Source organism: Macrotis lagotis, chromosome X (assembly GCF_037893015.1).
Source record: "Macrotis lagotis isolate mMagLag1 chromosome X, bilby.v1.9.chrom.fasta, whole genome shotgun sequence".
Classification (NCBI taxonomy): Eukaryota; Metazoa; Chordata; class Mammalia; order Peramelemorphia; family Peramelidae; genus Macrotis; species Macrotis lagotis.
In genome coordinates, this window is record NC_133666.1 from 592,401,498 (window position 1) to 592,473,586 (window position 72,089).

The 72,089-nt window shown below is 37.4% G+C and overlaps 2 long non-coding RNA genes and 1 pseudogene across 2 annotated transcripts; 1 reads left to right on the top strand and 2 right to left on the bottom strand.

Moving 5' to 3' along the window:
* Positions 1–2,568: 2,568 nt before the first annotated feature.
* LOC141499393 (receptor expression-enhancing protein 5 pseudogene) lies at positions 2,569–3,102 on the bottom strand (annotated as a pseudogene).
* A 14,956-nt stretch (positions 3,103–18,058) lies between these two features.
* On the top strand, positions 18,059–56,664 carry LOC141498765 (uncharacterized). Its single transcript, XR_012471700.1, has 4 exons — positions 18,059–19,070; positions 20,697–20,816; positions 21,434–21,528; positions 50,538–56,664. It is a non-coding gene; the product is annotated as an uncharacterized LOC141498765 (long non-coding RNA).
* On the bottom strand, positions 47,358–50,670 carry LOC141498766 (uncharacterized). Its single transcript, XR_012471701.1, has 3 exons — positions 50,424–50,670; positions 48,337–48,468; positions 47,358–47,586 (listed from the first exon to the last, which is right to left on the bottom strand). It is a non-coding gene; the product is annotated as an uncharacterized LOC141498766 (long non-coding RNA).
* Positions 56,665–72,089: the final 15,425 nt, after the last annotated feature.

The following is a 72,089-nucleotide window of genomic DNA, read 5'->3' on the forward strand; positions in this document are numbered from 1 at the left end:
AATTAAACTTACGGATCAGTCAAAGGGCAGTGGACTAGTATCTGGTGAGCATGAGTAGGGTGCAGGGAGTGAGCAGGGAAGGATTGTTGCTAGCGCAAGAGAAGCCATGCAAAGGATGTCATCAGAGAAGTAATGATAAACACAGAAGGTGGGCTCCTCATGTATAGAGAAAGGGATAATGGAGAGGATGGACAGGCTGTATTCTCCACTGGTATCCATGCAATGTCAAGAGAGTTAGAATACCCCCTGGGGAGTATTGACCAAGAACAGCAGGGAATGAGAGAGCATGGAGGCATTATTATCTGCATGGTCCCCACATCAATGAGATCACAGCTTGAAGAGTTTTTTATCTGGCCTCTCTAAAGCTCCCCTCTCCTCCCCCAATTCTATCTATTTCACTTTCCCCTCCTAAGAGTCTCAGGCTGGGACCCAGGATAACCTAATCCCCAGAAGGTCCTTGCTTCCTTTTCCCATAGCAATTAACTTTTAAGAGCAGCAATACTTTTCTGTTGGTGGTGTGGCTTCAATCATGCAAATGTCTAGACTGGTCACACATCATCCTACCCCTCTTCCACCCCCATTGGAAGAAGCAATTCCCTGAAATTCCAGATAAGAATGGATTACACCCACTCCCACACCCCCAGGCCATTACCATCCATTCCAGAAGAATCCTTGGCTAAAGGGATCCTCCATTGAAATCTGAGCTTAAGCTTTTCTGAAGGTGGGTCCTTTAGATAATGATGCTTTTGAAGAATTCTTGTAATCAATGTATCTCCCATTGGAGGGTCACCCAGCAGATCTTTTGCATATCTGACTTACAGAAAAGGAAGATCTTCATTTATGCTCTTTTCAGCTCCATTCTGTTTTGTGTGTGATTCCACTTTGTGAATAAAAACAGGGACATAGGCTGAGGGAATATTGAGGGTTTTTGCAAAAATGAAGTTTTTCTTCAAAAGGAGGAACTTATCACCTGGGTAGGCAACCTAATAGTCAACCCCTCTGAATCTACTGAGACTGGCCCTAGGACAGCCAGCATAATCCTGCTCTAATACAATTCACCAGACACTTAATGAATACCCACCTTGGGTAAGGATTGTTCTAGAGATAGAAGGACAAAAACAAATTCTGTCCTCCAAAGGGGCTTTTGTCCTGAAAAGATAAGGCACGCAGATAATTGATTTACAAAGCCTATAGACTTAAGTCAAAGGTTTGCATCTAGAGGTTTGCTAACTCCTTGGGGGTCCAGAGGGGGTTCAAACTAAAAAAAAAACTTTTAATGATGCTTTAATAAGTAAATAACTGCAGAATATTATTGGTAGGGAAGGGGAAAGTTTGTATTACACACTTACTATTAAAGTCACTATGCTCTTTTTTTTTTTTTTTGGCAAGGCAATTTGGGGTTAAGTGACTTGCCCAAGGTTGCACAGCTAGGTATTATTAAGTATCTGAGTTTCTGAACTCAGCCCTGTCTCCAGGGCTGGTGTTCTAACCATTGTGCAACCTAGCTGTCTCCCTGGCCCTCACCATGCTAAGTCTTTACTAATACTGTCTCATTTGATCTTCACAACAACTTCAGGAGGTAGGAACTTTTACAATCCTTGATTTTACAATTGAGGAAACTGAGGCAATCAGGATGTAAGCAACTTAACTCAAGTCTTCCTCTCCAGGTCCAGTAATATCATAAATTTATACTAGGGGTTCATGATATATTTTTACTGGTTGTAGTTGTTGAAAGAGGCTCAAGGAATAAAAAAAAGGTGGAAGTCACTGTAAGGAGTAATGCAAAGGAATTTTTATCAGGAAGAAATGAGAACAAGTCTTTTTGTTCTCTGCATATTGAAGGGCTAAGAGAAGGGGGAGGGGAATATATTTCTGACATGGGATGAATAGGTCCTGTGTCTATAGGAGTGGGACCATTGACAAGGAATAGCAAGTAACCCCAGGTTGATTGGCATGAATGCAAAATAAGAAATAATATAAATAAAACTAAAAAAAAAAGGCAGGTGGGAGCTCAACAGAAGAGAATTTAAATGCCAAGCTAAGGAGTTTGTATTGCAGATTTTCATTCTGTAGAATGGGTTTGAATCTTTGCTCTGTTAACTTGTTCTACTTTGGTGATATTTAAGATCAGAAAGCCCTCAGTTTGAATCCTGACTCTGACACTTACTAGGTGTATGATCCTGAACAAGTTAATTCATCTCTCAAGCTCAATTTCCTCATTTAAAAAAGATGAAATCAATACCTGCATTGGATTGTGATTATGTTGATGTCCATTTTTTGTTTTGTATTTGTTTTGGTTTTTCCATGAAGGACTTTCTTTTTTAATAAATAGGCAGCTGGAATAGCCAGGATATATCTGGCATCCTATGGAGGATACTTAAGAGTATTTGAGTTCCAGCAGGGTCCTTAGTCTGGGCTGTTGGAACCTAAATGGGCAGAGGTTCCCCCCCCTTCCTAGCCTGGGGACACTTCTCTAATGCTCTAAAATCCAAGAGGGTAAATCAGCTGCCTAGACATGGGCCAGGATTGTGGGCCATGTTCAGTTATTTGAAGCTGCTCAAAGGTGATCTAATCATTATTCTTTAGGTGAGTCATGTCTACCTTAGTTGCTTCCCAGGTTAAACTGACTGCTGTTTGTGGGGTTCAGCAACTCAGGTCATTCACTAGGCTGTGCATGGAAGCTTGGTATCTCAGGAAATGGGTTGATTAGGTGACAATATAGGATCTGGGAGCTATTACAGTTCACTACAAGCATGCACCATAGCAAGATTTCCCTACATAGTAGAAGGGAAACCAGAAAAGGAAAATGTCAGAGAAAAACTCAACCAGGTTGTATACTAACTCAGTAGGTTAGCCAGGTGGCATCACCACTTTTTTGGCGCTTTCAGTGATTTTGATGGAGGTATATGCTGGGTGGATGAGTCCAATGAGAATGCAGATCAAGTAGGTACCAAAACCAAGTATGAGATAAAGGCCCAGGAAGGCAATGAAAACTGTAGCCACGTGGTACTTTATGATATCAGAGAAATCCTCCAGCTTCCCCAAGAAACTGCTGTTTTTCTTCTCCAGGAATCTCTGGAAGCAATGCTTCAAGCTAACCATGACTGCCAGAATCAGGAAGGAAGGAAAAAGAACAGAGGATGACTGGACCTGGGTCTGAGGGGTTATCTCCAGAATTCTTCTACTCTGAGTGTCCTTTTTTGGTTTGTTTTTGCATGGCAGTGGGGTTAAGTGACTTGCCCAAGGTCACACAGCCAAGTAAGAATTAAATGTCTGGGCTGGATTTGAACTCAGGTCCTCCTGACTTCAGAGTCAGTGCTCTATCCACTGTGCCACCTAGTTGCCCTTATCCTTTATTCTTGAAGAAGACCATGTCATCAGGGAGGAGATGTCATAACAAGCACATGAATTGGATTTGAGTAAGGTACTGTGTGTGCTAGGTCACCAGTTTCATTTTCTCCTCTGGAGCCATCTGGAACTAGTGGCCAGATATGAATCAGGATGATGGGAGATGGACCTGGATGTGAGGCAATCAGGGTTAAATGATTTGTCCAAGGTCACATAGCTAATAAGGGCCAAGTGTCTGAGGCCAGATTTGAAGTCAGGTCTTCATGAGTCCAGGGCTGATGCTGTACCAACTAGCTGCCCTAGTTGTAGTGTGGATCAGATAGGATAGAGATAGGAATTTGGGCATATGATTTCATTGCTATAGGGAACTAACCAATGCTGGATGCTGGTGAGCACCTTTTCTGCAGATTGATTTTAGAGATTTGTCTGAGGAATGGAGACGCTAAATGACTCGCCCAGAGTCTCACAGCCAATATATACTATGTTCAACAACAAGAATGCTAAATTTATGTTTTCCTAATTCAGAGGCCAGTTCTCCATTTATTATACTAAGTTGGCTCTCATTGGATAAAGTAATACGCATAGAACGCTTTGCTAACTTTTTAAGAATTATATAAAAGTTAACTGTCATTATTTCCTATGTAACTTTAGGCTAGTATCCTAACTTTTCTGGGCCTCTGTTGCTTCTTTTATAAAATGATGGAAAGATGTTGGATTAGATGGCCTATTATGCCTACTTTTCATTTTAAACTTCTGTTGATGATAAAAGACCAGAGCCTTCTCAAAGTAGGCCTCATTAGAACTTGTATTCCATTGCCAGCTAGTATGAATAACAACTCATGTTTAAACAAAATTATTGGTACTCTGTGCTTTTATATATCATAGTTATTTTTGAATATTCTGAATACTTCTCAATACTCCCCTCAAATGAACAGTTAAGCAAATATACAAATAGAGTAAACCAGATCTTGAAATATATGTGCAGACATTCTGTCCCTAATATCCTGAAATGCTCTATAGAAGAAGGCTCTGTCTCTTTGCTTTGGGACCAAGATTTCTTATTTCAGTTGCTTAGGGTTTCAGGTCCTTTCTGTGTTTTTTAATTTGGCATCACTAAGGTCAGTTTTAGAACATTGCAAATATTGTTTTCTGAACCTAATGGGTTTTCTGTCTCCATAGTTATATCACTTTTATTCATCATCTAACAGTATTTGAATACTCCTGGGAAGTCTTCATGATGAAGCTGATTTATGCTGTCTGTTTCTCAACTCAGTCAATCCACAAGGATGTATTAAGTGCCTACTATGTGTTAGACATGGTACTAGACAATGGCACAGGTCAGAATAATTGAATCACGGGAGTAGGAAATAGAATAAGGAAGTTTGTTGTCTAGCTAGGGACACATAGTAAGTGGTTGAGTGGTAACTAGAATTCAGGGAACCTGAGTTTCCTAATTCGGTATTGTAATGATTTCCATAAGGGTGAGGATGCAATTCCCTGTTCACATTTACATGCCTCAACAAATGCTAAAGAAACGAATTTCTTGGTCAATTAGCCAATATAAAATCTGGGGCAGGGGGAGCAGCTTGGTGGTGGCACAGTTCATGGAGGGGGTAGACCTACAGTCAGAAAGACTCAAATTCAAATGTGGCTTCAGATACTTACTGACTGTGTGACCCTGGGCAAGTCACATAATCCTCTTTGCCTCAGTTTCCCCATGTGTTAAAATGAGCTAGAGCAGGACTTGGAAAACCGCTTTGGGATCTTTGCCATGAAAACCCCAAATGGGCTTGTGAACAGTTGGACACAATTGAAAATAGTAAAACAACAAATGGAATCTGGGGGGGGAAATAAAATTAAACATATTTGATAGAATGAAGAGCATTACATTAGACATCAGGAAATCTGCTTTTGGTCCTGGTTCTTTGGTCCTTAAACTGTGGGTAGCAAATTCTCCTTTAGAAGAGGAGAATTAGTTAGATTAGATGATTTGAGATTTCTTCCAGATCTAAATTCTGTTCGATGTTACTCTTGGAGCCTTTCAGACTAGTAATAGCCTATGAAGTTGTCCATTCTTTCCTGGTAAAGCCCCCAAATTATGTTAAATTGTACTTAGTGGAGTAAAAGTACTTTCTCCAGGAAGTGCTAAAGACTAAAAATAGAAATAGCTCCAAGAAAAGTTTAGATAAACTAATTAGTGTCCAGCTCATATTGAATTATTAAAAGGAACTATCAAATATGATAGTTTTTGAGATTGACTTCAAACCACCAGGCCCTTCTACAGATGATCTGTTTGGGTGGAATACTCCAAGGTGGTGGTTCTTATAATAAATTTTTTAAAAGGCAGCATACTTTAGGTGCAACTAGGTGGTGCAGTGGATAGAGTACCTGTCCTGGAGTCAGGGGGACCCAAGTTCAAATCCTATCTCAGACACTTGATAATTACCTAGCTGTATTGCCTTGTCAAAAAAAAAAAAGAATAAAGGACAAACATCAGTGTTGTAAAAAAAAGCATAGTTTAATGTAAAGAATAGGAGTCTAAGAGTCAGAAGACCTTGTTTAAGATCTTGTAGTTGCCATTTAAAGTATTACAATGACTTGGACCTCAGGACAGAATCTGAAACATATAGTAATTAGGTGCTTAATAAGGCCTCAGTTGATTGACTAGCGACAGAAGACTCAAGATAGACCTGTGAGATAGGTGGGGTAGGTTTGCAGAATCCTAAAATCACAGATTGGCAAGAATTAGAAAGATTTTAGTGACCAATCTAATCCAGCCTTTGTTGGGAGTCCCCACTATAACATCACAACAATGGTCATCTAGCCTCTGTTGCAATCATTTTTATCTTGAGAGAAGAAATTGAGGCTCAGAGAGATTCATGGTTCATATCCTGGTTCTGCCTTTTTCTGTGGGGTGTTGGTCAAGTCATTTATATACTCTTTGACTAAGTTTCCCTTTCCATAAAATAAAAATTTTAGATTAGATTAGATGATCTCTTGAATCTCTTCTAGTTCTAAATCTCTAGTCCTATGACTTCCTTGTGATTCAGTTTTCTCACCTGTCAAATTGAGATAATAAAAGTGTATTCCCCATTACAAACATTTGTTTTTAAATACTTTTTTAATAATGTCTCTGGATTTTTTTTTACATCATCATAACTTTTTTCCCAATGTCCCTTCTGTTTCCCCTTTTCTAGAGAGCTATCCTATATAACAAATAATATATTTTTAAGAGAAATAATAGACTGGAGGGAAATCACTATAATTGACTAATAAATTTTAAAAGTTTGAAAATGTGTACAATGTATAACACTTGTGGTTCCATCTACAAAGGAGTACAATGGGAGTGCTATCTCCTAGCTCTTCTTTGGAGTCATGCAAAGTTCATTGCAATTAGCAACATTCCTCTTTTGATTTGATTTGTGTGTATATTTGTTCTCTCCATTTGCATTGTTGTAGTCATTTTTTGTTGTTGTTTTACTCTGCAACAATTCATGTACTTCTTTCTCTACTTTTCTCTATCATATTCATTACTTTATGGCACAGTAATATTTCATCGTATTCATGTACTATAATTTGTTTTGTTCTGTTTTTTTCCAGTTGTGGTTGTCTCTTTATGACATCATTTGGGATTCTCTTGACAGATATATTGGAGAGGTTTTGCATTTCTTTCTCCAGATCATTTTATAGATAAGGAACTGAGGCCAAAAGGTTAAATGACTTACCCAGGATCATACAGTTAGTATGTTATGTCTGAGGCCAAATTTGCACTCAGGAAGATGAGTCTTCCTAATTTCAAACCAGGCACACTGTCAATTTATTTAGCCATTTCCTAATTGATGGACATCTACTTTGTTCTTAATTCTTTGCTATCCTCCTTCAATAAATAAATAAATATTTTGGTGTATATGAATATTTTTTTCTTATCAATGGCTTTCTTAGGATAGAAACTCAGTAAACAAACCTCTGGGTTAAATATTGTAGGAACTTTATTTACATCTTTCCCAATAGCTTTCCAAAATGGTTGTGCAGAGACTCAGCTTCCCCAACAATCATGCAATTTATTTTTAGGATAATGCATTGTAATACATATATATAAAAAGTGTGCTCTTACTTTTGTTGCTGTTCAGTCATTTTAGTGTATCTGACTCTTTGTGATTCCATTTGAGGTCTTCTTGGTGAAGACACTGGAGTGGTTTACACTTTCCTTCTCCAGCTTCAGAAAAAATGGAGGCAAGGGACGGTTAGGTGGTGCAGTGGATAGAGCACTGGCCCTGGAGTCAGGAGTACCTGAGTTCAAATCCAGCCTCAGACACTTAATAATTCCCTAGTTCTGTGGCCTTGGGCAAGCCCCATTGTCTAGCAAAAACCTAAAATAAAAAGAAAGAAAGAAAAAATGGAGGCAAACAGGGTTAAGGGACTTGCCCAGGGCCATACAGTTGGTAGTGTTAGAGAACAAATTTAAACTCAGGTCTTCCTTCACTGTGCCTCCTAGCTGTATTCTTATTGCATAAAATCAGTAGGGTATTATTTGAAATCAAATTGTAGGTTAAACACAGACAATTAAAAAGAGAGAGAGAGGGGAACCACATCTTCTAGATAAGTTCTGTGTCAGGAGGCCAAGAAGAGAAGAAACCTTTGAAGGGAGATACTATGCAAAGAGGTGGTGGTGGGGGGAAGGATTCCTGAACTTGCTATTTTCTCTGTATTTGGGTTAAGGGGGTGGAATCAAGAGATTTTCCAAGTACACTCGCTACTGGAGCAGTATCTGGTTTTGTAGGGAAAAGGCAGGGACCTGGAAGCCCATTAGGAATTTGTGGGTTACTTTAAAACAGAAGATTGGGATCATCTAGCTTGGCGAGACCTTTGGAAGACCAGATTCCATCCCTTATGAGCCCTTTGACCTTGAGCAATATCTCAGAGCCTCAGTTTCTTCTTTTAAAGAGGATTATAATGCTTACCTTACTTATCTCCTAGGGGTGTGCTAGAGGTCAAATGAGATAAGCAAAGTATAACTTATGTTCCTTTTGACCTCCCTACTCATAGGGATATTTGTGTTTTAAAAGTGGATTTTAAAAATTGTTTAACCCAAGTTACTTTTCAGGAACTTCAGACATTTATGACAAAGGTAAAATGATGCAATTCTGAGGAAAAGGAAGGAATGTACTTTACCAAAGATGAACCTTACACTACCACGCACAAGTAAAACTAATCAATGAAACAGCTTTTTTTTTTTCATTGATTACTACTCAATCAACTGGCTTTTATGAAGGGCCTCTATGTGCTCATAGATTTAGAGCTGGAAGATATCTCAGAGGTCATCTAGTCAAATCTCCTCATTTTACAGATGAACAAACTGAGTCTAAGAAATCAAATGACTTGCCTAAAGTCACATAGATGGTAATCAGCAGAGGTAGATTTTGAATCAAAGTCTCTGGGTTCCACTTGCTTCATGCCTCCCTCAAAGACAGAAATGAAACAGATGTTGACTTTAAGGAATTGATTTTCTAATTGGGTAGGCAATCTATCTATCTATCTATCTATCTTCTATTTACATATATATACATGTATAACAAAATAATATTCAACTTTATATAGTGCTTTGCATATACTATTTCATTTGAATCTTCTGTACTTTTTGGGGAAGGTACTACTATCATTGGGGGGTAGGGGGTGGGGGTGATTAAGAGGCAGTAGGAAAGGTCTCAAGTGGAAGGTAGTGATTGAACTGAGGGATTCCAGTAGGAAGAGAAAGAGGGGGAGGAGAGAGAAGGAGAGGAGGATGGGAGGAGGAGGAGGAGGAGGAGGTATTCCAGACCTGGAGGAATGCCAGTTCAAAGGAACAGAGTCAAGGGATGAAGTATCCTGTGTGAGAACAGTAAGTAGGCAATCGGTCTAGAATGTAGAATATATCAGTCTGTCAATCAATCAATATTTATTATTTATTAAATATTTATTATTGATATATTATGCCAGATACTGGACTAAACACTAGGGCATACCAAAAGAAGCATGAAACAATCCCTGTCCTCAAGGAACTTACAGTTTAATGAGAAAAACCAAAAGCAAACAAATGTGAACAAATAAGCTATTTACAGGATAATTAGCAGAGGGAAGGAACTGGAATTAAGAGAGATTCAGGATGGTCTCCAGTACAAGATGGAATTTTACTTAGAACCTAAAGGAAACAGGGAGTCCAGAAGGTGAAGCTGAGAAGGGAGAACATTTCAAGAATAGGAGCCAACTACAGGAAAAAACCTTGAGCCCAGAGATACAGTGTTGCCTGGAACAGTTCAGAGACTATTCTGGATGGAAGAGTGGGGAGTAAGAGTCAAGAAGACTGGAAAGAATGGGGAATAGGGACCATGTTTTTGAAGGCCTTTGCCAAATAGAGAATTTTGAAATAATGGGGAACCAACTGGAGTTTATTGAATTGGGGTGAGGATGCCGTGGTAGGAGAGACTAATGTGTACCAGGATTAGATGCTTAAATGCTAAACTGGGGAGTTGCATTTGATCTTAGAGGTAACAGGAAGCCACTGGAATTTATTGAGTGGGGGGGAGGGAAGGGGCAGGGTAATCACAAAGTCTCTGTTTGGAGTGAGAGACTGACCTTTAGGAAAATCCTGTTCTAACCCCTTCTAATTCATCCTTTCCAGATTCAGAAGAAAGGGATTTGAGAGTGTGAGTGGAGTGGGCTTCTGAAAAGTGGTGAAATCCATCACTCTTATGTCCACAGTCACTGAAAAGTCCTTCACTGAATGATAGCAAAGGAGGTAAAATTTCTAAGCAGATAGTTTTTGCTCTCTACATCTATTTTCTCTTAGATAAAAAGGAAGATGGTTTCTACTTTTGCCAACAGAAGCATTTATTTATTAATTCCCATTTTGTATCACACAGTTTCTTTTCTCTCATTTGTTTTTCATTCACTTGTCTACTGGGAGAGGTACACGCTTTAGGTGATACAGCCTCCAGTTCTCATGGAATGCTTTGTAGTTAGTTGTTCAGTTGTTTCAATCTTATCTGATGCTTTGTGACCCCATTTGGGGTTTTCCTTGTTTTTTTTTTTTTTGCAAGGCAACAGGGTTAAGTGACTTGCTCAAGGCCACAGGCCTACTTAATTATTAAGTGTCTGAGGTCAGATTTGAACTCAGGTACTCCTGACTCCAGGGCTGGTGCTCTATCTACTGCACCACCTAGCTGCCCCAACCTCCAATGAATCTTAATGGTTTTGTTGGTGGAAAGTCTTGCCTTGGATGTTGAATGACTGATCAGGGTGGTGGTTGCTGAAGGTTAGGGTGTCTGTGGCAATTTCTTAAATTAAGATAATTAAGTTTGTGTCATCTATTGACTCTTCCTTTCATTAAGCACTGAGGTCATTGTATTGGGGAATATGGAGGCCTAAGGAGAGGGAAAGATTTGGGGAACAGCCTTTCATAGAGTAGCCAGAACACACACAATGTTTGTGGATTAAATCTGTAATTATATCAGGATGCAGTTCTTGGTGCCCCCAAATAATTACAATAGTTACATCAAAGATCACAAATCACCATAACATATTCAATAGTAGTGAAAAAGTTTAAAATATTGCAAGAATTATCAAAATGTGACAGACATGATGTGAAAAATGGAGCCAATACTTACTTCATGCAAAGTTGTAACAAACCTTCACTTTGTAAAAAATGCAATTAAGCACAGCCCAATAAAATAAAGCATACCTATGCTAATACGTACAACTAAGATCAATGGATCCAGCACTTATTAAGAAATAAGTCAATTAAGAGACATTCATTAAGGTTCCACTATTTACTAAGCACTGGGAATCATAGAACTGGAAGGATTAAGATGGAAAAGAGTACTTGAGTTGAGTATTTGAAAGAAGCTGAAGATTCTAAGGTTTAGAAATGAGGAGGGAATGCATATCAGAATTGGGAGAGAGCTAGCAAATTTGTGATGTCATTTGTAGAAGAGTAAAGAGGCTAGTTTGTTTGGTTTGGACTGTGGATATAGGTGAACAAGGTACACCAGTGTTAGAAAAGTGGGATGGAGTTAGATTGTGAAGGATCTTAATTGTCAAATGGAGGAATTTATAGCCTAATGAAGATAATTAAACTGATATAATCTGATGAATATTAGCAGCTAGATGGCATAAAGTGTTGGGCTGGGAATCAGGAAGACTCCTTTTTTTTCCCTGAGTTCAAATCCGGTGTCAGACACATACTAGTGAGACCCTGAGCAAGTCTTGTTTACCTCAGTTTCTTCTTTTGTAAAGTAAACTGGAGACAGACATGGCAAACCACTCCAGTATCTTTGCCAAGAATACCCCAAATGAGGTCACAGAGAATCAGGACAACTGCAAATAATTAAAAGGCAAGCTGATGAAGCCACTGAACCAGAAAGTATATAGAGAGATGTGGAGAGGGTCGAGGCAGAACCTTGGACGTAGGGGCCATAGTTATGGAATGAGATATGAAGGATAATCTAGAAAGACTAAGAAGTTATATAGAAGGAGAATCAGGAGTGACCAGTGCCACAAAAACCCTTAGAGAAGAGAATATGCAGGAGGAGAGAATTGTCAACTATGATAAATGTTTCAAAGATGTCCAGAAGACTGAGGATTAAGAAAAGACCATCAGATTTTACCATTTAGAGATTGTTATCTTGAGAGAGAGAATAGTTTCAGTTGAGTGATTAAGATGGAAGCCAGATTACAATGTTCTTGAAAAGAGTATGAGGAAAGGAAGTGGAGGTAATGAATATAGATGGATTTTTCTAGAATTTGATTAATAAGCCCTGGGCAAGTCAATGCAAATTGTCTAACCTTCCAAAAAACAAAAACTGAAAGAGTTTGACTAATAAAGGGCTAAGAAACACAGGTCAACAGATTGAGGGGATGGTAGAGTCTTGAAAGGTTATTTTTATTTATTCATTTATTTATTATTTTTATTATTTGTTTGAGGGTCACAGGGAAAGAATCAGTAGATGGAAACCCTTGAAGGTAAGGGAGAGACAGAGGATATTAGTGAGGATAATCTGCTAGAGAAGAAGGAAGGGTATGGGGTCAATGATAATGAGTTCGGTGACCTTGGGGAAAGAAAATATAACAACAGGAGCAGCAGTAGCAATTTATAGAGTTTTGAGGTTTGCAAAACATTTTTCAAATATTTAATTTTTTTTCTTACAACAATCTTAGGAGATAGATCCTATTATTATCCCCATTTTACAGAGAGAAAACAGGCAAACAAAGTTAAGTGACTTGTCCAGAATCATATAGTCACTAAGTATCTGAAGTCAGATTTGATCTGAGGTCTTATTTACTCCAGGTCTAGCTGTCTGTCCACTGTGCCACTTATCTTCCAATACACTTACTTTGGTGGACCTCAATTTCCTTCTCTGTAAATGAGAGAGTTTTTGGACCATTCTAGAGAATGAAAAAGGAAAGATGTATCTACCTCCCAGAGAAGTATTGGACCTAAAATGAAGAATGAAATATACATTGGCCAGTGTGGGAATTGTTTTGTTTCACTATGCATGGATTATTAGAATTCTTCCTTTTTCCCTTCCTTTTCTTTCTTCCTTCTTTTCCCTTTTTTCTTTACTTCTTCCCTTCCTTCCTTTCTTCTTTTTTTTTTTTGACAAGGCAATGGAGTTAAGTGACTTGCCCAAGGTCTCATAGCTAAGTATTAAGTGTCTGAGGACAGACTTGAACTTTCTTCTTCTTCTCCTACTCTTCCTCCTCCTCCTCCTCCTCCTCCTTCTTCTTCTTCTTCTTCTCCTTCTCCTTCTCCTCCTCCTCCTTCTTTCTTCTTCTACTTTCTTCTTTTCTCTCTCTTTTCAGTTTGGGCTAGAGTAGAGTGAAAAAAATGAATTCTTCTTAATCAGAAAAATATTAAATTTGAAAAAAATAAGGAATTGAACTAGTTGGTCTCTTCCATCTCTTATATTTTGAAGTGTTCCATCTCTTATGCTCTTTTGGGTCTTAAATATATCTGTCTCCAAGAAGGTGGGGACCAATGGAAAATTGCAAAGGAAAAGATAATATACAGGGGAAGACAAAGCTCTGATACATTAGGACTTTTTTCTTTACTCCCTTACCCACAATTTTTCTTGAAGTGAAAGACGACATAGTAGGTAGATATGATTACATTTATATCCACATATGTGGGAATTTCCAGTCTTTGCCTTCACATGTAGTCAACTCAATAACTGTGAGCTCCATCACATAGCTAGGGCAGGGGGAAAATTCTTTTATGGAACTGTACTGTATAAGGATGTCCTTTTGAAGTGTCCAGACTGGAAAGGTAGTTGGGAAGTTTGCTGGGTATTATTAGGTTTCATTACTAAGAGTCCCATTAAATCCCAGAGAAACAGTAAACCTAGTGTTTTTTCAGCTTAAACCAATAAGAAAACAATACAGAAAAAATACCAACCAGGAGATTTTATTAGAAAGTCTCAAATTCTGCCTGTCATCATCTTAGCACCTGATCCCATAATAACTTAAAGAAGAAACCCACAACTGTGGTATGTGGCAACAGGTACTTGTAAGAATGTGGAAACCCACTGAGCAAAGCACAATTAAAGAATTATTAGAAAACCAAACTTCACAGCTTGAGCACAATATTTCAAATGCATTTTGTTCATTATAATATCATTTTCAATGATAATTTTTATTGTACTGATTCATGTGACAGTAATCACTTTTGGGGGCCTTCCAACAATTCTTGTTTTTTTTTTTTTTTGCAGATAATAAGACTAGACAGAATCTTTGGTTATTGATATATTTCAGGGAGTTGAAGGATGGAATAAGAAGGTAGGGAACTGTGTAACTTTGGAATGATTGATGATGATGATAAAGATGTCTATTGACTGAGATCATTGCTCTATGATTTCAGTGTTTGATGTGGGTTTTCCCTTCAACAGTGCAGCTGGCAACCTATCCATGACTTACCTCCAGTGGGACTCTTATCTACCCCTTGAGTCAAACCCTGAATCTCTTGATATTATATCAATGCAGTTTGAACACACAAGGCTATCTGTGATCCTTTGCACTTGCTACATGACACCCCTCCCCCCCTTTCTGAGCCTACATCTTTTGGGTGGTATACTTGACTCCACTTCTAGTGCACAATTCAACATCAACTTTTAGAATTGGATGAGACTTTAGAATTCATCTTCTCTTATCACATTATTTCATGTGTTAGATTGAAAAATAATTCCTCTGTTTGAATGCCAAAAGATAGTTTAGAGTACTGGAGTCAAAGATGGTTTGAATGAAAATTCTGCCACTTATTAGCTATGTAGCCATGGGCAAATCCCTTAACTATTCTGTGCCTCAGTTTCCTCCTTGGTAAAATGTTTTCAGTTTCCTCCTATTTTGTAGGATTAAATTACTTATACCTATGAATTGCTATTTAGTTCTTCAACATGGTTTTTCCTCCTTTCTTCCCTTTCCCAGGAGTCATATTGAAAGAAAACATAAACAAATACTGAGTAAACAAACAGTCTTAGAATTTTGTACCTTGAGGTCAAGGAAGACCCTGCCCCCAACATCAGAATAGAGAAAAAGTACTATATGCAGCTTTGGAGGACTTGGGTTCAAATGTTAGCTCAACTGCTTACAATTTATGTGTCCTTGGGCAAGTCACTTTATCTCCCTTATCTACAAAAAGAGGGGGTTTGACTACAAGGTCTCTAATGACCCTTTCAGATTTCTAGATTCTATGAATAGTCCCCAAAGGATCCTAGAACTTAGAAAGAAGAATGTGTTTGTCATCCTCCCACTTCTTTTTTCAGAAATAGGATTCTGGGATTGAACCTCCCCTCCCCAAACACACACACACACACACACACACACACACACACACACACACACACACACACACACACGCACACCTCAGACGTTTCACTCCCAATGGGGAAGTTCAAATAATAAAAAGTCAACTAAGTAGTGCAGTAGATAGAGTTCTGAATTTGGAGTCGGGAAGATTCTTCTTCCTAAGTTCAAATCTGGCTAGCTGTGTGACCCTGAACAGATCATTTAACCTTGTTTGCCTCAGTTTTCTCATCTGCAAAATAAGTTAGAAAAGGAAGTGACAAACCTTTTCAGTATCTTTGTCAAGAAAAATCTCAAATGGGGTCATGAAGAGTTGTACTTTACTGAAAACAACTGAATAAAATTACCATACAACTTTTGGAAAACAACAAAATTTATGTACCATAACTATGGGATCTAAATCATCAACTCCTTGCAGTTGTTATCATGGAATATACTTTTCATTACTGAAATTTTATTATTATTATTTCTTAATTTAATCCGTTTTCTTCTCTTGAAACCAGAGAATATCAAATTTAAGACAATGGGTCCTAAAGTCTTTTCTTAGCTTAAACACCAGGGTTGCTGTACAGAGGTTTCTAACTTGACAGGGAAGGACATTCCTGAAGAAGTCACATTCGGAACAATGGATAGATGATTATAGGATAGAACTGTTCTACTTAACATGGAGGAAGAGTAGGTTTTATGTCAGAAAAGGTGTACTAGGAGAAAATGCTGACCAGGAAAGACTGAAGATTGAGGACCAGATGTCCCCTTTCAGCTCTTTTACCCAGCCTGTTTGTAAGTTAGGTCTCTTTTCCAAGAAAGGGTGTTGACCCACCACAGACAAAGGGAGAGGTCAGAAATTGGGCCAGATCTGATAGAATGGAAATTATGGGCCTCTTTGACAAGAAAGGAGGCCAGGAAGGCAAGGTGGGTGGGGATCTAACTTGGTAAGGGTTACCAAGAATATAAGGGCCATTGGTGGGGTGTGTGAGGGAGAGTGGAGCCTGCTCAGAAGAGCTAGAAATTAAAGATGGAAGGTGGCAGGGAGAACTATGATAGTCTCTTCTGTTGTCAACCAGGGATAGAGTATATTGAAAAGGTGAATGAATGGTATCCTGCATAAGCACTTTAGCATTGAGTGAAGCCCGTGATGTTTCATTTGCTCAGCTCTCTACTACCTGTAATCATGCATTTAATATTTAAATACTTTATGAAGGTCATGAGGAGTCAAAGTCAGATTTACTCAGCACCCTGGCAGATGTCTGCCTAATTTAGTTTGCAGCCTCTGTATTCTTTATAGTGTCCACTACCTAGTTAAACATTCACAGATGCTGATCACCGACATTTTACCGATGAGAGAGGCAACTTGGAGCAGTGGTCAGCATCCAAGACCTGGAGTCAGAAAGACTGATTTTGAATTTCATTTGTGGTATGTCCCTGAACATATCATTTTATCTCTTTGTTTCTCAATTTTTTCCGTCTATTAAATTAGGATAATAATACCTACCTCTTGGAGTTATTGGGAGGCTCAAATGAGATAATCTCTTTAAACTGCTTTGCAAACCTTAAAACATACATATAGGATTGTGAACTATTCTCACCACAACAACATTATTGTACTTATAGGTCAGAGTTTCTTTTAAAAGTTGTAAGCACAATAAAAGTAAAATTGAAGACTGTAATTTTTTTAATTGAAATTTTATTTTATTTCTATTTTTGATTTTTGTTTTTTGCAAGGTAATGGGGTTAAGTGATTTGCCCAAGATCACACAGCTAGATAATTATTGTCTGAGGTCACATGGGAACTCAGGTCCTCCTGACTCCAGGGCTGGTACTCTCTCCACTGCGCCACCTAGTTGCCCCTATTTTTTTTTTCCAATTACATGAAAAGGTAGTTTTTCAACATTTGTCCATATGCAAATTTATAAATTCCACTTTTTTCTTCCACCCTCCCATTCCTTCTTACTTCCCATGGTGGAGGGACAGTTTGGTAAAAGTTGTACATGTATAGCTGTGTTTAACATATTTCCATATTAGTCATATTGTAAAAGAAGGATAAGAACTAAGGGGAAAGTTAAAAAAATGAGAAAGAAAGGAAAAATAAAAGAAGTTTTTTTAAAAAATAACCACGAAATGCTTTACGCTGCATTCAGACCCCATACTTTGAATGTGGATGGTATTGTTCATAGCAGATCTCTCAAGACTGCCCTTGATCACTGAACTGCTGAGAAGAGCTGCATCTATCATGGTTGATCATCTCACAATGCTGTTGTTAATGTGTACAATGTTGTTTTGCTTCTGCTTGCTTCACATAGCATAAGTTCATGCAAGTCTTTCCAGGCTTTTCTAAAGTCCATGATTTCATACAGAACAGTAGTACTCCATAATAATCATATTCCATGACTTGTTCAGCCTTTCCCCAACTGATGGACATTGCTTCAATTTCCAGTTCTTTACCACTACAAAAAGAGCTGTTATAAATATTTTTGAACATGCAAGACTTCTCCTGTTTTATTTTATTTCTTTGGGATATAGACCTGCTATTGATATTGCTGGATCAAAGGGTATGAACAGTTTTATTGTTCTTAGGGCACAGTTCCAAATTATTCTCTAGAATGGCTGGATCAGTTCACAACTCCACCAGCAATGCCTTAATGTTCCAGTTTTTCCACATCCTCTCCAATATTGATCATTTTCCTTTTTTGTCATCTTAGCTAAGGTATGAGATGGTACCTCTTGGTTGTTTTAATTTGCATTTCTCTAATCAGTAATCAATAATCTTATGACTATATATATATTATATATATGTGCATATATATATATATATATATGTATATATATATATATATATATATTATTTCTTTATCTGAAAACTTCCTGAACATATCTTTGGCCATTTATCAATTGGGAAAAGACTTGTAATCTTATAAATTTGATTCAGTTCTCTATATATTTTAGAAATGAGTCCTTTATCAGAAACATTAGCTATGAAAATTGTTCCCAGCTTTCTGCATTCCTTCTAATCTTGGCTACAAGTGTTATGCTAATTTAATGATCAATCCTAAATTAGAGAATTGAAAAAAATTGGCTCTGCCTCCTTTCTTCACCAAGCTGGAGGGATATAGGAGTGGAATATACCATATACTCTTTTTTTTTTTAAGTTTTGCAAGGCAAATGGGGTTAAGTGGCTTGCCCAAGGCCACACAGCTAGGTAATTATTAAGTGTCTGAGACCGGATTTGAACCCAGGTACTGCTGACTCCAAGGCCGGTGCTTTATCCACTATACCACCTAGCCGCCATATAGGAATATGCCATATACTCTTAGACTTGCTTGATATGTTGTTTGGTTTTGCCAGATCAATGTTTTTCACTTTTTTTTTCTTTTTTATTCTTTGTTACAAAGGCTGTCTCTTTGGGAGGGGGAGAAGGGACATGTTTCATATGGCCTGAAATAAACATTAACAATAAAAATTAGATTAAAAAATATGCTGCAGAACCTTTTTCTGTGATGTGTAGTTGTATGTATGTGTGTGCATGCGAGTGTGTGTACTTAAGTGTATATGATAGGAAAGTAGCAACTCTTGAGAGATGAACTCAAGAAGTTTGCTACAACTAGCAATAGCAATGATGATATAATGTTTCTTTATCTATATGGTAAGTCTTCTACCATTGCATATTAAAACTCCACTAATAATAAATGAATGGAATTCATATGGATCTTTAAAATTCACAAAATACTTTATATATATTATCTCCTTTAAACTTCACAACAGTCTTGTGAGATAACAGTATTATCTCCATTTTACAAAAAAAGAAAAATGAATATATTGGGGCTTTTTTTTTTTTTTAGGATTTTGCAAGGCAAATGGGGTTATAAGCGGCTTGCCCAAGGCCACACAGCTAGGTAATTATCAAGTGTCTGAGACTGGATTTGAACTCAGGAACTCCTGACTCCAGGGTCAGTGCTCTATCCACTGCGCCACCTAGCTGCCCCTAAGAAAAATCAATCTTAAGAAAAGTGAAGTGACTTTCCCATAGTCACAGGGATATTAAGCGAGTCTAGGGATTTTGACTTCAAATCTACTGTTTTTATCACTTTCTGCAAAGTGCAGATTGAAGGGAAAGTGGACATGCCATTTCTGCTACAGGTAGTATACCCAATATAGAGAGAAGATGTCTCATTGCTGTGCCTTCCACTAGTGTTCATCCAGGAGGCAGAGATTTTCTCATTCTTTTCTCAGTTTTCTGTAAATTGAGTTATAATCTAGTACATGGTGAACAGGTTTGGAGTCCAACCCCAGTGCTTACTAGTTGTGTGTCCAATCAAAGAAGGAACCACTTTACGCTTCTGAGTCTCAAGTTCCTATCTGTAAAATGGAGGTAATTTTACTTGTATTTAGAGGCAGCATTTAATAATAGAACCCAAGCAGCCTTACTGGCTATTTCACATTGTCCCTAAGTCTTTTCCAGGCTAAACAGTCCCAATTTCATCAACTAATTTCATCTTTGTTTTTGTTAGGATCTCAGACTAGGGTAGATTTTGATGGAACTGTACATCATGCTTTCTTAATGAGCTCCAAGATCTTACAAGTATTTTTGAATGTTGAGTCCCATTGTTGATATGCTGAAGTTGTAGTTAGCTAAAAATTCTTTTCTTTGCTAGTTTTGATTTTCATGGTGGTCTTTTTAAGTTTATGCTGATCATTAGGATTGCACAGTATCCTAATATTACACAATATCCTAATAAGTGATATTTCTTTTTACTTTGGGATATGTGAAGAACACCATTCAGATAGGCTCCTTTATCTATCTCTAAGAACTTCTGAGCACTGAGAACTTCCTTTAGCAACAACATTCTTATATCGCCTGGTTTAATTTAGAGTGAGATTGTTAATGCTGATATGGATCATTTCCTTTAGTCAAATGTCAGTTTGTTACTCTTTGGATAAGTTTAGAGTGCCTTTGTTAAAATCTTATTTATAGATAGTTTAAAAACTATGTGATTCTTAACACCATCTGTCCTCTTTCCCACTACTTCACTATTGTCATTATAGAAGGGGGCCTCAAAAGATCAAGGGCCATTTTTTTCCCATTTGTTTCATAGGTTGTATAGTCTAAGAATCATCAACTATAGTTAAACTGTAAGCTGGTTTTCAGATGTCAAACAGCAACCAACCAATCAACAAATACTTATCAAGTGCCTACTCTGAATGAATGAATGAATGAACAATTGAAGCATTTATTAAGCTCTTACTATGTGCCAAACATTTGCTTAGTGTTGGAGACAAACGGAAGACAGACCCTGATCTCAAGGAGTTCACATTCAAATAGGAAAGGCAACATAAATGAAAGATTTCAGCTGCAAGTGGGTGGAAAGGTCTCGTGGTTCTTAGGGTGCAAGAACAAAGCTGATAATTTCTCTTCTTTAATGTCACGTCCACTGATCAAATCATATCAGTTTCTATGTTGAACAATTTGATTATGCCAAGAACTTTGGTGACGAGAGCTTTCTTTTCTGCAATTTCAATAGATTTGGCTGTAGCACCTACAGGAGGAGTTGCCAGGCTGATCTCACCTTTCCAGGATAATGGCTATGATCACTGGAGTAGAAGATTTCCTATTCCAAGGTCTCTTGGGTTCAGTATTCTAGGTTGGTCTCTATTAAGCTTTGCGGGAAGATGCTGGTGGTAGTTTGATTTGCCTGACACATGCTGTCCCCTTTCTCTGCCTCAGAGTGCCTTGCTTCAGCTGTACTAGCTTGTTTTTTTCCTGTGAGTGGTATTGGTGGGGATGACTGGCCCCTTCTCTGAAGGAAAGTGGTCATGCCATCTCTGGATAATGTCTAGGAGTGCTAGAATGGAAGCTGTACTATGTAACAGTCACTGTTCTAGGTGCTGAAATACTCAGATTATAATGTAATATCTTTGCCCTGGCTTCAGAAAGCTTCCTTTCTACCGGGTGGGATTCAACATATATACCAATGATTAAGTAACAGATAATTTGAGGGGGGGGGACAGAATGCATCAATTAATCAATCAACAGCTATTTACAAAGAGCTTAGTATATGCCATTCACTGTGCTAGATATTGGGGATGTAAGTAAGCACAAAGAATGAAACAATCCTTATTCTGAAGGAATATTCTATTACAGAAGACAATAAGTACACAGATAAATAGGTACAGAATGAATATAAAGTCTATTGTAGAACCTATAATTAAAACTTTTCCAGCTTGATAGGTTGTAACACAATTTGCTTCTTTGTTACAGAATTTTGGTCACCAACATTTCCACAAGAGGAATCCAAGTGAGCTGTTTTTCTTACCTTACAGTGTCCTTGTGAGGAAGTCCATTTGCAAAACAAGGTATAAATGTGAACTGTTATTAAGATTCAACCCTACCCTTAATCAATAAACCTTTTTTTAAGCTTCTACTGTGACCAAGTACTATGTTAAATGCAGGGATTATAAAATGAGGCAAAAGTTAGTTCTCAAAGGGGTGGCTAGGGTGGTGCAGTGAATAAAGCACTGGCCCTGGAGTCAGGAGTACCTGGGTTCAAATCCGGTCTCAGACACTTAATAATTACCTAGCTGTGTGGCCTTGGGCAAGCCACTTAACCTCATTTGCCTTGCAAAAACCTTAAAAATAAACTAAAAAAAAAAAGGTAGTTCTCAAGAACCCCTAGACCTTCAAAAGGCTTCTAATCTAATAGGTTTCATTAGTGAGATATTTTGTTTGTCTTGTAGTTAGAGTAAATTCTAGGCATAGACTAAACATGCAAGGTAGGCAGATGTATCCATGAAGGAAACAGAAGTCATAGGTATGTTTGAGTATTTAAGTACATAAGAAGTAAAACTTAAAAATTCATAACTGGAAGGAACCTTATAAAATTAGATATTAAACTTGGAAAATTATAGGATCTTAACATCATAACAGACTTGGGAGTCTTAGAGTCTATCTAGTCCAGTTGAGGAAATGATTTGCCTGAGATCTAACAGGTGGTAATGTGGCAGAGCCCAGTTTTAAACCCAAATCTTCTGATTTCAAATTCAGCACTGCACTTCTTAGGTCATAGAAGAAAGATATTTTAGACAGTCTAATAGAACCCAATAGCTTTCATTTTGCCAGTGAGGAAACTGAGCCCTTCTTCCACACCCTCTTGGCATTTCAGTCTTAACTGTTAACTCTGGATAATGCTGCACCTGTCGAAACTTTTTGTCCAAAGTGAGTGCAGAGTACCTAAAGGGGATTTCTTCTTAAAAAAAAAATTTTTTTTAAAGTTTAGAAGTAACCGACCAATTTTTGGAAACACATCTGAGGCGCAAAAGTCCTTTTGCCTATTGCTTTCTAACAACTAATCTTGGGTTGGGTAACTCTTGGAGCAGGGAGCCAGCCGCTGTTTTCTCTTTCTGGCAGCAGCATCCAAATTATTAGTACTCTTGCCACTGGAAACCAGGACTGACTCTTTGTGCTCTGCTTAAGTGGCCAGATTTTGAGGTTGCCAAGCCCTTCTCAGGGAAAAGAGGCTCTGATTTCAATTCACTGCTAATCATTCTCTTTGATCAAAAGCCTGGTGCACTTGTAGCAACTACAAAGCATTTTTCTACGATTTAAAAAAAAATACCTCTTTTTTTCTCCCCCTTGCCCTTATGTGAAGTGGGAGGTAAGGCATGGGTTTACCCTAGCTTGTGGGTCTTTCTCATCATGGGTACTTAATAAATTTCTGTTGAATTGAACTGGCTGCTGTTTCTAGTGCTGATGCCCAGAATATTATGCTTAGTGTCCAATGGGAAAATCCCATTCCATTCTCTTCATCTTTGCCCTAATAGAAGGATAGGAAACTTCTGCCTAGAAAAAAATAGATTCTGCTGATCTATAACTCTGTTGATGTAGCCTACTCAATTTCATTAAAAACCAATAAGCCCATTTCTTAGCTACTTTACTGGTCCCCAACTAAAGCTATTGTTCAGTATAAATCCCATACTTCAGAAAATACATGATGCAGTAGAAAGAGTCTTGGTTCTAGAATCAAAGAACCTAGGTTTAAAACCTACTTCTAATACTACCTATATATCCTTGAGGAAATCATTTAAACTTCCTGGGCCTCAGTTTTCTCAAATGCAAAATGAAGAGGTTGTACAAGGAGACTTTTGAAGTTTGCTACAAATCTATAATTCTAATTTAACTCTATCTAGTCATGCCCATGATCATCTTTGTTAATTCTAGTATGATCATAACTAACAAAAATTAAACAATGTTTATGCCTGAGGAGACCAATGTATATATCTTAATAATGCATGTGAAGAAAATGCAGATTATTTTGAGAGAGACAAGGGGGATGCTACCAGTTGCTAAGATCAGGAGAGGCACTAGAACTAAGCTTTGAAAGAACCAAATGTTTCCTTTTTTCCTTTTAATTTTTCAATTAACAGCCATTCATTTCTTCTCCCTTCCTCTTCCTTCATTTGAAAAAAAGAAAAACATCTTTGTAACAAATATACATAGTTCTTTCTATCCTTAGTTTATTGGTATAAACCACAAGTATCAGTCTTCTCCATGTCATATTCCTTCTTAATTCTTTTCTGGACTAATAGCTAAGTATAGGCCTTCATTCTCTTCCATATGGTTTTTAAAACCTTTTAAAACCAGGCTTCAACTAGTTTTGCCAGCCTCTTTGTACATAATTTACTTTTTGTCTTCTATGATCCAGTCAAATTAGGCTTCTTGTTCCTCACACAGGGCACTCCATCTACTACTATATTTCTGCTTTTACATTGACTGACCCTCACATCACGAGGTACTCTATCTTCCCCTCTGCCTCACAAAATCCATCACTTTTTTTCAAGATATAGATCAGACGACACCTTTTCAATATGAAAATTTTCCTTATTCTAGCTAGTATCTCTTTCCTAAGCTATTTTCTATTTATTCTACAATATGTTTGTCTATCTACATGTTGCTTTTTTTCAGTAGAATGTAAACTCCCCGAGAGCAAGACTTGTGTCATTCTTCTGTGTGAGATAGGAGGACCAGTAGACACTGCAGATGAATATGGACAAAAGCATGCTAAGCCTGGAGCATTTCAGAATCCAAGAAGAGAGTGAACGCTAGGGCAAGAGGAGGTTCCAAACCATACAAGGGGTTCCACCAGATCCATAACAAGGTGCTATGATGGAGACAGATGGCACTTGGCAGTTTTATTGTACATTATCCAGTTTTGTGACAAAGACCCAGAGCAGACTGAGAAGGGGACCTCCTCACAGGAGAAGCATCTTGGGATGGGGAGGCCCTGGGCAATATAATGGTAAAGTTCAGGGGCAGATAGGTGGCATGATGAATAGAGCACCAGCCCTAGAGTTAAGAAGATCTGAGTTCAAACTTGACCTCACTTAATACTTAGCTATGCAACCTTGGACAAGTCACTTAACCTCATTGCCTTGCAAAAAAACCCCAAAAAACAAAAAAAAAAGGAAAAATTCAGAAGCCAGTGGTAATAGCTATATGATTCAGACTTCAAATGTAGAGCAATCTCTCATTTCCAGCAGCTGGTCTAACCCAGAAAAACTAATGCAAGAATCCCAGACCAAAAAGGAGCTTATAGTTCTGCCTCTCAACCAACAGAACATTCCAGATGGTTAATAAAAATCTCTTGCATAGATTCAAACCTAGTTCAGGAACCTGTGGAATCCAGACAAGGAGAACAGCATGCATCTTGGAGCACTGAAAGCTTGCAAGTCCCTAGTCTATACCTAAAATCTTGGAATAATATAATATAATATTCATTCCCCCTCCCCCAAAAGAAGCAAAAATACTAACCTTGACCTTCCCTCCTGAACTGTGACAAAACCCAGGCCTAACATCAAATTCAAAGTCAGAAAGTAGACTGGAGGAATGGGCAAACAACAACAAAAAGAATTCCACCATAATGAGCTATTATGATGGCAGAGATGCTCAAGACACAAATGCAGAAGAAAGAGAATGACTCCAAAACATCTACAAGAAGTTTCAGAGAAAAACACACCTTGTACACAAACTCATATTAGGATGCCTGGAAGAGATGAAACAAGAGTTAAAAAAGTTAAAAAAAAATTCTTTCCCATAAATGAAATAAGAGCCTTTAACAAAAACAAAATTGCAAAATAAATGAGATCTATGGAAGAATTACAAAGGAATTAACATCTTGGCCCCAAGAAACACAGAATCTTGTCCAAGCATCAAACTCTCTGAAAATTAAAATGAACCAAATAAAAGCCAATGATCCCATGAAGCATCAACAAATTTTAAAACAAAGTTAAGGGTTTCAGGTAGAAACAAGTGGTTTGAGATAAATAAAAAAGCAAATATAAATGCTTATAGTTTAACCTCAAGGTAGTTTACAAACCCAAAATATTAATGACCCCTGATCTTCTATTCAACTATAGGATTCCATGATTCCATGAAGATTCTCTTCAAGAGGGACCCTAGACATGCCTCACAAACTCACTTATGACTCCAGTCCTCTCTCACTCTAAATTTCTCTTCCCCAGGCACTTGGGTTCCATGCCACCTCTAGGTGCCTTCTGTGTGTATTCCTCCCCAATCAGATTATAATTTCCTTGAGTCTAAGCTCTTTATTTGCTTGTATTTTTATGTTTATAGTATAGCACACTGATCAGAATACAGAAGTACTTAATAAATATTCTGTCTCTATCTTTATTTCCAAAAGATGATGAGATACTTCAGAGTAGGGACTGGTTCTTCTCTTCATCCTCTCCCACTGCTCTCCTCACCCCCAGCATTAATAAGGATTTGTTTAATTGAATTGTAATACATTCAAGATTTCCAAAGATGTAATGGAGTAGATGAGCATTTATTAAGTTCTTAGTGTTTGACAAACACTGTGTTAAGTACTGGGGACACAAAGAGGAAAAAAAAAATACATATATATATATATATATATATATATATATATATATATATATATATATATATATTTTCCCTGTTCTTGAGGAGCTCATACTTTAATTAGGGGAGATGACACATACTGGAGGTTTTTGCTTCAGGGAGTATGGAAAGACCCAAAAATCTAGTAGGTAAAGAAGCAGGGCAGGTGGCAAGTTCCATGAACCTTGGAGAGCAATGGCAGGTGAGAAAGTCCCTACCAGATGACTGTTGGGAAGGCAGCCACAGTGTTCCAAGGAATGGAGTGGGAATTTGTGTTATCTTAGGGAGGGCTGGCTGGGGGAGAGGGTTGGGAAAATACAGTCAGCATTGTCAGTCAGAGCCTATTGGGATTTGGACATTAGCGGCTGGAATAGAGTTGGGGAAGAATTCCCTGAGACCTGCTTCAAATATCCCCTCAGACATTTCATTTTGGGTCTAGAGAGGGGAAAGTACCCAGCTTTCTGCAGAGCCTAAACGGGTCACTGGTTCACCCAGTACCAAAGAATCTGAGATGCCTTCTGAGTAGCAAAGCTCCAGGGGGGGATTTCCTCCATCAAGTCATAATGTTATCAGTCTGTGACTTTGTAGAGAATTCCTAAGAGCTGATTTGAGGTGCATTTCCCAGGGGTCTAGCTAGCAATGATCAGAGTCTGGATATGAACCCAAATTTTTCTGATTTGGCAAATTTGCCCAGGATTCTAGTCACTTTACTCAATAATATGATGCTTTCAATATAGCCACAAAGGGCTTTTCAATCCAATTCATCTAATATTTATTAAGAACTTACTATGTTCAAAACAGATTCAAAGATAAAAGAAAAAAGTTTCTTCCCAAGAGAAACTTCAATTCTATGGGGATAGAATGTTTAAACAGAAAGTAATAACATCAATAACATTAAAAAGAAGAAGTTAACATTTATAGAGTACTTAAGAGTTTGCGAAACACTTTGCATATGTTATCTCATCTGATCCACAGAAAACTCTGGAGATGGCTGCTATTGTTATCCCCATTTTATAGATGAGGAAACTCTAAGAGATGTTCAGTGACTTGTTCAAGGTCACATGCTAGGATTGCACAATGTCACACAGACACTTAGTCTGAGGCTGGATTTAAAATCCTGTCTCCAAGTCTGGCACTCCATCCACTGTGCTTTGAGCTGCCTCAAAGCCTGAGGATAAAGTAGTGAAAGCCTATTTTGTTTGTGTGTTCTCAAGCAGTATCTTATAATTTTGTTTCTGTTGTTGATGTCAATAATGACCATACTATCTACAATTTTTGAGCTAAGTTCTATTCCTTGATAGATCAGGAGGAAATATTCTCCAGGATATAATATCTATTTATTTCTTTAAGCCTCAGTTTCCCCATTTGCAAAATGATGAGGTCAGACTCTGTAATCTAAAAGGTCATTTTCAATTCTTAGATTCTGTGATTAGCACAAGTAGGATCATTAGAGAGAGAAAGCAGTTCCCTGAGCAGTGTTATCTTTACCTAGAAAAACCAGCACTTTTTTTGTCCTTCTGCAAACTTAACTGATGCTGATGTAATGTGAATGGTGAACTCATAACCCTAGATTAGATGCTTTGGGGGCTTGCCTTATTTCAGGCTTAGGGCAGCAGGCTGGTCAGCTGGAGCATGGTTTTCCTATCAGAGAGTTAATGTTTAACTTTAGGTAGTGTCCATGGATGTCCTCTTAGCAGTTCTGTTTATCTGTTACTCCGTAGACCACAAATGACCCTACTTACTTCCCACTATTCTTTTATTATACTACTCTAATTCTTAGCCTCCTTATTCTTTGCTCCTCTACATACACTTCCTGGCTAAAGTGTTTTTAAAAGGTAGTATTTCCTGAAATGCTTTGGAGGCTTGAAGTTTTTCAAGTCTTTATTCTAGTCATTACTCTCTTTTCCCCTCTTTTAATTCTGTTCCGAGGAAAAAGTAGATTTTTTTTTTGGTATGAATTCTTTTTGCAGACTCTTCTTTGTTTTTATACTCTTAGCACATAGTCATGTCATATCCAGTCTTAAGACTTATTGGCTATCGATATGGCAATGTCAGGCGGCACAATGTACTGTACTACCTGTGTGACCTTGGGCAAGTCACTTAACCCTGTTTGGCTCAGTTTCTTTATGTGTAAAAGGAGCTGGAGAATAAAATGGCAAACCACTCCAGTATCTTTGCCAAGGAAACCCCAAATAGGGTCATGAAGAGTTGGACACAACTAGACAACTACAAATAGCAGTGTCATTCTAACCAGATCTATTATTTATACCAATTCATTTGCATGCTTGATGTGAACCTTTTGCTAGGAGAGAAACAATTGAAGAGAATTCAGAGCCTCCAACTGGCCATAGTATCCACTGAGTTTTACCACTTGTGCCTTTAAAAATACCTCTATGTCCTACAATTTGTTTCATTTAAAAAGTATTATTCAGCACTTTTTAATTTGCCAGGGATATAGTAGATGTTTTGGTATAGTAGATTGAGTTTTGGAGTCAAGAAGACTAAAGTTCAAATAAAATAGATAATAGTTTGATTTTTTTTTGCAAGGCAATGGGGTTAAGTGACTTGCCCAAGGCCACACGGCTAGGTAATTATTAAGTGTCTGAGACTGGATTTAATAATTTAATCTGCCAGGGATATAGTAGATGTTGGGGATAAAAAGATAAAAATAAATTATTCTTCCCTCAAATAGTTTATATCCCATTTTGGATAAAATGAAACTTTTTGAAAAATGTATTTCATATTGATGTAACATATCCTCTGAACTCACTCTCTCAATTGCTACCCTGACTAACAGGTTGGGTCCCTTGGAGGCAATCATTATTCCTTCCCTCAAGGTTCTAGGGGTAAATTTGAGGAGCTGTTCTCATGTTAATAGTAGAATTCTAATACTCATATCAATATATTAATCATTCAAAATTACCTGCATTATCAACCAGTTGATTTCAATTAATTTTTACAAAAAGAATGAGAAGGTATAACAAGGACAGAATATTTCCCCTAAAAACTAGGGACTCAGACTACATCCCAGGAAATATGGACCAAAACTTGAATGGCAAAGGTACTAAAGCCTAGAAATAAGAAACTTATGTGGGTTCAGAAGTCTTTTTCTTCCTTTTGCAGAATTCCCACTAAATTCTCTTCAGGACAAAGTGCTTCTTCCTTACTCAGTTGGACTGACTCCTTGCAGCATAATGTATCTGGACTTCTGGGTCAATTTGCAGCTGGGTGAATTGGACTTCTATCTACTGTTGCCAACTCCTTGCTAGACTGCTTCCAAATCCAGCTGTTGGTGGAAACTTTGATTGATTTCTTAGTTCCCTTGGTAGTCTGAGGGCTCCAACTCCAGTACACAGTATTCATTTACTTAGGATTAGGACTGGAAAAGAATAAACACAGACAAAGGAAAAGAGACATGAATTCATGGCCACATGACAGCCAAGCTAGAGATAATTTCCCCTAGTCAGCAACTTAAAGTAGTAGGTCTCTTCACTCAAAAATTATCAGGGAAAGAAAGATAAAAAGATCCTCATTTCAAACCGTGTGTATATGTGTGTGTGTGTGTGTGTGTGTGTGTGTGTGTGTGTGTGTTCAGTTTTGGTTCAGCAGCCTTTGCTTCTGTTATCGATGACAATGTTGACCATACTGCATAATAACTTATTCCTTGAAAGCCCAGGAGAAAATACACCCTATGATCTAACATATATACATTATGGGAAGCTTAGGAAAAAATTTTAAAGTCAGGTGGATAGTATGATTCATGGAATTTAAATTGTCTCAGTGAATAGAGTATCAGATTTGGAGTCAGGAAGATCTGAGTTCAGATTTGTCCTTAGGCACTAGTTCTATGACCTGGACAAGTCACTCAACCCTGTTTGCCTTAGTTTTCTCATCTCTAAAATGAGCTGGAGAAGGAAATGGCAAACTATTGCAATATGTTTGCCAAGAAAACCCCAAATGGACTCTCAAAAAGTCAGATGGGACTGAAATGACTGAACAACAAGATATATACATGATGCGGGGTTTGGTGTTGGGAATGGTGAGACCAAAACAAAATTCAAGGAGAAGCTTCCTTTGAGGAGTTTATATTCTAGAAGAGTTGACATGTTCACAGGTAAATAATTGCCAAGAATTATAAGAGAGAAATTGCTAATTATTGGATAGAATAGAGATAGGTCTTAGTTTAGAAGGTGTTATCTGAGCTGTGCTTTGAAGAAAGCTAGGAATTATTGCAGGTAAAAATGAGGAGGGCATACATGCCAGATTTAGGGGATTACTTGTGCAAAGACATAAGGTGGGAAATAGATTGTTGTGTCCTGGGAATAGACTATTTTTTTTTTTGCAAGGCAAATGGGGTTAAGTGGCTTGCCCAAGGCCACACAGCTAGGTAATTATTAAGTGTTTGAGACCGGATTTGAACCCAGGTACTCCTGACTCCAGGGTTGGTGCTTTATCCACTGCACCACCTAGTCGCCCCAATAGACTATTTTTGATTGGCAAAGAAGCTATCTCATAACCAAGCCAAAAGGGTACAATAGTAGTTCATGGAAATAGAATGAATGGAGTATAGAGGAGGACAGGACAGAAAAAGCAATACAAAGGACACATCTTTTTCTTAGTCACACCTATTACCTTCTCCACCCACATTCTGAAGATTTCTTCCCCCATCCTTTGCAAGCTGTCTAGTTTTACAACTTTTCAGGAAATGACTTGGACACAAGTAAAGAAAGGAGTAACGTAATCACTTGGTGTTTGTCAGTTATTCACGGGGCTGTTTATTGTCCCAAATGGACACAAAAGATTTGTTGAACTGATGCTCAAATAAATTAAGGAAGATTTCTACCTTTTCCTTTCCTCATCTCATTAGAGGTCATTTGGGGTTTTTCCAGCAGTGGCTGTTGTTATGTTTTAATCTGTAATAAAAGTACACTAATCTGTATTTATCAATTCTCTGGAGGAAAAGCAATTAATCCATTCCTTAGAGACAAGTCAGTCAGTCTTGGGAGCCCTCTTAAGTTGAGGCTTGTTTTCTGTGCTTCCCTACCCCCCTTCACTGAGAAGCAGATGCTCACTAAAATTCACAAGGGAAAATGCAGTTATGGGATTTGTATAAGTGTGCCCCATAACCATAAAGGTTTTAGGGTGTTCAGAATCATCAGGAGAGTAGATAAAGAATGCCAGACTTGTCTGGATACCTTTTTGAAAGCTGCCAGTTTGAGTAGCCAAGTAAGAAAAATCTCAATTTAAATGGGTTCCATACCACTGCACAGTTGGATTTTATATTCCCTATTAGGGGGGAAACTTGAAGAATTTAGAGCTAAAGGATTTAAAAACAAACCCAAATTCTGGAAATGGGATTATCAGGTGATGACTTGAAAAAGTTGCTTTTTTTGAATGGAGTGTCAGAATTGATCAAATCTGCTCTTCAGAGCTATTGAAGAAGGAGGACCAAGGAGTGAGGTGGGGTGGGATTTAGGGTAAAGAAGTGATAAGATACTATTATTCTTAATTGTATTCCAGGATACAAAGATTCTAAAATAGAAAAGCCCTGTTGATCTGGAACATAGTAGGGACTTAATAAATGTTTATTCCCTTCCTTCCTTTCCCTATATATTGTCGAGGTTATGGCATAGCATATGTGTATATGGTGGTTGTTGTTTGACCTTCATTCTCAAATGGACCATGACATCAGGGAGGTGATGCTGTGGGCACAAACATGAATTGGATTTGAGTGAGGAGTGCTATGCTAAGTCACCAACTCACTTTCTCTTCTGGAGCCATCTGGGTTCAAAGATCAGATATAGATCAGGATGACTGGAGATGGTTCTGGATGTGAGACAATCAGGGTTAAGTGACTTGTTCAAGGTCACACTAGTAAGTGTCTGAGGTCAGGTTTGAACTCAGGTCCTCCTGATTCCAGGGCCAGTGGTGCTCTATATAGGTCAGACCTGGAGACAAGAAGACCTATGTTTGGATTCCACTGTGCTTATTTATTAGTTGTGTGATTCTGGGCAAGTCATATATACTTACTTAATCAATTTTCTCATCTGTAAAAGGGGAATATTCACAACACCTATTTCCCAGGGTGGTTGTGAGAGCCAACTGAAATAATATATGTAAAGTTCAGCATTGACCGTAAAATGCTATATTTTAAGTCAACTACTATCACATTTTCCCCTAAACATAATTGTTTTGTAGCTTTTTCCTTAAAGACACAAGTAAATCCTTGGCATGTTTTCTGTAAGGTACCCTATGACACTTGGTAATAGTCTCCCTTTACTTCCTAGTTCCCAGTCCTATAAACCACTTACCCTATGAGTGAGGGCTATTCACTTCAGTCTTTCTATACAGTGAAGGGTTTGAGTAAGGTGACCTCTTACTGCCCTTCAAACCGTAAAATTTCATGCTCTCACACAACCTTATTTCTCTGATGTTTTTCAAGTGGACCTAAGTGGTGAGAATGCCCATCAATGATCACCACTTATCTCCCAGTGATTTGAAAAAGAGATCATTTTTATCAATCAAATGAGTTAATGTATGTAAAGCGCCTTACTAACCTGAAAGTCTTATGTAATTGTTCATGAATATAATTATAAATTTAAAATCCTTTGGGGTTTTTTATATTCTTATAAATGCCTTGTATCCAGAACTGTATGTCTTGTGTCCTTGGGTTTAGTTTCTCTTGGTCCATATTTCAGAAGTAACACATCTGACCATCCTGCAGTTTTCAGATATTGACTTTGATGTTTGTTTTATGCTGGTATGCACAGGGACAAACAATTGATGCCTCCTAGCATACTTAAAAAAAAATCACAATTCTGCTAGTGAATTGTATATTCTTTGCCTTGAGGCAAACACAGTTATTCAGAATAAATCATGTCTCTTCATGGACAGGCTCAATTCTCTTCACCTTGACTTTGTCTCTCTTGTGCCTGCCATTTGCTTTCAGTAGTGGGTAAGCATCAATCAACAGTCAGTTCAAATTCAGTGATATGACAATAAGCTATGGGTCATATGTTTATAATAAAAATAATAGTTTGAATTTTTACAACACTTTGAGGTTTGCAAAGCAAAGCATGTTAAAATATTATCTTAGTTGGTTCTCATAATATTTCTGAGAGATAGTTATTATTTTCATTTTACATAAGGAGAAACTGAGGCAGGCATAGGTGAAGTGACATGCCCAGAATCCTCTAGCTAGTAATAGTCAGAGGTTGGATTTGAACTCTAGTCTTCTTGACTCCAAAACTCAATCTACTATACAAAAAAAAAACCTCAACACTCCAACAACCCCAAACCAACCTCCACCAACCCCCCCATCAAAAAACTGCCTTCAAATGTGTTTGAAGCTTAGTTCAATTTTGTTTTATTTGTTCTTCCTTAATTCACCATTGTATTTTTCTCATCTTTGTTGATTACCAAGGTAATTTAAAATTATTTTTAAAAGTTTAGCATCATCCATATGCTTTTGAATATTTTCTCCACTAGTCCATTTAAAAAAAGAAACTAACACACAGTAGTCACTTAAAATGCATATTGACTAGTTGACAGCAAATTGTTGGAAGCCTCAATTGTTCCTCTTTTCTTGGTAGAGCTTCTTTCATCCTTAAATTACATTTTGCTTACCTAGTGCAAGTAGAAACGACATCTCTTTGATGTCAAGGAGTAATTTTGCTTTGTTTCTTCTACTTTTGAAGAGGCCTGCACATCCATAATGAGTGCTCTCATAAAAATTTGTTGGATTGAATTGAAGTACTTTTGATTTCATTACAATTCAAGTTTAGGTGACAACCACTATAAAGCTTTTGGTCTTGGGGTCTTTTTTGCCATATTCTATAGAAGACTCACCCAAAATATTATTGATCTTGTTCTTTTAAAAAAATTAAGATAATTAGTTGCCCATTGTTTTCTCTTCTTCTAACTGTATGACCTGATCATCTCCTTTTATGCTTTTTGTAATTTTTTGTGAGTAATATTTTTCTTGCATAAATCTCCACTTTCAAAGATAATTGCATATATCCATCATGTATCTTTCCTTTGCCCTTTGGATTGGTAATAAATTCAATCCTGCTCATCTCCTCCCAGTCTTAGAATACCTGGTTTCCTTCCTTAGGTGTCCCCTTCTGCAGAAGACATTTCCAAGTTCCCCTAGGGCCGTCTCATTCAAGATTACCTGTGCCTACTTTGTCTGTGTCTAATTCAGTAAACATCTATATGGGTATCTCCATTCCTATTCTACCACAGTGGTTAGAAAATGTTGACTTTTGAAAAAAGCAGATTAGAGGAAGCAATCCAATGAAACTCGCCTAACATTCCCTTCTAAGCAACTTTAAAATAATGTCTCAAAACAAATTTTGAAGCAGCATAGGCAAAAAAAGGTCAGAATTAGGTATTTTTCCAAAGACAATTTAGGAGGTCAGCAGCAGAGGTCTGTGACATTGGGGTGGGCACTGGCTTAGAGTGCAGCTGGAGCACCAGTGGTGGGACTTGGAGGTGGTTTTGAAAGTGGAGGCAGCAACAACCCAGTGTTTTAAGGGGGCTGGGCAACTGGTTAGAAAGAGATTAAAGGAGATCTTTTTTCTGGGCCAGGGTGCAGCAGGTACTGATGGGCAACTTTACTGCAGTTCTCTATTGCCAACCCATTTGCAGTTCTAGCTCACAATTCCAAAACAGAGAGGAACACATATGATTGGTCATGAGGGAGCAGGGGTACAGGTGGCAGTTCCAGAACCAAGAGGAATGCTAATGCTTGAGGTTTTAAAGGTAGCAGGGGCCCTTCTGAGTACAGACCAGAGCATAGACCAGGAGAGTAGTAACCACTCCTTTCCCTGGATTACACCACTTTGGAAGCTCTGAAAATTTTCAGACTCCTAGAATGAGTTCTGAAAACAGTAGGTCAAAAACTGAAGCTTGCGGCAATTCCTCTCAACCCAGGTGAGCACAGTGCAGCTTTAGTGTAAAATGAAAACTCAAGAAATAAGCTTGAAAAATGATCAAACAACAAAAAAAAAGAATTTGAACATAAAAAGCTAAAAGGGAGGCAGCGAAGACCAAAATATAAATTCAATAGACAATAATGTGGAAACCCCTACCTACAACCAAAGATTCAAAGAAAAAAATTTAATAGGACACAAGTCCATTGAGAAATCCTGGCAGGGGCAGCTATTTGCCTCAATGGATAAAGCACCAGTCCTGGAGTCAGGAGAACCTGGGTTCGAATTGACCTCAGACCCTTCATAATTACCTAGCTGTGTGAACTTGGACAATTTACTTAACCTCATTGCCTTGCAAAAACTAAAAAAAAAAAAAAAAATTCCTATCAGAGTTAAAGAAAGAGACAAGAGCAGCAAAGGAAAATTTGAAAAAAAGAAAGGAAAGTGAAAAGAGAATAGGAAAAGAAAATTAATAGCTTAGTGAGAGGCATAAAAAGTTCTGAAGAAAAGAACTTTAAAAAACTTAATTGACCAAATGGGAAGAATGGTACAAAAACTCATTGAAGAAAATAATTCTTTAAAAATTAGAATTAGGCAAGTGGAAGCTAATGGCCCTATGGGATATCAAGAAACAATAAAGCAAAGTCAAAAGAATAAAAAAAATGAAGAAAATGTAAAATATCTCATCAGAAAAATAACTGACCTAGAAAATAGATTGAGAAGAGAGCATATAAGAATTAGTGAACAACTTGAAAGCCATGATCAAAAAAAGAATCTGGACATTTCCCCAATATCTTTAGATCTATAGGGTAAAATAGAAATTAAAAGAGTACATTATCACCTCCAGATAGAGATACCAAAATGAAAATTCCCAGGAAGATTTCAAAGAGAAAATATCATTAGTAGTCAGAAAAAACAATTCAAAATATCATATTAGTATACTTGTATACTAATGAAATCAAAATATTTCAAGGAGAAAATATCACTAGTAGTCAGAAAAAACAATTCAAATAACATAGGGGATTCAGACAAGATTTAATGGCTTCCATGTTAATGGAAAAGAAGATTTGAGTATCTCAAATGATATTTTGGAAGGCAAAAGAGCTAGCATTACAACCAAGAATAACTGATCCTTCAAAACTGAGTATTATTCTTCAGGGGAAAAAAAATAGAAATTTAATGAAAGAGAACTGACTTATAAAACAGAAGTAGGTAGCAGAATGCATTAGAAACCAGAATTTAACAATATATAGTTTACAAAAGACATAGTTAGAATGGAAAGAAACAGAATTAAAATGAGGAGATGGAACAGAATCTATTATACTTCAGGTGGCAATAATGATATCAGACAAAGCAAAAGCAAAAAATAGACCCAGTTAAAGGAGACAATCAAGGAATCAAATTTTGATAAAAGTTTCTATAGACTGAAGTATTTTTTATAATAGTAAGTCTATCTGATTAAGACTTTGTTTATGATATATATATATGGAGATAAATCTAATTTATAAAATTGAGTGATTCCCCAATTCATAAATACTCAAGGAATTTTGAAAAGGTAGTTTTCAGAAAAAGAAATCAAAGCAATCTTGGTCATATAAAAATACTCTAAATTGGGACAGCTAGGTGGCACAGTGAATAGAGCACCGGCCCTGGAGTCAGGAGGATCTGAGTTCAAATGTGACCTCAGACACCTACTGATTGTCTAGCTGTGTGACCTTGGGAAAGTCACTTAATTCCATTGCCTTGCAAAAACCTAAAAATATACTCTAAGTTGCCATTAAAAGAGAAAGGCAAATAAAAAAAAAACCTCTGAGTTACCACTTCACACTTATTAGAAATGACAAATTTTAGATGAGATGAGGGAAAATAGGTGCATTAATGAATTGTTAGTGTAGTTGTGAACTGGTAGTACAGTCATTCAGGAGAAAAATTTGGAGCTTTACTCAAAGAATTATTAAACTGTGAATACCCTTTGATTCAGCAATACCATGACTAAGTCTATACCACAAAGAGATCAAAGAATAAGGGGAAAGAATCTATATGTACAAAAATATTAATTACAATTCTTTTTGTGGTGGCAAAAAATTGGAAATGGTTACTATCAGTTGGGGAATGATTGAACAGGTTGTAGTACATAATAGTGATACAGTGTTAATGTGCTATAAGAAATGATGAGAGTTTCAGAAAAACATGAGGAGACCTATATAAATTCATTCAAAGTGAAGTAAGCAGAACCAGGTCACTGTGCACAGTAACAGCAGTACTGTAATGATGATCAACTGTGAAAGACTTAGCAGCTCCGATCAATACAATGATCCAAGTCAATTTCTAAGGACTCATGATGGAAAAATGCTATACACTTCCAGAGAAAGAACTGATGAACTATGAGTGCAAATTGAAGAATAGTTTTCTTACTTTATTGTTCTTGGGTTTTTTTTGGTGATATGAATAATATGGAAATATGCTTTGCCTGATTTCAGACATATAATTGTATCCTATTGTTTGCCTTCTCAATGAATGAGGGAGGAATGAGAAAGAGGGAGGGAATTTGGAACCTAAAATTAAAAAAAAAAGAATTTCAAAAATAAATTAATAATAAATATCAAATTAAAAAGAAAAATCTTGGTGCTGGATGGATATTTCATGAGTCATAACTGTGTAACATTTCACTCAATCTAATAATCTATCAACAAATAAGCATTTATTAAATACTATCCATGAGTTAGATACTATGAGTGACATTGGGAATTCAAAGATAAAAATGAAATGACTTCTCAAAAAGCATACATTCTATTGGAAGAGACAACATGAAAATATGCATATGTAATAAAATAATAAAAAGACATGCAGAGAAATATGAGAGGTATTAATGACTGGGTATTTTAGGAAAATCTTCACATAGTGAGTAGATGGCATTCAAGTTGCACTTTAAAAAAACCAGGGAATTTTAAGTGGCAGGTGTGAGGAGGGAATTTATATTAGGCCTGGATGTGGAATGTCCAGAGTAAGGAACATTATGAAAACCAGCTTGGCCATTCTGTAGAGTATACAAAAATAGTTATGTATAATTAAAGGGGAAAGGCAAATTGGAGTTAGGTTATTAAGAGAATTTTGATCAGAGGAGTGACATGGATAGGACGATGCTTTAGGAATATAAATTTGACAGCTGTTTGGAGGTTATATTATTGTCTGACTGAAAAGGTACTGAAAGGGTCCAAGTGAGATGTGATGAGATCCTGGACTGACATAGTTGTGGTATGAATAGAGAGAAGGGAACATAAGCAACAAATGCGGAAAAGGAGGAAGGATCTTTAAATATGACAGCCAATTAGATGTGTGGGATGTGTGAGAGTAAGGATTCAAAATGACTACTAAGTTGAACACCAGGGTGACTGGAAAAATGGGGGTAAGTACCTTAGATGGACACTCAGACAATTTTGTTTTGAGATCTTTGCTATTGTGAAGGTTGTTAAAAAATACTTTAATGCAAATAAGACATTTTCTTTTGCCACTGAACTCCATGGGGGATTTCTGTAGCCCAAAGTCACAAACAGTTTAATGACTTTTTGCATATAATTTCATTATTTTTTTCAGGATGGTTGGAAAGATGCACAAATCTCACAACACTATTAGTGTGACTATTTTCTTACTACCCCTATTGATCATTTCTGTTTTTTATCATTCTGTTTTGGTCTGTTGGTTTGGGAATCACCAGTGCTACATCTTGGATCAGTCAGATGTCCGTGGGAGGATTTCTCTAGAGTTCAGGTGCCCTCCAGAACCCATGGTACTTGAGAGATCACAGTTCAGGGACACGTGGTGGGGGTAATAGGCCAAAGGCAGTGTTTTTAGAATACACTGTACAACTTAGCAAATAACTTTCTGTGATGTAACGGGTGTTGTAACTTCAGGCAAGTAAACTTTATGCTATTTCCTCATCTACTTTTCTTGTGCTTTATGTATAAATGCCAGGCTGCTATTGTATGATGCATCAGAATTGCCAAGAACTCATCTTTTTGGGCCTCTCTTTAATGAATAAAGCCAAAGATAAGTCAATGTGGAAAGAATGTTGAACTGGAAACAATATGAACTAGAAATAAGAAGAACTGACTCTGCCACTAAATTGCTATGTGACTTAAAGCGAGCCAACATCTCTGAGCTTCATTTTACTTATATGAAGAGGATAAAAATACCAACCCTGCTTCCCTAACTGAATTGTTAACAGGATCAAATGTGATGATATATGTCAAAGCGCCTTATAAACTGTTAAACACCATAGAACCATGAAGTGAATTTGTTTTTTATCATCCGATTAAATTATCATGAACCTCTGAGGTTGTACTTTAGGGTTTTGTACTCTTCTGTCACAAGGGAGAGACTTGAATTTTGAGTCCATATTTCACAACTGAAATACTTGGACGAACCACTTAATATTAATGCACCTGAGGGTTCTTTCTTCTTGAAATGTGGATAAATATAACAATTTCTTGTTTATTTTATTTAAAAAAAAATTTTTTTTTTACAAGGCAAATGGGGTTAAGTGGCTTGCCCAAGGCCACACAGCTAGGTAATTATTAAGTGTCTGAGACCGGATTTGAACCCAGGTACTCCTGACTCCAGGGCCAGTGCTTTATCCACTACACCACCTAGCTGCCCCCTTCTTGTTTACTTTAAGAGAAAAGAAGTTTTGATTTCAAGTCAATAGCTTTGGAGATGCATTTAATAAATGATTAATCTCAAGATCCTGTCCCAAATCTTATAGCAAAGTACCATCACATCACTACCCTATTAAAAAAATATACAGTGGGCTTCTTACTACCTATGGGATCTAGTTTGAATATCTCATTCTAGCATATTATATCCTTTATTAAATATACTTTCTCTCTCTAATGTATGACTTCAACATTATTTCTTGGTATTCCTACCCATTACCTTTATTTCAACCTGGAAAGTTTCCTTCCCAGCCCAATTAGATTCACTTCTTGAATCATTGATTCAACATTTTATTTAGTACTTATTATAACCCAGACACTATGCCACATTATGAGGACATAAAGACAAAAATGAAACTGTCCCTGCCCTTAGGAAACTTACTTTCTATTGAGGAGAAATAAATAAGTCAATACAAGATAGATAAAAAAGTAATTTTTTAGGGAGAGGTAACTAGAAAGTCAGGGCATCAGGAAGGGCCTCTGGAAGAAGACCTCATGGAAATTTGGATCTCTGAAGTTGGAACCCATGGTACAACGCTATATCTGTTATCGTGTAATGTCCATTCTTATATTGTCTGTCTGTCTTGTCTGTCATGTCTATTAACTTCAAGGTCAACCTCATCTGTTAGATGGGGAGGAAAATACTGCTCCCTGTCTTGGGTCTCCTAGGATACCAGGGCACAGTAATACTTCTGAACCACTTCTTGCAGGGGTGCTCTGTGATCAGCTGACCATGTTGCCTCCATCTGTCTTTATGTGAGTTTTCTGCTTGGATAAGAGATCCATTTTCAATTTATCTATTTGGGAAACTCCCAAACCAGGATTAATAAGGGAAATACTTTACTTAAAAATAATAGAATCAAATTTAAAGCTAGTGTTATCTTCCTGTCCTGCCAATCCTGACTTCAGACTTCTCACCAGATTTCCCTGCCAATCTTCTTTCCTATCTACCCCCCCACCCCGAGGTAGCTTAATGTAAAAAAAAAAAATGGTTGTCTCTGTGCAAGCAACACTACCTGTGAACCTGAATCTGTCTACAGGCTGGGAAAATCCCCTCCTTAACTCATCTTCAGTAATATTTGAACTCCAAATAGTTAGGAACATGGGAAAACCCACCAGATTGATAGATCAGATACAGATCATATTGTTTTAGTAAATGGAGAGTAGCAGGCCTAACTGCTAAACTAAGTGAAATTTTTTTTCCTTTCTAAGTAAAAAAGCCATGTCTCTGCATGAAATCCACTGACTCCCTCTCTCCTCTTTCCCCTCTCTTTTCTCTTTCCCCTCTTTCTTGTCCTCCATTCCCTAGCCACCCTACTAATTTATTCCTCTGACTGCTCAGATGGATTTGTATGAGATGGGAATCAATAAATCTATCCCTTCTGAATAGATGGAGGATCATGAGGGCTTAGCTTCTGTCATGTCTCTATGATTATCCCACAAGTCTATCACAGTGCTTGGTACCATAATGAGAATTTAATAAAGCCTTTCTTCCCTTCCTTCTGTCCTTCCTTCCCTCCCTTGCTTCCTCCCTTTTTTCTCTTCTTCTCTCCTTCCTTTCCTCCTCCTCCTCTCTTCCTTCTTCTCTCCCTCCCTTCTTTCTTTCCTTCCTTCCTCCCTGCCTTTTTCTTCTCTTTCCGTCTTTCCTTCTTTCCTTCCTTCTCACTATTTCCCTCTCTCCACTCCCTTTTTCTTTTTCTTCCTTATGTCTCTTTCCCCTTTCTTGTAGTCCCTTCTCTTCCCCTCTACTTTTCTTCCCCTTCTTTCTCTTTCCCTTTTCTAATTTTCTTTGATTTGATATAAAGCTCACTATGAGAGAGTTTCTCCTCTAACATCTTCTCTGGGGGGAGATAGAATCACAGAATGTAAAAAATTGACCTTAAGAGTCCACATTGTAATGATCCAGAGAGGGAAATGGCAGTGACTCATCTGGAATCCCATTATTAGTCAGTTGTGGAGACAGGACTAGGATTCAGGTCCTAAAAAATGGATTGCAGACTCTCTAGAATTGGAAGAGACCTCTGAGAGAATTTCTAGCACTTTCTTCTCATTTTAAAGAGGAAGGTCCTTAAAAGAAGAAAGGAACTTGCCCAAGCCAAATAAGTAGAAAGTATCAGAGTTGGGATTCAAACTCAAGTTTCTTGACTCCCAGACTATGATGCCTTTAATTTACTAAATCATTTTCTGTTGCCCAAGGAACATGTGTACATATCCCCAAAGGTGTAGTAAAGACCCAAGGTGAAGGGGATTCTCCTCCTTCTTCTCCTCCTCCTATTTCTTTTTTAAACTGAATATATAGGGGGCAATTAGCTGGTGCAGTGGACAGAGCAACTGGCCCTAGAGTCAGGAGGATCTAAGTTCAAATCCAGGCTCAGACACTTACTATTCATGTGACCTGTGGCAAATCTTTCAACCCCATTGCCTCAAAAAAAAAAATACAACAAAGCAAAAAAACTGAATTCAGCACGGAAGAACCAGGGCTTTGAAGTCCTTGGGGGTAGGGGCTTGTGTAAGAAGACAGGAAAGGCATCAAACATCTGCTTTGGAGGTTTCTTTAATAACAACACTCTGATAGTGGGGAGGATGTGTGGGAGGGAAAGTTCATAGGACAGCCAGTAGAAATGAGTTACAAAAAGGAAAATTTGAGGGAGAAAGTGAAGAGGTGAGATGATTTCATGGTATGGAGAAGTCATAACAGCCATCATCAATTCCATGGGAAATCCATTACACCCCTAAGTCCCACTTCATCTTCCTGCCCCCAGTTTTTTGTTTTAGCACCCTTTCTTTGGTACCCCTGAGCATGTCTGATATTTAGAGCTAAGATTCTGTTTCTGTCATTTCACAGATGAGTTAATGTAGGACTACAAAAATTAAATCACTTTTCCAATGTCACATAAAAAATAAATGACAGTCAGGATTCATACTCAGGGCCCATGATTCTAAATCCAGGTTTCCTTCCTCAGTGAATTTCTTAGGATCAAGTCCTGAATTTAGTAGAAGTTAGATGAATCTTTCAGCTTTTGAAGAAGAAAGAAAATCCAATATGGATTTTTATTGTTTCAAACAAACAAAAAAACCCCCATGTTGTCAAGGGGATAACCTTCAACTTCAGCTCCTGACGGAAATTAGGAGAATCAAAAGGAAATATCAAATAATCTTCTAGAAATGCAAAGAAGCATTAGAATTCTAAAGTCTTTTAAGGTATGTAAAGGACTTTCTTTCCTTGTAAAGGGAACAACCCTGTGATTTAGCTAGTTTACATATTATCACCCCCATTTCCCTGATGAGGAAACTAGAAAAGCTAAGTTCCTTACCCTACACCTAGGAAGCATTGGAGCCAGGTCTGGAGTCTAGATCATCTGAATCTCTTGTCAGGTCTCTTCCCAGCATACAAAGATGCAAAATAGAGAGGCCTTGTGAGTTTAGGGGAAGGGGAGGCTCATTTGAATTGAAGTCTGCCGGATAGACTTTGGGAAGAAGATAGGGTTTGAATTGGGTTTTGAAAAGTATATTAGACTATCATCAAAGATCAGAGAACCTGTTTTGGGGGGGTTGGATGGAATTTTAGAGATTGCTTAGTCCAACATTCCACATTTTACAGAAGCCTGCAGATGTTGAAAGAAAATGTGGCATAGTAGTGGATAGAGTTGGTCTCAGAGCCAGAAAGATCTGAATTGAAGTCCTGTCTTCAATGCAGACTGGCTTTGTGAGATTGGGTACTTCTTGGTGCTCTAGAGTTGCATAATTGAAAGAACTTTTTCATTTGGAATTCCTGATTATAAAGAAATCACAGATCTGGTCTGTTGATTTTGATCAGAGGAACTGTAATGAGGAGAGTTGAGTTTTTGGTCAACTTTTGGAACACTTCTAATCAACAGAATAAGAGTGTATAAATTAAATAGAAAATCACTGTATGTGTGTGTGTGTGTGTGTGTGTGTGTGTGTGTGTGTGTGTGTGTGTGAGAATTCTTTCTAACATGAAAGTCCTAGCACCTGACATGTTGATAAAGAACAGAGGAAGAGAGGAAGGGAAGAAGCAAGGGAGGTATTTGAGCCATGAGAGATGAAACATAAACATTTATTAAACTCAGTCTCTTCCAGGCACTATCAGGTCTTTTAATTTCTGCTTTCTGCTCTAGCCATCATACTATACTGTATTTATATCATTTGTGTGTATTAGATCACATTGTTTTATATCCTGTTTTCAATGCACTGCAGGATTTGACTTTACAGATCTATCTGTTGGTTTGGGAGGGGTCATGGAATCTAGGCTCCTCTCCAGTCTAAGTTGACTCCCTGGAGAGCACCCCTGTATAAATCTGCAGGAATATTTCCTTTTCCTTTTCCGTGTTTGGTAGAGGAATACTCAAGGAAGTGACTATTTCTGCTCATCCATGTCAGGAGTTCTTTTTTAGCTATGACTTCACTCAAGAGAGACCAGTACAGCCTTGTCAGCCAATTCCATATCCTCGATCCATGTCAGATGGGGACACAGGCAGAGCAAGGAGTCACCTTACCTTTCAAAAACCTGGGCAGGAGCTAAGCAAGTTACAAATATTCCATCAACAGGGAGATCATAGAATTTCAGCTAGAAAAGAGATTTCAAGATTTATCTAGTTCAACATGTAACTGAATAGAAATCCCCCCAACAATAACCTAAATAAATCATCCAGTTTCTGATCAAAGATCTACATTGTTGGGGAACTCCTTACCTCCTAAGGCAATTCATTTCTCTATAGGACAATTCTAAATTCTTTGCAAACGTCCCCAGCCCCTTTCTTTCAGCGTACCCAACAGAAATAGGATTGCTAATAAGAAACTGAGTGCATTAAGGACCATGGATACTAGGAAATTTGTCTTCAGAAGTAGGAAGTACTGAGTGATTGAGTGTGATTCTTGCCCACTTAAAGTGGACTTTCTGATCTATGGGGTCAATGATAGAATTTGAACTGCCACTCCCAGGGGAATGCCACCCCCCCAATAGTAGCAGCTATTCCCTTAGTCATTTCTGTTTTGTGATTTGCTTGCAGCACATGGAGTGTGTTAGTATGATTTCCAGGTCAGGAAACCCAATGCCTAGTTTGTCATTTTGGAATAGTGTTGTTCAGCTCAGAGCCCTGAATTATTACAAGTGCAGCATGGATAGTCATGTGGGTTGAATTAGCCCCCTTGGCAAAAGCAAGTTGGCAAAGCCTAAGGTTAAAGCAATCCCTGCTAACTTTTTATTTTTTTCAGTGGCTGTGGATTACACAGGCTCTATGCTCCCTCTTATTAACTTCCTTTCTTTCTTTCCCCTTTTCTTCCCTTTTTTTTTTGGAGTCAGAAGGCCCTGGGTCTGCAAGTTGGCTTAGATATTTGTTAATCATGAAATCCTGGGCAAATCACTGGAGTTCTCTGAACACATTTCCACATCTATATCTCAGGAATAATATCACCCTCAATTCTTGCTTCATAGATCTCTTGTGATAAAAGCTTTTTGGATTCCTGAACATGCTATATTTATATGTTACATCCTCTTATCTTCTTTTTTCCATCTTATCCCCACTTTTCCTCCTTTTCCACTGATCTAATCAAAACACTGTTTTAAAGTACTCTCATAATGTTTTGCTTTATATAGTCTCATTTCATTCTCATAACAAATAAATGAAGTAGATGTGATTTTATTCCTGTTTTACAGATAAGGAAACTGAGACTGAGAGAGATTAAAAAGCTCAGATTTTCTAAGTCTAACACTCTATCCACTGTGCTATCCAGCTACCCTCAGGACTTCATTCCCATTTGCTCTCTTCCTCAAGTCTTTCCCCATTCCAGTCCATCGTCCAAGCTGTTGTCCCAGTGGTTTTTCTGAAACCCACATTTGTCAATCAAATACACAGTCCTGGGCTGTATTCAAAGCCCTCCACCATCTCCCTTTCCAATTTGGTTCTTACATGATTCCCTTTCACATTCTCTGTAACCCAGTCAAAATGGTCTTCTTGTTTCTCACATTCAGTATTCCACATCTTGTCCCCGTGACATGGCACTGAGTGTAAACCATGCCTGGAATGAATTTTCTTTTCTTCTAATCATTTTGAATCTCTTATTTTCTTCAAAACACAACTCATGATCCATCTCTTCTACCTGAAGCCTTCCCAACTCAAATTGCCTTGCACTTATTTTTATTTTGTATATAAAGGTAAATGTACACATTGTCTCCCTCTATAGGATGTAAAAACATTGAAGACAAGGACTTTTCTATATTTCCCATTGTATTTCTAGTGCCTGCCACATGGAAGGCATTTAATAAATTGTTAAGTATCCTCCTCAACTTCTCCTTTTTCTTTCTCATTTATAATTTTCTTTTCCTCTGTTTTTTTTCCCCTCATTAAACTTTTTGAAATGTTTTTCTTTATTAGCATAGTCACCCAGAATCCTACAATGTTAGAACTGAATCACCAAATCTAAAACTCATTTTAGAACTTATAAAACTGGGGGGTGGCTAGTGGCTCTAGTGGATAAAACACCGGCCCTGGAGTCAGTAGTACCTGGGTTCAAATCCGGTCTCAGACACTTAATAATTACGTAGCTGTGTGGCCTTGGGCAAACCACTTAACCCCATTGCCTAGCAAAAACCTAAAAAAAAAAAAAAGAACTTATGAAACTCTGGGACTCAAAGAGGGGAGGGAGATACCTTGCCTAAGGATTATAGAATCAGTGATTTATAAAGGGACTTTCAGAGTTATCTAGTTTAGCCCTTTCATTTTTTCCAATGAGGACATTGAGATTACTTGTTATAAATGAATGAAAGAAAAACTTACTGGAGTGAGAGAAAAATTGGAGATTTTATTCATGAATTTCCTCCAGGATATGGGCATCTCACCCTGCATGAGGCATGAGGTAGCATTTGAACATCAGGTAATTTATAGTCTTCAGAAACTCTTTCCCCTCCCTCTTGGATTTTTATAGGCTCTCCGAGTTTGAGCTACAATCTAAGAGGTCTGCCCATCTCATGATATGTCCCTAACATGATCCTCCCCCCATCATAGGACACATGATATGCTGATGAACCTCAATCGTCACAGGGGGTGTATGGGATAATATTCAATTACCTAATTGTGCAAACTCAGTTAAATTAGGTCAAGATCTCTAGGTCACTCTTGACTGTTGAGAACTGGGTTCTTCTAATCTTGGGTTTATCATTTCTGGAATGGGATTAGGAAAGCTCTCCCAGTTTTGTGATTGGCTGGGTCATTCCCCCTTTGTAATGGATTCCCTAGGGACCCCCCCTCCACCCTGTGAAGACTAACAATGCCCTACATTCCTCACATTACTCAAGTAGAGGTGCCTCTGATATCTACTACCTAGGTGACCTCTTGGGGGGCAAGTCAGTAAATCTTCCTAGGTCCCAAATTCCTCATGTGCAAATGGAAGGGGTTCGACTGAATAGTTTCATTTAGCCCCAGATCTATGGACCTATAGTCCTGTGAATCAAGAATTTGAACTTAGGTCATCTAACTTCAGATCCAGTCTTCTTTTAATTATACCATAGAAACATATCTCACCTTGAACATTAGGATTTGTGAGACTCTTAACAAGTCACTTGATTGCATTGCATTGCATTGCTTCAGGCAATTGGTAGCGATGGTTTCTGCACAGGATCTCCCTGAGTCTATGAAATCATAGACCTTTTAAAAAAATTAGGAAGTATTCAGAATAACATGGGAAAATTTTTATAAAATGATACCGAATAAAGAAAGTGAAACCGGAACAGTAATATGCAAAGTGATGACAATAAAGTGAAGACGAAGAATCCGATGAGACATCAGAATTCAGGTGATGCGCAGTCATTTATTCCCTTTTGCCTCAGGATCCTCATCTGTAAAGCAAAGGTTTGGATTTGAGCTCCCTTCTAGCTCCACATCTGTGTGAAGTTATCAAATATGAGAGCCTGGATGTAGAGCTGGAGACCCGAGGGGTTAACATCTCCATTTCACGGGTAAGGAAACTGGGGCCCAGAGTTTAAATGACATTCCAAGGTGAGAAAGTGACAGAAGGTGGCTTTGAACCTAGGATTCCAGAGGAGATGACCTGTAGGTACAGATTATTGCCTATACTCTTAATGTTGGCTGCTCTACCTGGATGTTTTGCTCATTCTTTTTCTTCAGTACTCCAGGTTTCTATGGGTGCCATGGTGTCGGGGATAGTGTTTATAAGTGACATTAATATCTAAACCCTTGTCATCAATATAACATAACAACAAAAAACAAGGCTGACTGGTTACCAATGGATGACAACTGTGTGATTTCCTCAGTGTCACATTTGTCTGGTTTGAGATGCCTGGGGTGAAAGACTGCATACCTAAGACTTGGTAGGGTCAGAATTGCTTTAGTCTCTTCCTCTCCAGTCCAGGAGGAAGCAATGAATGGGAAGGTTTCTCTCTTATTGCTTTCTAGAAATTAGGGAAGTATAGTTAGCATCCTTTTACAAGTCTATCATTCTTCCCTCTTTCAGTCAGGGAGATTTCTGTGTTGTTTTTTTTAACTTGGAAAGTGGGTGGACTTGGCTTTCTTTGGGTATTACAGGTCAAAACTAGATGTTTCCGGGTGGGGAAACTATTGGTTCTTACCTTTCTATCTAGGTCAGATCCCAGGGTGTGGGACACTGTCACATAATGAAGCCTCTACCTTCATTATCTCATCTTCTAGGAGGGGGAGGAAAATACCAGCAGTCTGGTTCCCAGGTCTGGATCTCCTAAGTACTAGGGCATAGTAATGCAACTGGGTCAGTCTTTGTAGAGGACACTAGTTCGGCCAACCTATGTTGTGTCGATCTTAATCAATCTTATTAATTAAGCAACAAGTATTTATTAAGTGCCTACAGTGTGTCAAAGACTGTTCTAAGTCCAGGGGACATAAGTAAAAAGAATAAAACAATTCATAAAAGCTTATATTCTGACAAGGAGACAGTGATACATACATGCCTAATAAACATGTACATATATATGTATATAAGCAGAATATAGGACATACAATATACATTTATGTGTATACTTACATGTACATATAGGCACACATGTTTACAATTGGAAAAATTCACATTTATTTAATTTGTATAGACTAAATATGAATAAATTAAGTACAAAGAAATATATGATGTTAAATACAAGGTAGTTGGGGAATCTTCCTTTTCATGGACTTTTTGCTTGGTTGAGAAACACTGTTTACAACTTTTCTGGGATCTGGAAAAGTTCAAAATCAAATTGAAAACCTCCCCATAGATAAAGTTCCCTTCCCTCAGTACTCTGTATCTGTGAGGAACTAGGAGGGCATTCCAGTCATAGCTCATTTAAATGTCTTTTCCTTTCTTGAGATTGGGGAAGGTCAGTTATTTTGTGAGAATGTTAATTTATCTGACACAGTGGTAAATGTGTTATAGCCCCTAAACTGGAGTCAGGAGATCTGGGTTCAAGCATCAGCTTAGTCCCTTTGGAGATGATCTCATACGTCATCTGCTTAAAGCACCTCACTAACCTGATTGCCCTTCTCTGAACACTCTCTAGCTATCAATTGTCCTTCTTAAACCATGGCTTCCAGAACTGAACTCAGTACTGTGGATGAAGCTTGATAAAGACAGAGTAGAATGGGACTGGGCCTGGAGTCAGGAAGAATTGAGTTCAAATCCAGCCCCAGCCAGGTGACCCTGGGCAAGTCACTTATCCTGTTTAACCTTAGTTTCCTCTGTAAAATGAGCTGGAGAAGGAAATGACAGACCACTCCAGTATCTTTGTCAAGGAAACTCCAAATGAGGTCATGAAGAGTTGGACATGACTGAAAAATGACTGAACAACAACATGAAAATCTTTTTTTTAGTTGTTTTTTTTTGGAAAGGAAATGGGGTCAGATGATTTCCCAAGGTCACACAACTAGGTAATTAGTAAGTGTCTGAGGTAGGATTTGAACTCAAGACCTCCTGACTCCAGAGTTGGTGCTCTATTCACTGTGCCACCTAGCTGCCCCAACATGAAACTCTTAATACAGTCCAAGGTCATGTATCATTTTGACTCCCACAACACACTGCTTACACTATTGAATTTGTCATCCATTAAAACACTGAGGTCATCATCATTGTTATTTTTTAGCTTAGAGTCTAAAGACACAAGAGTCTGTGGTATTTTCTTAATTTTGTGCACCTAAGCCTTGTTTCCCAAAGAATTATTAAGGAAAGAGATTGTTTTACTTTTCTTGCATCCAACTCCGGTCTATTGGAATACTGTTTGGGGGACAAAGAAAGAATCAAATAATATTTGTGGATAGATACATTTTTTTTTAACACTATGAGCTTTTGTAGTTTACTCCCACTCCATGAGAGATATCTTTTTTTTTTTTTTGCAAGGCAAATGGGGTTAAGTGGCTTGTCCAAGGCCACACAGCTAGGTAATTATTAAGTGTCTGTGACTGGATTTGAACCCAGGTACTCCTGACTCCAAGGCCAGTGCTTTATCCACTACGCCACCTAGCCACCCCTGAGATATCTTTTTAAAAAAAAGAAAAACAATCAAGTCAAATGAATAAGACAGTAAAATGAAGATATCTTTCTGTATCTGCAGTACTCCTCACTTCTGTTTTAAGAAAGGTTAACAAAAATGTTTTTTCTTCCCCTACTAGCCCCCTACCTCATGAAAAGGAAAAAGGAAACCAGATTCCTTGTACTTACTCAAAAAAAACCCCCAAATTTTCTCAGTGGTTTTATGAAAAAGATGTAAAAGGCATGATTCTATGTTGGTTATTGATTGAATGATTATAATTGATTTTTCATCTGTATTCCTAGAATCTTCTCCTGACCAGGATTAAGAATTTGAAGAAAGAATCCATACTCTAAAGGGACTTGAATGTACAGTGAATCCTTTAGAGAGAACATAACTACTATGGGAAGACTGAGTTCCTTCAAATACTCTGCTACAGAATTTTCACCTATTGAAAGGAGAAGAATTCCACCAATCTCTTCTGATGTTTGTTTCATCATTCTTTAGAACTGACTCTTTGCCCTTGGAGACCATGCCATTAGAGTCCAAATTCTGTTTTGTCTTCCTAGTCATAGTCAATGGGCATTTGTTAAACACTTACTTTATGCTAGGTCCTGGATTAAGCACTGGGGAGACAAATAGAAATAAAAACATAGTCCCTGCCTCAAGGAGCTTACAGTTTAACAGAAAAAGAAGACTCAAAAAAGAAGCTGAATAGATAAGGAGATGAAGGGTGAGGGTATGGGGAGATAGTACAGGAATGGGGCAAAGTTTGAGAGGATCAAAAGCAGTATAGTTAGTAGGAACTGGGGAGAAGTGTGTGTTGGACCCCCTCTTTAAATAGAGCCCCTGATGTCTATGGCCCTGCTCTCCAGTCAAAGGATTCAATCATTCTAGGATCAATCTTGCTAAACTGAAAAGCTGTGCAGTCCAGTGACAGGTTCCATGTCTGGGATAATCAAATCCAAAAGGAGTCCTTTTCAGATTGATGGTAAAATCTGTAGTCAGAGCAACTCTTAAAATCAATCTGCTTAAAGTATGTGCATCTTTGTAAGGAATGGGAATATCCATTTTGACAAATCATTGATTCATAATGCTTTTAAGATATTGAGTAAGACTGAAAGTGATAGGTGTCCCTTATACCAATTATAGGATTACTTGATCAGGGGCAACTCAGGGACACGGTGGGTAGAACACTGGAGCTAGTCAGGAAGACTTGTGTTCATATCCTGCCTCAGACACTTACTAGCTGTGTGACCCTGTGCAGGTCACTTAACTTCTATGTGTCTCAGTTTCTACAACTGGAAAATGGGGATAATAATGCCAACTTCCCAGAGTTGTGAGGACCAAATGAGCTAATATTTGTAAAACACTTAGCACAGTGTCTGGTACAGGGTAGTTACTCTATAAATGATGGTGATGATGATGATGAAGATGATGATGATAAGTCATTGGAGGAGATGACATTCACTGAAAGGAGGATGAGTTCAAGCCTTTGTCTGGCTTGCCAGAAGACTTGAACCTAGAGAGAATTTTGTGGCTAGTGTAGAGATGAAGGGAAATGTAAAATGCCCACAACCTGCATCATGTTTCAGTGTTTTATGTGGCACTCTCCTAGGAGTGTGTGTGTGTGTGTGTGTGTGTGTGAGAGAGAGAGAGAGAGAATAGTTATGTTATTGATTCTTATTTATGTTTTCTATGTTCATGTGTAATTGTGGTCTTGTATGTGTATGGGGCTCCATTTCTGGTTCTAGTCAATCATATGGAGGCTTTGTTGGAGGAGGGGTGCTTCTGGCCAGTAAGGAGATTCTTCATAATTTTCAAATGCAATGAATCACACATGGCTGGGAGCAAAAATCCCCTTCCCCTTCCCCCCCTTCAAACCCTCCCAGAATCAGGACAGAATCTTCACTACATGTGTATTCAACATTTCTTTTTTGTAGAGGAAATAAATAACTGTCTAGAATAATGGAGGAAATAGATCTTATGTTCTTTACAACCAGCTGTCTCTTGTAATAAAAATATGCATGACAATTGAGCAGCAAATTTCTTGAGTGTTTTGCAGAACTTAATGTTTATGTTAGTCAGCTGACAATTGTCCACTGCCCATTTTGTTGTTTAGTTTTGAATCCACTTATGTCTTGTTTGCTAAATCTAACTGGACTATCTTTTCCTTGAGTCTCTGCATCTTAGGTGCTTGTTCTATTCAATTAATTGAGGTGTGTGGGGTGGTACTAGCATTTCTAGTATGAGGACTGCTGAGTCCTTTTAAAAGGACTGCTTACCCACCTTTGATATCCACTTGTCACCCAACTCTTTCCTATGACTCTAAGAAGTTGTAGCCAATGCAGTGATCACACCCAGTAAAAGCGTCTAGGAAGAAGTACTTAAACTAGGTTGAGGGTAAATGATGAATCTCAAAACTGTTGGTGAATTAGGGGGATGTCTAAGTATGTAAATATTTCCCCAATGAAATAGGGGGATGAGTGAAATTTGTTCTGATGCCACGAGGGCATCAGAGGCAGACACTGTGGGTGTTTAGAGTTTGGTTAGACAATAAAGATACCAGACTATCACCAATTATCTTGAATTTTGTTTTGCCACTGGACTTAGAGGACTCAGAAGAGAGAGAATGATTTTGTGCAATTTTGCTTCACTTAAATCCAATTCATTTGCAAGTCAAAATATCACCTATCATCTATCATTTTACTATTTTATGCTAAATAGCAGACAAAGCTGACAAAGCCAGCTTACTGAAGTTTAAGTTGGATACAGATTTTTCTGGAGTGGTCACTGCATGGAGGAGCTCTGTGAAGATGGTGGAAATTTTGCAGTCAGAGCTAATCTATTCAGTTAGCTTGTCTTTAGTATCAATTGTGAACTTTGGGAGAAGATGGCATAGGCCTGCCCTGAATAGAATGCCTGCATCAAAAAAAGTGCTATGATCTATGGGCAAAGTAGAATTTTATCAAGACAGAGGAAACAGGAGATGCACAAACCTAGAGACATTTCCATCCCAAATGTTCAAATGGGCAATTTGTGCCTGACCTTTTGAACTCATATTGGACTGATAAGCCACAGTCAAACATATTGTACTTAGGTCCCAACATGGTGATGTCATTGGTCCACTTTGAGGACAAAGCATAGATGACATCATTCAATTATTGAGTACCTACTATGCATTCTTTTAACAGAAAGCACAGTTCTTTTTCACTCAATTTAATTAACAGTGATTATGGGAGCCTGGTATTGTGCTTTGGCAACCACTGAATCACAGAGTTGGAAAGAGTCTACATCAGAGGCCATCTGTTCCAATCTTTATCTAAATAAGAGTCTTTTCTGCCATACCATAAACTGGTAGTCATTTAGTGATTCAATGGAAGTCCTTTTAATTCCATGATCCTCAGTTTCCTCATTTCTAAAGTGAAGGGTTTGGACAAGCTTAGTGTGAAAAATTAATTCTAAGAATTAGTTATATTTTTTCACATTTACATTATTCACTTACGACTATATATAAAATAATAATTAATAGTAGCTAAGAGTCATCTAGTAGTTACTGTGTGTCAGTTACTTTGCCAAATATATTATTTCAACCTCACAATAACTCTGGGAGATAGGTGCTCTTATTATTCCCATTTTACAGAGGAGGAACTGAGGCAATCAGAAATTAAATGATTTGTTCAGATTTCCACAGCTAGCAATTAGGTCTTTCTGACTCTGAGTCTAGTGTCCTATCTACTGCACCACTCAGTAATTTGTTCTAATCCAATGTAAATAAGCAAAGAAAATATTAAAATAAATTTGTAAAAATCTGTTTATTAGCATAATATAATAATAAAGGATAAGAGAAATATATTTTCTGATTCAAGCTTATTAAAAAATAAGAATTATTATAGAAAGCAAAATTTAAAAAAATCACCTCCTTCACAGAGGTGTTGTGAAGACTAAATGAGATAACCTATGTATATTGCTGCACAAATACTAGTGTTAAGTGGCATAAAATGCCATTGAGAAAGCCTGAGATTGGAGAAATGGATAGCCTGTCCATGTGTGAGAATGGGTTATTTTTTTTTCTTTTTAAGTTTTTTGCAAGGCAAATGGGGTTAAGTGGCTTGCCCAAGGCCACACAGCTACGTAATCATTAAGTGTCTGAGGCTGGATTTGAATTCAGGTACTCCTGACTCCAAGGCCGGTGCTTTATCCACTACGCCACCTAGCCACCCTGAGAATGAGTAATAAACAGATGGACAATCTAGATGCTTTACTCTGTGAAATGTAAAAAACAAAACAAAACAAAAACTCCATAATAATAACACATAAAAACATTCAGAGGAACACCTTTAGGAACCACTAGAATATGGGGAGGAATCTTGGATGAATATAATCAAGATGGGTCTAGCAAGAGAAGGTTGGTTTATACATGGCTTTTGGTATATATTTGTAGAGGACATAACTTTATGAATGAATTCATTGATCTATTGAAGCTTGATCTATTGATCTATTGGCTTCCAAGAATGACTGTGTTTCCCTCAGTAACTTGATGAATGCATTTATCTCATTTCTTGCATATTTATATACGTGTTTAATGGATATCCTTGACATCTCTTTCAGTATTATCCATCTTTCATGGTGAATTCATTGAAGGCTAAGACCTGAAGTAGGATACCAGCAAACTGAATATTTTTGAAACTTTATCAAAAGATAAATGTAAAATACTTGGAAAGCCTTAAAATATTTAATGCCAACTATTCTTCTTTTCTTCTTTCTTCTTCATTTTAATTATTTCCGGGGGGAGGGGATATTAAGGGAGTTCAGTTCAATTCAAGAAATGTTCTAAGCATCTGCTGTGTGTTGCACTTTGGGGGTATAACTATGAGAACAAAAACTCTTGCCCTCAAGGAGTTTACAATCTCCAGAAGTCTGGAAAGAATATCATATGGGAAAAAGGTCAGGGAACCAATGATATTGAGTTCCATAAAGAAAACACATGGATTCCTATCATCCTGGGAACTGTATTAGGAATGGACTTTATGGATCTCTTCAACCTTTGTTTACCTGGGAGAAGAAGAGGACAAGGGTAGTCTTCATAAGATTATATATAGACTAGGACCACAAATTTACAAGTAGACTCTGGAAAACAAAGGACATGACACTTTCAGCTTCGGTGAATAAACATTGATGTTTTTCAGTTGTTTCAGTTGTGTCTGACTCTTGATGACCTAATTTGGAGTTTTCTTGGCAAAAATAATGGAGTGGTTTAGCATATCCTTCTCCAGCTCATTTTACAAGTGAGGAAACTGAGGCCAATAGGGTAAAGTGTCTTGTCCAGGGTCACACAGTTAATAAATGTCTGAGGTCAGGTTTGAACTCAGGAAGAAGAGTCTTTCTGACTCAGTCCTGGCACTCTATTCACGGTGCCCACTAACTGCCCTTATTGCTTTAAGAATCTATTATTTGGAGTGCATGGTTTTTTTTGGGGGGGGTAGAGATCTGAACGTCTGTCAAGAGAGATTTTATTTACTTTGTGTGGTTATAGGAGGATAGGCCTAAGACTGGTCAGAATTATAAGGGTAAGTTTATCAGCTAACTATTAGGGATAATAATGGGTTACTTTTCATAAAGAACCTTCAAAAAATATTTAAGTGAAAAGCAAGGTAACTGTGTGTTAGTATTATCACAGAAAGAGTCCTGGGCTGGGTAGATAGAAGACTGGACTATATGTCTGCTAAGACTTTGATGTTTTGAATGGACCAGTTTAACTTTTCAGTTTCATCCATATGGAATCATGGAATTTGAAACTTGGAAATAGACCTTAGAGATTTTCTGGTTCAATAACCGCTTTTTAGCTTATTTTTTAAAAATTCATTTTTATTAATATCTTTGTCTTTATTCTCACCCTAATCCTTGACTAAACCCTCCCTTATTAATTGAAAATGTCTGATCCAGAAATCTTGTCTGACATTGGATACAGTAGTCTGTCCTGATAATCTACTTCTCTGAGTGAAGGAGAGAGGTATATTTCTTTACTGATTTATTTTCCTGGACTTTAATTTTTTTTTTTTAATCAAAGTGATCTTTTGCTTACATTTCAACTGCCTCACTTTACAGAAGAAAATACTCCCTGTGAGAGTCTTCATTTTTAACTTCAAAGCCGAGATCAAAAGCCCATTTGGGAGGAATATTTAGAGGGGATTTCAAATCAGTATTATTTGGTCAGATGACCTCACTGTAAGCCTATCATTAGCAGGTAGGAATCCATTTGGAAGACTAAAAATACACGCCTTTTATAGAACTCTAGGGCAGCTCTATCCTCAGATCTGACCCTGGTATAAGCTAGACCAGTTCTAGGAACCAAAAGCAGTCAAGAACATGTTTTATAAAACTTAAACTGGGTAGGTACATGGGTAGGAAGCCAATTCATTTTTTTTTTTTTTTTTTAGGTTTTTGCAAGGCAATGGGGTTGAATGGCTTGCCCAAGGCCACAGAGCAAGGTAATTATTAAGTGTCTGAAGTTGGATTTGAACTTAGGTCCTCCTGACTCCAGGGCCAGTGCTCTATCTGCTGTGCCACCTAGCCACCCGGAAGCCAATTCATTTTTGATAGATATATCCTGACATTCCAGAGAAAAAGTTTCAATCCCACAAACCCAATGCTAAACAAAACATTCTACTTCTGTAGAGTAGTAAACAATACAAGTAAAATTTTCTTTAAAATAATAGATATCCAGAAGTGTAATTAGTTGCCTGGGGGTGGTGATAGGATATCCTTTGATGGGAATTCTTCAAGAAAAGGGTCTGGATGATTATTTATCCATATGTTATAGAAGGCACTTTTACTTAGTAATGGATTGAAATAGATAACCCCTTTGATTTTTCCAACTCTTGACGATTGGAGATTCTTTTAGTTCAATTTCTGAAGTCCTTTGCCATTGGGAGTCTATGATTTTATAAATTGTTTGATCTACTGAAGTTTGTTGATTCATTGATTAGAGTGTATGGTGTGGATTTGGGAGGACACAAGTTCAAAATCCTGCTGTGTGACCCTGACTCAGTCACCTAATCCTTTTTACCTCAGTTCCTTAACTGCAAAATAAACTGGAGAAGGAAATAGTAAATTGCTCAGAAAACTCTATATGGGGTTAAAAAAGAGTCAGATTTGACTGAAAATGATCATACAACAACATACTGTCTATATATGCCTATGTGTATGTGTGTGAGTCTATATGTGTGTATGTGTGTGTAAATAAGCATACCTGACAAACCTAAATTTTTCTCTTTGCAACTTCCACCAATTTCTCTGATTCTTCTCTCTCTCTCTCTCTCTTTTTTTTTTTTGCAAGGCAATGGGGTTAAGTGGCTTGCCCAAGGCCACAAAGCTAAGTAATTATTAAGTGTCTGAGGTCGGATTTGAACTTAGGTCCCCCTGACTCCAGGGTTCGATGCTCTATGCACTGCGCCACCTAGCCACCCCCTGATTCTTCTCTTCATCACCAAACAGAGCATTCTACCTCTGTAGACTCCTGTCTTTGTTGAGAGGAAAGAAATATGTGCCAGCATCAAACCTCTCTGGTCAACATTAATCATTTCATTCAATATGAATTTGATTGCCTTTTTGTGTTGTCTTCATTTACTTTGATATAGTCACTGTACAAATTAGTTTCTTAGTTCTTTGCTTTCTTTGCACAGGCCTGTTATCTTTACCCACAATCTGAAATGCCCTCTCTGTTTTATCCTGATTTTTGAATCACCTATCTACTCCCACCTTTACCTTTCTCTCTTCCTTTGACCTTAAGATCCTTTTGTAATAGATTTCTGTAACCTATTGCTGAGACTATTCATATATGATTAGTCAGAAAACTTTTTTTTTACCCTCCTCATTGGTATTTCTTATGTATCTAGAATGTAGGATGGAACAATTATGAAATACAGTGCTTAGAGGAAGCTAGGTGGCGCAGTGGATAGAGCATCAGCCCTGGAGTCAGGAGTCCCTGGGTTCAAATCCGACCTCAGACACTTAATAATTACCTACCTGTGTGGCCTTGGGCAAGCCACTTAAACCCATTGCCTTGCAAAAACCTAAAAAAAGAAAAGAAAAGAAATACAGCGCTTAACTAAAAGGAGTTTATAATTTAGGTAAGAATGAAGTATACGAACAGGAGACATTTAGGGAAGGAATCATTCTGTTGACTGATTCATACAAAAAAGAAAAACACAAACTCCCAAATCCAGAAAGAAAGGAGACAACATAGTGGGCAGGAGGAGGATATGAATTGGTTAAGACTAGAAGTATTGCTTATGAATAACAGGTGATCCTTGTGGTTCAGATTTGTATTTTTAATAGTGTCACTGTCTATTATCATCACCATCTTATATGTAGGAAAGAACATTTTGATTTTTGAGTCTCAAGATATGAGACTTGAATTACTGGCACTGTGAGCTGCTGATAAAGAATCTCATTCTGTTTACTGGTTTTCTCCTTCACAGAATATGGATGGTTCTTTCATTTTTAATCCCATAAGGTCATTATGAGGATTAAGTAGCATCTAGAATTAGAAATATTCTCTGTCCTTGCTATTGCCTTTTCTTTCCTCTGGCATGTAGAATTACTCAGGGTAGTTCCTTGAGTATCCCAATGGTTCCCCTTATTTTTTTGGGTGTGGAAACTGAGTCCTAAAGAGGTTTTGATTTCTTCAAGATCACAAAGTAAGCATCAGAACAACATTTCAGTCAAGGTCCTTTTGAATCCATAGTCAAGATTCTTGACACTACTTCTTAGATTACTTTTTTATAAACTGATATCTCAAAATAAACAAAAATTAAAATGCTTTGTGAGTTCCTTTTGGGAAAAGAAATGTAGTATAGAATCCTTGTTTCTGGGTTTCCTTGAATTCAGATATCTTAGTATTTCCAGAGCTTATAGCTGTTCTTTAGGGTACCTGAGCCTGTTTGAAAAAACATTAATGTTCATCAGATCTTAGATTTTGAACTGGAAGGAACCTTGGTGGTCATCTAGCCAAACACTCTCATTTTTATAGATGAAGAAACTGAAGTCCAGACAGGTTAAATTTCTTGGGATCATAGACTCATTCATTGAGAACTAGAGGAGGCTTTAGAGGTCAGTGACCCCCCCCCCCCCACCTTTTACAGAGGAGAAAACCAAGTCTGAGAGAAGTGATTTGCATTATACTAATGAAAAATCAGGATTTGAAACCCCATCTTATGACTTCAAATCCAGTTCTCTTCATAGCAAAGCAAATTTATTATTAAACTCTGTCATTGCTATTGCCTTTTCTTTCCTCTGACATGGAGAATTACTCAGGGTAGTTCCTTGAGTATCCCAAGTATCCAGGCATCCTAAGATATGCCTAAATAAAATTCAGTAAAGGTAAGTAAGGACAAAAGCTTACACCGCCCCCTTTTTTTCCCCTATTCCATTCTCTGTCAGAATTTCCCAGCTCTGACCTTGCTATATCCAAGTGACAGCTGTTCATGATCTTTTTTTTTGTTTGTTTTTGCAAGGCAATGGGGTTAAGTGGCTTGCCCAAGGTCACACATATAGGTAATTATTAAGTGTCTGAGGTTGGATTTGAACCCAGGTACTCCTGACTCCAGGACCAGCACTCTATCCACTATGCCACCTAGCCATCGCTGTAAATGATCTTAAAGCCTTCTCTGTATCCCTCAGACAGCTAGAGTCAACTAGGATAGAGTGCTGGTCCTCGAGTCAGGATAAATCTGAGTTCAAATCCAATCTCACTAGTTGTGTGATCCCTGCAAAAGTCATTTAATCCTGTTTGCCTCAGTTTTCTCATCTGTAAAATGAACTGAAGAAGGAAATGGCAAAACATCCCAGTATTACTGCCAGAAGATCCCAAGTTAGATCATTAAGATTTGAACATGGCTGAAAAACAACTCAACAAATGGGTCTCTCAGTGCTCCTGTATTTTGAACAGTAATCAGATTGCTTATTACATACTATGAACATAAGCTTTTTGGCCATATTTTATTTCCAGGATGAATATATTTAGCTATCTGACCAGGAGTAATTATCAACTCATTTTAGGACAGGTTTTGTATTTAAAGCTAGAAGATGAGCCAAATCTAACATGAAACTAAATTGACATAAATGTAAAAAGTCCTATAGTTAAGTTAAAGACATCAGTTATATGAGTACTGAGAAAGATATAGCTTCATAGCAGTTCATGTGAAAAGGGAGGTGGTTTGGTTGCTTATAAGTTCAATATGAGTCAGTAAGTAGTGTAATGTGGTAGCCAAAAGAAAAAAAAATAACTCAGTTTTGAGCTGCAAAAGACATTATCATGAATGTATGTGACCGGAAAAGGAGGTGGTCCAGTCATTTAGTGAAGAATAAGGGAAAACAGTTGGACAGGCAGAGTGCTATTCTGGTACCCCAGAAATATCAAGTTCTCCAGAAGACCTACAGGGTTTTGGTTAGGTCCTCTAGAGTAGTGGTAGTAGTAGTAGTAATAGTAGTAATAATTCTCAGTGTTTTTGAACTCTGGACCCCTTTATACTCTTAAGGTTTATTGGAAAACCCCCTTCCCCTCGCTTAACAAGAACTTTTCTATAATCCTATTTAACTAGCCTATAACTGTTTATCATGTTAGAGATTAAGGTAACTTAGTGATATTAATTAAAGAATTTCGAAGTTGCAGACTCTTTGAAAGGGTCAGGAATCCCAGACCACACTTGAAGAAGTGGTACTCCAGAGAGAATTTCTGAAAGGACCTGGACAAAAAAAATCAATCATCAAAATCATCATTATTTCAATATATAGTATCTAGAATAAAGGAGGAATCATACTAGTTCTATTGTTTTCTGTCCAAGTCAGACCATTCTTGGAGCACTAGGGTTAGCTCAGGTGATAAATATTTTATAAACTGTGTTGATAAATTGGAGCACACTCAGTGCAGTGCCCAAGGGTGATAATAGAATATATCTTATGAAGGTCAGTTGAAGCAGCAGAGAAAAGAGAGAACTAAAGTAGGCAACAATGCCTATCTTTGAATATTTGAGAGGTTCTGATATGAAAGCAGGACTAGATGTATTCCTTGCGCTTCAGACTGAAATGAAGCCTAGAAATTACAAGTTGGCAAATTTCAACTCTATACGGAAGAATGTCTTAAAAATTAGTTCTGTCGTTCAAATCCGGCCTCAGACATTTAATAATTACCTAGCTGTGTGGCCTTGGGCAAGCCACTTAACCCCACCGCCTTGCAAAAATCTTAAAAAAAAAAGTTAGTGCTGTTCATTATGAAATAGACTGCTTCATTGGCCCATTTGCCTATCACTGAAAGTGTTTCAGGAGGCTAGATGATCACTTACCATGAGTAGATGTTTTGTGAGGGGGGTTTCTCCTTTGGATAGGCTGAATAAAAAGACTCTGGGGCAATCATCTATCAAAGGAAATGGTTAGATTAAATAATTTTTTTAAAGGATTCTTTCAGTTCTTTCTCCCCTAACCCATGGTTAGATCAAATGATTTCTTTTTAAGGGAACCTTATCCATCTTTAATATCATTGAGAAAGTAATATTTCTAATGCCTGCATGAACATATTACTTCCCATTTCAAAAATCATCAGTTGTTTGCCCTGAATAAAGTACAATTTTTTTAGCTTGGCAATCAAGCACACCACAGTCTATGGGACTGTAATCTATTTGTCCAACTTCACATCAGGGTGATCCGCTTCATTAACACCACACTGTAGACAATGCTTTATTATCTACTGCTTCCTAATCTTCTGTTCTTTTGTTTGTTTGTTTGCAGGACAATGAGGTTAAGTGACTTTCCTAAGATCAGATAGCTAGGCAATTATTAAGTGTCTGAGGTCAGATTTGAACTCAGGTACTCCTGATTCCAGAGCAGTGCTCTATCCACTGCACCATATAGCCACCCCAATCTTCTGCTTTTGTACATGCCATTCCCATCACTTGCATGAAATTTTCCTTAATATCTTCAGTTGGAAATAATTTTTCCTTCCTTTGAATTTCTTAGTCCACTCTTTTTGACTCCTCTTATGCACATAAGAATTTTAAAATTTGCATTATAGTTCCCAGTAGTTTATTAGATTGTAAATTCTTTGAATAGTGGGACTGTATTGTTTTTCTTTTTGTATGTAGAGTACCTAACAAAACACCTTTTGTGGTATAGAAGCTTCAATATTTGTTGAATTTGAGCTTAATTAAATTCTCATGAAGTTTTGCCTTATATATTTTTAGACTCAGAAAACTTTTATGAGTTATTAATTTACTTAATACGCTCTCCCTTCTTAAGTCACTTCTTCAGACATATAAGGGAGCTGCATAGCACTGGTGACAATTTTATATTTTTCTTTGTTTCACTGGTTACCAAGTATCCAAAATTCCTGGTTATCAACCTCTCCTTACTTGTTTGGGTTTCTGAAAATAGACCCCAGACCATTCTTGAGATCATATTAGGAGTCTTTCCAAGATTAGATGGTGGAAACTAGCAGAAGGTGCTCTTTGCTAGGATAGCCTTCAAGAACCCAGGGCAACTTTTATGACAGAATGAGGCATCTTAGAATCCATAGATTTAGAGCTAGAAGGTACCTTGGAGACCATCAAACCTTACTTCCCCATTTTTCAGATGAAGAAGATAAGACACTTAGACAAAATGGCTTGCTTGGTGGTACAGCTAGCAAGTATCTGAGGTCTTCCTGACTACAAGTCTAGCTGAGTTGGACTTTGTGGAGATGAAAAAAGAGTTCTAAGACCTGTACAATTTTTTGTACTGCTTATATAACTTATCTATAAGCATTTTGAATGTGAGATTCTCGTTTAGTAACTGAATGAATATGAAATGAGTCATATCAATCTAGATATTCTTACTACAGATGAAGCCAGAAGACAAATGGAAGGTTCCCCTAAATAGAAGTAGATGACTCATAAGTTTTCCTTGGAGAATCAAATAAAGGCATCGAGAGAGAGCTTATTTTATCATGCATCCAAAAACAAGAAGAAACATTGTATTTTACACTGATCATTTCATAATGCAGTGCTCCTGATAAGAATTTATAAAAATACTAGGATAAAAATTATTGTAGCTTATGCACCGGCATGTGTCATAGTGAATGGGAAGTTAGAAAAATTTTGCAAAGATCCTGATAAGACCCTACCAATTAAATCAACATATAATTTAATATTTGAAGACTTCAATTCCAAAATGGTATTTAGGAAGATAACCAAAAACTCATTGGAAATTAAAATTTGAGGGTAAGAATCAAGAGAACCCAGAGCTTTATAGAATCTTCTTGATTACATAATAGAAATACTTAATTCAACAGAAGGCATAATATGTTGAAACATTTGCTAACATTATTCCAAAATTAAAACTGCTTATATTCACATAGATTAGAAACAAATAGAGTTGGGAATCATTTCCAAAACAATATGCCATGCATCATCAGAAGACTGTATCTATGCAAGCATTAAAAAAAATCAATGCCCCAATAGAAGAAAGTTTAAGTAAAGATAAAATATTGCATAAGATTAAGTCAACTGTTAGTCTAACCTAGTTAAACTAGCTGGCAGTTGATGCCAAAAGAGAAGTACATGAAAGAATAGACATTGACTTAGACTGTCACCACTTTTTCTTTTTTCTTTTTAGTTTTTTCAAGGCAATGGGGTTAAGTGGCTTGCCCAAGGCCACACAGCTAGGTAATTATTAAGTGTCTGAGGTCTGATTTGAACTCAGGTACTCCTGACTCCAGGGCAGGTGCTTTATCCACTGCGCCACCTAGCCACCCCTGATGCCCTTTCTAAAGAAAGAGATACATCAGTCAAGGGCAGCACTAGTTTGGAATATAAACTCTATTATAAAATCTTATACAGGAACATAATGGAAGCAGAATTGTCTCAAAAAACAGTAAGATCCAATGGAAGAGAAAAAGTTTGGTGATATGTCCAACTAATCAGAATTGTTCCAAGGGCATTTAAGCATAAACAAAGGGAGGAAAATGAAAAGACACTTTTTAAAAAAGTATCTTTTTTTGTTATTTTTACAAAATTTCTTTTCTTAATCAGTGATAGTGGAATCACAATATTTGGAGGCTAGCTTCATAATTTTCAGTGTGTTGAGTGAAAAAGTATAAATGACAATAAAGAAAGCAAATATGAAAAGAGAAGCTGGACTGGATCAGCTATACACAGAAGAAGTCTGGGGTTGAGGTAACCCAATTTTGAAGGAATTAAAGGTAACAGGGTACCCTAGAGAGGGAAGAAAAGCAAAGGCTTGGAATACACACTGAACCTTATGACTATCCAAAGAGAATATCAATATCTACTGCTCCATAAATTATAAGATACTTACCTATCTCTACAAAATTTTTATGTGAATAATCTACATCTGGGATATCAAACCCATGGCCCATGAGCTACATCCAAACCTTAAAGTGTATTTCCTACCTGATTTTAATAATAAAAATATACATGCAAACATGTAGTTTTTTAAGTCAATATACAGCTCACAGGGATCTTCATTTTTGATTTCATAGTCCTCATTTCTATTTGAATTTAATACTATTGGCACACATATACACTGAGTGAAACCTTGAATTTTCAAAGATTCTATTTTACAATAAACCATGTCTCTATAATCATGCAACTTACTGAAAGGGAGGGAGAACATAAGATTTTTGAGTGCTTATTGATAAAGCATTTCATTTGGCAGATAAAAAAAATCTCTCAACATGGTGGTTCTCAAGCATATAGCCCAATTATATCAGATTCTTTTAGATATCTAATATTCAGTAAGATCAAGAGATAATTGATGAATGACATTGGTAGTCTCCTAATGTTAAAGGACCTAAGGGAAGGCTCCCAGAACCTTGGATGGACCTTGTGTGGAAGACTTAAATAGAAAACATAGACTAGAGTCACACAGGAAAAGGTAAATATATGAGTTGTGCTTTACTCCAATAGAGGGAATACCCACATTTATTTAAATATCAAAGTAACAGGCTATTTGTCTTCATGGAAGGCCACTTCGTAAATCGATTCAGAGAAATCTTCTAGGAAAATTTTACCTGACATTTCATTTTGCTAATATAATTTACCACTTCCTTCCATTTCTCCTCATCCCACCCCCCACCCTTGCATAGAAGGTTCTGGTAGGGAAGTAATAGGAAAAATCTTTGAATAAGTATTTAGGACACAGGCTCTTAGCTATTGAGTTAAAAACTTTATCCTGTAGGCAGTGGCAAACCATAGTGGGGGAAAAAAACAAGAGACAGAAGTAGAAACCTATATAGTATTAAAGAGTTGATAGAATCTACTTTTTGGTATATACTGGCTCCTGTAATTAATTTGTTTTTATGCCTAATGTCTTTCCTACACCCCCTCTCCCCCTTTCCCCCTCAGCCCCCCTTTAGATTCAAGCTAGTTGTCTTTGTTTAAATCCTTTAAGATAGTGTCTTAAATTCTATTGTGTCATAGATTAAATCTAATCAGTCTGATTAAATCTGTAAAGTTCTCAGAATAATGTGTTTAAATGCAAAGAAATATGTAGAATTACAAAAGAAATCAGTTATATTCAAATGTTAGGAAAAAATTTTTTGCAGTCTTTAGTCACTTAGGAATATTCTACTTTTATTTTTGCTGACATTTTTAAGTGTTAAAATGTTGATGTAAAATCCCTCACTGAGTCAAAATTAAAATTGTGTTTTGTTTCTTGTTTTTTTGAAATCACTTGGGCTGGGGCGCACCATTTGGTGAGGTTTAATGTTATGCTACAGTCCACCTTAACCCTCCTGAGCAATTGTTTCCCTCTTCTCTGGTTTGAAGCTCTCCTTTTCCCCTTCAGGCTTTTTTTGGGAATTCCTAGTTCTTGATGCTGATTAGTTCCCAGTCAGCTCAGAGAGCAAGAAGGTGACGTCTTGAGGTTTCCAGCACTGGAAAAAAAAAGGTGCCTAGACAAATTGGGGATATCCTCTCTGATGAGGTGTGAGTATGTGTTGGAAATCTATCTTTAAAAATAAAGCAGTGGCACATCTGACAAGAGGAAGTGTGGTCCCCCTGAGGAATAAAGGTAGGGTGGGGGAGCCCTTAGGGGAATTTCCCCTTTGCCTGCTGTTCAGTGGCCATTAAAATGCTGAAGTTGAAATGTTACCAGATGTTCTTTTAACAGTTCGGATGGCTCACTACCTGGGTGGGAGGACTAGGACTATGAATTATATCTGTCTTACTAGCAGTCAGTGAGTACAAAAGGACTAGAAAGGAGAACTAAGACAAAATTTTCCCTCTAAGGTTTTTCCCTTCAACACCCCAGTTAGTCAAATTCTAGGTCACAGGTACATGGGTAAAACTTTTGTTTCACAACCAGCTGTGTATCACTACCAGTATCTGTATGGCTGGACTGAAAGTCAAATGGTCAGCTGTGAAATACTATCTTGAATTTTAGGATCAGGGAATGGTCATCATGAACTATATAGGTCCTTAAAACTGAAGATCTTAGAGGTCACCTCTAGAGTGGCAGCATTTTATCAGATTGAGCAAATCACTTCATCTCATGAGTCTCAGGCTTTTTTATTTTTGAAGGTCAAATGTTATAATGTATATAAACAATTTTCTAATTGTGAAAAATATTACCAAGCACTTTCCTCTTTTCCTATCTTCTCCACATGTACATTTTACAAAAAAAGAAAACTGAGACCTTTGGAAGTTATAATTTATGCACATTAGTTCATTTAAGGTTGTTTTCAAAAAACTTCTTGCCCTGAGAATGCTATGGATCAGTTGAATGGGACACAAGGTCATAGTTCTAAATCTGGAAGGCTGCCTCACAGGTCACCTAACCCAATTCCCCCATTTTTATAGATGAAGAAACTGAGGAGCAGAGGGACTAATTGTGATTTGTCCAAGATCACAAAGGTGATAAAATCTGAAATAGCATAATGTAACCAGGATTTCTGACTTCAAAGCCAGTACTCTATGCCTTGTACCAATGGATGTAATGGGTGGATATGTTGTAGATGGGATCAGGGTTAACCAGATAAGCCTAGGAATCTGGGGGCCACTGTAAAGGTGAATGAATTTACACTCTCTGGGATGTTAAAGCTGTTCAGGATTTTATTATGACAAATTATTACAAATATAAAGACTAAAACTCCTAGAAAAGTAGCAACCATTTTAAGAATAGACTAGGGAAAGTTTGAGTGAAAGTGAGAGAGAGAGAGAGAGAGAGAGAGAGAGAGAGAGAGAGAGAGAGAGAGAGACTTGGCTTAGTCTGGTCACATGGTAAGGGGTGAACCCATGGAGCTCCATGTGGCCTAAGAAAGAGTGAGAAAAAACCCATCCTGCGCGAGTCAAAGAAGAAGAAGGAAAAAAAGAGCAGAAAGCCCTTTTAAAAATATATCTTATGCAGTCCTACCTGAGTACTGGCTTTGTAGACAGGAAGTTAAATAGCCCTCTGTGGTAGTTTGGGCATGGGGAAGTACTTAGGGAGTGGTCTTATACAGTGGACCAGGTACCTTCCAATGGCAAGCTATGTACTGGTCCTTCCTGTCTGTCCCAAGGTGCTTGACCCCCCAAGTTCAACATGTCATTTCCTTGTCTCACCAGCATCTATGGTCAAAGTGAGGTGAAGGGGAAAATAGGGGACAAGATACAATACAACAGGGTCAACAGGCAACAGTATATACAATCAACAATCAAGATCAGTTTACATTCAGGGGCAAACAACCTTTCACAATTAACAAGATTTTAACATCATTAAAGTTACATTGATAATTCTCTACATCAGGTAGATAGATAAATGGATGTAGATATTAATAAATATAGAAAGATAATGCATTTATTTTATTTAATTTTAGGCAACTGGGTTAAGAGACTTGCCCAATGTCACACAGCTAGGCAATTATTAAGTCAGATTTGAACTGCACTACCTTGCTGCCCAATCATGCATTTATTAAGGACTTTCTATGTGGAAGGCATTATATTAAGTTCCGTGGATTCTGAAATGATAAATCTAGACTATTTCTCCCTTCAAGAAGCTTATGTTCTAATGGAGGAATTGAACTTTCCTCCCTATTCCTCTCCAGATTATGTCAAGTTAGAAGGCAAAGAGCAATAAAACCATCGGCTATTTAGCTTTTAGCCTTTCATCATGATGCAGATCCCTTTTCATCTTCACCAAATGTAGGAAGATCATGGATATTATTTGGTCAAAGGCAATTGGGATAGTGAAGGATCTTGAGAGCATGTCAAGTGAGAATCAGTTGCAGAAACTGGAGGAGAAGCTATCTGCAAATGTTTGAAGGGATTTCATGTGGATGAAACTTCTTCTGCTTGTCTCCAGAAGGCTGATTACAGAAGGAGAGGTTGAAAATTTGGGCATGATACAAGGAAATACTTCCTTATAATGAGAACTCTCCTAAAGTAGAATAAGTAGACTTGGGAAATAGTGGATTTGCCATTCACTGGGAGTTTATAGTTAGTGTCTTGGCCTTGAATCAATGCTATTTTTATATTGTCTACATTTTCTCATGGGTGTATGTCTTGTCTCTCTTTGGGTAAGATTCTTTTTTTTAAAAACATTTTAATATTTTGTTTTCCAATTATATACAATAGTAATATGTACTCATCATTTTTTGCAAGGCTCTGAATTCTACAATTTTTTCCCCCTTCCTCTCCCCACCCCGCAGAAGGCTGTCTGACAGTCTCTACATTGTTTCCATGCCATACATTGATGTAAATTGAATATTATAAGAATAAACATAACCCCCCCCGAAGATGAGAAACCTCAAGAAGAGAGAGAGAGAGAGAGAGAGAGAGAGAGAGAGAGAGAGAGAGAGAGAGAGAGAGAATGTACTTCAGTCTGTATTCAGATTTCAATGGCTCTTTCTCTGGGGTGAGTTGCTTTCTTTATCATAAGTCCACCAGAGAAGTTGCTTCAATATTTCTCCCACAGTTGCTATTACTAGCTGTACTTCCACTCTATTTCTCCCCACTCTCATTTATTCTATCTCTCCTTTCATCCTGGCCCTGTCTTTGGGTAAGATTCTTAAGGATAGGGATAATATCTGTATTTACTTGTTTGCTTGATTTTCTTGCATTCTTTAATGATTCTTTTTAAAATTTCTTGATTTGTTGCCCTTGTATTCCAATCTCACTCAGCATATAATATAAGTATTAATAAATGTTTGTTGATTTATTTGTTTTAATTGTTAAGGGGGTAAAGGAAGAATCATGGCATTTGTCAATGGGACATTTGTTTAAGCTTCTCATGTTCTGACATCTTCTTCTGTTTACCACAATCATTTGTCAACTGGGAAGACAAGGCATATGACTAAAAAAAAATGACATAAACAATACTTGCCCTTAGGACAGAGTCATGTTTTTTTGCAATCAAGCAGAGTATTGTATTGAAAACCTTCAGGCAGTCCTTTTATTTTCCTCCTCATCCCTGCATTTGTCTACAGCTCTTATGACTCCAAGTCAACTTCAATCAAATGTTGACCAAAAAATGGGTAATAGCCTCCAAATCAAGACTGATCACACATCTTCCTGAGCAGCTAACCAGTTCTGCAAGAGAACCTGACCTGGAATCTATATTGTATTAGAATCTCAGGAATAGGAACAGAAGAGTAGCTGGGTGGAGTTTTTGCCTCCTTGTTTCACTTTGGAAAAGAATATTTGTCATTATAGCTGACTAGTAATAATATCTTAGGCATCAAATAATTGCATGAAATGAAAATAACATTGAATTAAGTATAAGAGAATGGACTAAAATTTCCCTGCTGATTCTTATCAGTTGTATAACTTTTAAAAATACAATCCTGGGGCGGCTAGGTGGCGTAGTGGATAAAGCACCGGCCTTGGAATCAGGAGTACCTGGGTTCAAATCCGGTCTCAGACACTTAATAATTACCTAGCTGTGTGGCCTTGGGCAAGCCCATATGCCTTGCCAAAAACTTAAAAACAAAAAAATACGATCCTATCCAGTCCAACTAGAGTATTGGTTTTGTACATAGGAAGATCTAGGATGAAATCCTGCCTCCAACATTTACTGTGTGACCCTAGATAACTCACAGGAATTCTCTCTCAGTTTTTTTTCTAGAATGAGAAAGGTTGAACTCAATGACCACCAAGTTCCCTTACAGTTCTAAATTGATGATCCTGCAACTCAACAAACATAGAATTAGATTAGATTACTTAAGTCTCTTGACTTCTTTTAGGGTGAATTTCATCATCTGTAAAACGGGGATCATAATATTTACAGTACCTATTTCATTGGGTAGTTGTTTATTTAAAGTCTTTTTCAACCTAAATGTTTAAAGTGTGAGAGTATTCTTAATTTTAGAAAGATGCCTAGACTGAAACTATGTGGAGTTCTGTTCCTATCCTTGTTTTACCTCTATACTTGGACATCAAGGTACTCCATTGATATCTTAAAGTATTTAAGTATTAGATTGAGCATCAGTTAGTCAATCAATGAACATTTATTAAATGAGTACTATTTGCTATATTCTATGCTAAGTTCTGGGGGATACAAAGAAAGGCAAAAGATGGTTCCTGATCTCAAAGAGCTCATCCTCTAATGGGAGAAGTAAATGTAAGAAATTAGATTATAGAAATTAGAAATTATAGAAATTAGATATGTACATAATGCCTGAGGATCTTCTTAGCCAGGTTTTTTTTTTTTTTTAGTTTTTTGCAAGGCAAATGGGTTAAGTGGCTTGCCCAAGGTCACACAGATAGGTAATTATTAAGTGTCTGAGGCCAGATTTGAACTCAGGTACTCCTGACTCCAGGACCTGTTCTTTATCCACTGTGCCACCTAGCTACCCCCTAGAGGTAATTCTTTGGATGAAAATCTCCTTCTCTGGTGTCTGGGCCCAGAAACAGAGGAAATCCTAAGCTCTAATATCATATAAATGTGATAAATTGTCTCCTTCCTCAAATTATCTTGTATTTACTTATGCATGTAAATGTTTTCTTCTCTAGTAGAATATGTTTTGTGAGAAATGTTTTGTTTTTGATGTAGCATTCTAATGGTTATCATTAAGGTCTTTCACAAAATAATCCATAAATACTTTTTGAATTGAATTATGGAATGACTGGCTAAGGTCTAAACACTTGCTTTATAAGAACCATCAAACAAAGGAGAATTTCCAAGTCAGCAGAAAAATTATGAGTTCCAGATCTATGTTTTCTGTAGACTAAGTTTTTTCCTTTATGAAGCAGATAATGTCACATTTGGTCATTTGATAAGACTGATATATAAAAAAGGAAAAAATTATACATGGTTTAACTATCAATCAGTCAGTCAATCATTAAGCATCTATTAAGGGCTCGCGCTTACCAGGGATTCAGAAGAAGTGATACTGGGACACCCTGAAGGTCTCTCTGAAGAACTTTAGAATTGATTGTACAGCATGGGAGACACTGGTATAAGATCACCAAGCATGGCATGCCCTCATCAGTGAGGATGCTGCTCTCTATGAGGAAGGCAGAGTTAAAACAGCTCATAGGAAATGTGACATATGTAACTTTAGAGAGAGAACCTCAGGTGTTCACAGGGACTATTTTTTCCTGACCTATGGTAGAGTATTCTGGGCTCATATTGGTCTCAGCAGTCAGTTGGATACACTGTAATTTTTCTCAGAGTGATGTCATTTTGCTCTTCTTTGATAATGAAGGACAAAAAAACAACCATAAAATGCTTACTATGGGCCAGGTAGGCTAGTTAAGTGGTGCAGAGAGCAAAATGCTGGGTCTGGGGAAGGTTCATCTCCTTGAATTCAAATCTGGCTTTAGCGACCGTGGCCTTTTAACTCTATTTGCCTCAGTTTTCTTAACTGTAAAATGAACTGGAGAAGA